This window comes from Micropterus dolomieu, linkage group LG23, assembly GCF_021292245.1.
Source record: "Micropterus dolomieu isolate WLL.071019.BEF.003 ecotype Adirondacks linkage group LG23, ASM2129224v1, whole genome shotgun sequence".
NCBI classification, from domain to species: Eukaryota; Metazoa; Chordata; class Actinopteri; order Centrarchiformes; family Centrarchidae; genus Micropterus; species Micropterus dolomieu.
In genome coordinates this window covers 18,480,870-18,547,943 of record NC_060172.1, presented here as the reverse complement: position 1 = coordinate 18,547,943, position 67,074 = coordinate 18,480,870, and the positions used below count along the sequence as shown (strand labels likewise).

General features: G+C 41.5%; 4 protein-coding genes and 1 long non-coding RNA gene across 12 annotated transcripts in view; 3 read left to right on the top strand and 2 right to left on the bottom strand.

Moving 5' to 3' along the window:
* The first annotated feature begins 6,413 nt into the window (after positions 1-6,413).
* On the top strand, positions 6,414-20,250 carry LOC123963180 (LIM domain kinase 1-like). The gene is made up of 15 exons (XM_046039811.1): positions 6,414-6,652; positions 9,031-9,169; positions 10,148-10,257; positions 10,380-10,553; positions 10,685-10,790; positions 10,901-11,166; positions 12,023-12,212; positions 12,345-12,431; positions 12,737-12,868; positions 16,386-16,445; positions 16,548-16,613; positions 17,080-17,266; positions 17,691-17,746; positions 17,844-18,001; positions 18,473-20,250. The coding sequence occupies exons 1-15, from the start codon at positions 6,609-6,611 to the stop codon at positions 19,062-19,064; spliced, it is 2,367 nt and encodes a 788-aa protein (XP_045895767.1). The 5' UTR covers positions 6,414-6,608; the 3' UTR covers positions 19,065-20,250.
* Positions 20,251-20,379: 129 nt separating this feature from the next.
* Positions 20,380-32,313, top strand: LOC123963183 (septin-4-like). Of its 3 annotated transcripts, none has more exons than XR_006823136.1 (14): positions 20,380-20,489; positions 21,823-21,892; positions 22,157-22,179; positions 24,404-24,793; positions 26,340-26,436; positions 26,745-26,831; positions 27,066-27,189; positions 27,472-27,606; positions 27,725-27,842; positions 29,627-29,728; positions 29,825-29,921; positions 30,171-30,341; positions 30,494-30,596; positions 30,679-30,696. XR_006823136.1 is itself a non-coding variant. In XM_046039815.1 (14 exons), exons 1-14 carry the CDS (start codon positions 20,466-20,468, stop codon positions 30,748-30,750), a joined length of 1,605 nt encoding a protein of 534 aa, XP_045895771.1. In that variant the 5' UTR covers positions 20,380-20,465; the 3' UTR covers positions 30,751-32,313. The 3 variants fall into 3 exon arrangements, 2 of the variants coding, with proteins under 2 accessions (XP_045895771.1, XP_045895773.1); XM_046039815.1 differs by having other exon boundaries at positions 30,171-30,333; positions 30,679-32,313; XM_046039817.1 differs by lacking the exons at positions 20,380-20,489; positions 21,823-21,892; positions 22,157-22,179 and adding an exon at positions 25,772-25,874 and having other exon boundaries at positions 24,707-24,793; positions 30,171-30,333; positions 30,679-32,313.
* A 94-nt stretch (positions 32,314-32,407) lies between these two features.
* On the bottom strand, positions 32,408-47,532 carry mntb (MAX network transcriptional repressor b). Of its 3 annotated transcripts, none has more exons than XM_046039814.1 (6): positions 47,346-47,532; positions 43,024-43,603; positions 42,898-42,939; positions 42,495-42,615; positions 36,890-37,082; positions 32,408-36,698 (listed from the first exon to the last, which is right to left on the bottom strand). In XM_046039814.1, exons 2-6 carry the CDS (start codon positions 43,404-43,406, stop codon positions 35,914-35,916), a joined length of 1,524 nt encoding a protein of 507 aa, XP_045895770.1. In that variant the 5' UTR covers positions 43,407-43,603; positions 47,346-47,532; the 3' UTR covers positions 32,408-35,913. The 3 variants fall into 3 exon arrangements, with proteins under 3 accessions (XP_045895770.1, XP_045895768.1, XP_045895769.1); XM_046039812.1 differs by lacking the exon at positions 47,346-47,532 and adding an exon at positions 46,836-47,205; XM_046039813.1 differs by lacking the exon at positions 47,346-47,532 and adding an exon at positions 46,836-47,202 and having other exon boundaries at positions 42,495-42,606.
* A 4,816-nt stretch (positions 47,533-52,348) lies between these two features.
* Positions 52,349-66,045, bottom strand: LOC123962613 (lissencephaly-1 homolog B). 4 transcript variants are annotated; one of them, XM_046038784.1, is made up of 11 exons: positions 66,026-66,045; positions 58,925-59,206; positions 57,593-57,677; positions 57,408-57,482; positions 56,856-57,062; positions 55,342-55,510; positions 54,832-54,934; positions 54,373-54,601; positions 54,028-54,129; positions 53,788-53,944; positions 52,349-53,632 (listed from the first exon to the last, which is right to left on the bottom strand). In XM_046038784.1, the coding sequence occupies exons 2-11, from the start codon at positions 58,954-58,956 to the stop codon at positions 53,559-53,561; spliced, it is 1,233 nt and encodes a 410-aa protein (XP_045894740.1). In that variant the 5' UTR covers positions 58,957-59,206; positions 66,026-66,045; the 3' UTR covers positions 52,349-53,558. The 4 variants fall into 4 exon arrangements, with proteins under 4 accessions (XP_045894740.1, XP_045894737.1, XP_045894738.1 ...); XM_046038781.1 differs by lacking the exon at positions 66,026-66,045 and adding an exon at positions 65,653-65,841; XM_046038782.1 differs by lacking the exon at positions 66,026-66,045 and adding an exon at positions 65,440-65,459.
* LOC123962617 overlaps positions 65,547-67,074 on the top strand; it is a 9,585-nt gene continuing 8,057 nt past the window's right edge. Inside the window, exon 1 of the long non-coding RNA XR_006823016.1 lies at positions 65,547-65,841. This is a non-coding gene — a long non-coding RNA (uncharacterized LOC123962617). The remainder of the gene's footprint in view (positions 65,842-67,074) is intronic.

Here is a 67,074-nt window from a genome sequence, read left to right as displayed (position 1 = left end):
TTTGGACCAGGTGGTGCAGGCACAGGCCCAGGTGGTTTCGGACCAGGTGGTGCTGGCACAGGAACCGGTGGGTTTGGACCAGGTGGTGCAGGCACAGGCCCAGGTGGTTTCGGACCAGGTAGTGCTGGCACAGGAACAGGTGGCTTTGGACCAGGTGGTGCAGGCACAGGACCAGGTGGCTTTGGACCAGGTGGTGCAGGCACAGGCCCAGGTGGTTTCGGACCAGGTGGTGCTGGCACAGGAACCGGTGGGTTTGGACCAGGTGGTGCAGGCACAGGCCCAGGTGGTTTCGGACCAGGTAGTGCTGGCACAGGAACAGGTGGCTTTGGACCAGGTGGTGCAGGCACAGGACCAGGTGGCTTTGGACCAGGTGGTGCAGGCACAGGCCCAGGTGGTTTCGGACCAGGTGGTGCTGGCACAGGAACCGGTGGGTTTGGACCAGGTGGTGCAGGCACAGGCCCAGGTGGTTTCGGACCAGGTAGTGCTGGCACAGGAACAGGTGGCTTTGGACCAGGTGGTGCAGGCACAGGACCAGGTGGCTTTGGACCAGGTGGTGCAGGCACAGGCCCAGGTGGTTTCGGACCAGGTGGTGCTGGCACAGGAACCGGTGGGTTTGGACCAGGTGGTGCAGGCACAGGCCCAGGTGGTTTCGGACCAGGTAGTGCTGGCACAGGAACAGGTGGCTTTGGACCAGGTGGTGCAGGCACAGGACCAGGTGGCTTTGGACCAGGTGGTGCAGGCACAGGCCCAGGTGGTTTCGGACCAGGTGGTGCTGGCACAGGAACCGGTGGGTTTGGACCAGGTGTTGCAGGCACAGGACCGGGTGGTTTTAGACCAGGTGGTGCTGTCACAGGAACCGGTGGCTTTGGACCAGGTGGCGCTGGCACAGGAACAGGAGGCTTCAGACCAGAGGGCCAAGGCTTAGGAAAAAGAAAACCTTCTAAATCTGGTAGGTAATCAACATACAAGTAAAACTACGGCAAGTGAGATACAAAGACGCTTTGTCCTGATGGACACACTTATTACATTGTATTGTTTCAAGAAAAGTAATTAGCAGAACAATGTTTGACTATATTATGTCTCATCCTTTATTTCAGGTTATGGGGGAGCTGGGTATGGTCCACCTGGAACTGGGACAGGCCCTTTTGGTTTTGGGCCTGGAGGTGCTGGAACTGGTGGCTATGGCCCAGGAGGTGCTGGAACTGGGCCAGGGGGTTTTAGACCTGGTGGTGTGGGTGGCTATGGACCTGGCGAAGCAGGATACAGCTCGTCATTGGCTGGAACTGGCTATAGACCAGGTAAAATCCTTTACTGATGCATATAAATATTTCATTAAAATGTTCAGATAATTACTGATGCAAATTTATATTGTTACTGGGTATTGGCCATACAGTGCCATTTTCAAGTAAATGTTTTAAAAAAAAAAGCAAAAGCAAAGGCCAGTATTGGCCAGGATATGACAATAACAATGAAATAGAACAATTCCTTTCCATACTATACCGTATAAAGTACAAGCTTATATGACAAAATACAATAACCTGTAAGCCTTGACTCCATGACCATCTTTTAGTGTATTCACTAAAGTGTGTTTCTTTGAGATAATTAACTTACTAAGCTAATTATCCACACTGGAGTAGGGGGACTTCCTGGTGCAGGAACAGGGGGAATCATTGGGGGAGCAGGTGAGTTTCTTGTTTATAAAGGAAAATAGTGACTACAAAAGGAGTTACTTAAGGCAGAGCACATACTGTCCAAGCGCAACTTCATATTCTTTTCCAATGTGCCTGGTGTTGTCTTTGTAGAAGGGCAAGTACTCTGCTAACAGTAAACTGTGTATCATGGTGCTTTGCTGATTTCTACACCTTTATACTCACTTACCTGCCCAGGTAGTGTAGCAGGAGGGACAGGAGGGCCAGGAGGTCCTGCAGGAACAGGTCAAGGAGGAGGAGCGGGCAGCCTACCAGGTCAGTTTAAATGGAGCATTGATACACTACAGAACAATAAAGTAAGAGTACAAATATTTGCAATTTAATATTTTGAGATTTGAAAACAAATGCATTCACAAAATTCAGACCACAGCACAAAAAATACCTTTACCTGACTGCTGTTGAGACCAGTCTGATCAGAGAAGTGCATTTTATTAAGTGATGCAGGCTGTAATGTGTCCATTGTTCCAGCAGGGGGTGTTGGCCCTGGCTATGGTGGCACTGCTGGTGGAGGCTATACAGGTAAGACAGAAGCACATGGTCACATTTTGACTCTCTTATTGACACTTGGCATACTCTTTGTAAAAATTTAAAATGATAAACAATACATTTAACATCCAAACCTTGTAGATACCCAAAGGTATCAACACCAATGATTATATGCAGACAAAGTATGAAAACAGAAAATGTTTTTGAGTGTCAGGCTTCAGGTAGTGAATATTTGTCATTGCTGAGATAACAAATCCGGTAAATGAGAACATTGTAAAGATTATCAATTGTTTATTATGACTCTGTCTTTCCTGTTATTGTCCTCTAGGATATGCAGGGGCTGGGCAAAAATGTAAGAAAGCATGCTCTCATTAGCTTCAGTCCCTTAATACACATGTCCAGCATTAACACATAAATATACTGTACACACATGGCACACAAGTAACGTTTTAATATTAGTTTAAGCACAAAAGTGAGAAAATCTGACATCTGAATTTTTAATTATCTCTTATTATCTTGACAATGAAATCGATAAAATAAAATATGCATTCTTGTATGCTTTTAAAATCTCTCTGCTGGATGTTATTGTAGAGAGCCTGTTTCTGCAGAATAACCTTTTACTTTCATGTCCATTAGCCAAGGCACAGAAGGCAGCCAAATATGCAGCCATGCAGGCCTTACTGGGAGCTGGGGGCTACAGAGGTAAACATCATACGCATTGTATTGTTTTAGAGTAAGCCATATCAATAGACTATAAAACGTTGTACTCGAATCCTAGTTACCATTTAGACCCATCCCAGAGCTCACAATCATGACTTCTTCTTTTTCAATAAATGTTCAGCTGAGCATTGACTAAACTAATCAGATTAAGTTTACAAAGACACACAGTTATCAGTACACTTCCCAGGATTCAGCATATGAGAGGATTCAAATTCTCCACAAAGTCATTTCCTTCTAGTTTAAAAAAACTTTACATGACAAAAAAGTTTGTACATTGTGGTTGTTTCCTTTGATGCCAACCATGATCAACGTTATTGTCCACTTTAGTAGTGATCTCTATACACTTTGAATTCAACAAAGCCACTAGGAGCAGCTTCTATTGTAAAGTATAAGCTTCTTCTCTGAATTAACTACAAAAGTACAAAGTAGTGGTCTCAGTCATAGTTTAGCCACAAATAAAGGAACTATGTGCTTGACTGATCCTAACTGAGATAATATCACTTAGCGAGCTATTCTGACAATATTAACTTATTTTACATTACAACTTACAACAAATTATTCATTTAACTCAGACTTTTAATACTGAACTAGCTTAACATGTTTTACAGTGTAAGTTTTACCCGAACATTATGTATGTTGTATGTCATGTAACTGTCACAACTGTCTCTTCTCTGGTACTTAGGCGCGGGCTGTCAGGGTAAATACTGTGGTCGAAGGAGGAAGTGAAAGACCTACAGGAAGTGACCTCATTGAAACAACAGTGGTGCTATAGCATGATCCCAGATTATAAATGTCTTACTTGCCATAGAAGCTAATGCTTCAACACATTCCACATGTTCCACTTTCATTTGCTTGGATTGTATGCAAGGGTCTCTTTCAAAAAGAGGAATGGTTCTCAGCCTGTTAGGGTCGTGATTCCTTAAAACAAAGCAGTGTTATCTGTCGCAGGCTGCTATGCAGAGTGGTGAAATTTATCCACGTCAGACTGTTTTTTTGATAATTCACCTTGTGACTCTCTCTGGGAATCTTGACCACCAGGCAGTGAACCACTGAAATAAATGATCAAGATTTCTTCTTAATTTTTCAGGCCAAACTTTACTATAATACACCGTTTGTTTATTGTTGTTACGTTGAACATCATTTGTGTTCCTGTGCAAGTATCACCATGAATCCTCTGGGTGAAGACTGATACCAAGGACACCCTCAGGGCAGCTCTTTCAGACCTGTCTGCATGCTGACACAATGTTTTTAAAAGAACATCTCCAAGGCCACACTTTTATCCAGTTAGACTGGATTTTCCTTCGGTCTACAGAGTGTAATGTTTGTTTTATTAATTCACTGTTTTAAGCTTTTGTAAACATATGGATAATCTGTATAGACAAAGAATCAGACAGCTGCTATTTTGGGAGAACTGTGAACAAAATTGACTCCCAGCGGGATCTTTTATGGTGTGGTGTTTTGACTGGTCATTATCTGATACCTGAAAAGCAGTCTGTGTTCATTTCAACTGTGTTTAGGCCTGAGCAGTATCAACACATGTAGAAGGTCCTCAGCTGATAACAATTCACAACATTAAAGGCACTATTTTATAGTTTCATAACACTAATTGGTATTAGTGTAAACGTTTGGGTAACGTGCATATTTTTTCATAATTAGAAGGATGTATTTGTTATGATATTATGGTGTGGAGTAGATTTGGATTGAGAAAAGCATTTGAACTAAATATGAGGTAATGTGATTACAATATGTGCATTTAAATGATATCTGAGGAGCAGAGATTACTGTGTTTTTTCTTTTTGATGTACCTCCTTTAACACTGTTGGAAAATTGTTCACATAACTAGTCTTTTTAAATTATGTTGAGAAGAAGCAGAAAAGGATGCTTGATCTATTTAGTCTCATTTTCACAATTTAAATTGCATTAATACAGTATTAAATATTTGAGTTATTTTGTGTGTGTGAATTTAAACAGTTTTTAAACTTGTGTACTACTATGATAAATATAAGTGCTTTGTTTTCTACATTGTCCTTAAATGTGTGCTGAATCACAATGTAGTCTGTGATGTCATTTGGATAAAAAGTGTAACTGAGTCTCATCTTGAGCTCTCTATTGTGTAGCTCAACGTGTTTTTTTAACATCTGTGTTCTTTATGTGACCTATGAAGACAATGATGCACTTTTGTTCACTTTCAGACAATGCTCTCTGAAATAAAACAAAATGATTATTTCAGGTTCTTGTTATATATGGAATAATTGATTTTGTTGCACACGCATACAATGTGAAACAGGGAGGACAGGAGGAGGAAGCTGCATGTTCAGAAGCAGATGTTGGCCGGATGTGTTAATCTGGTGGCATTTTAATAACCGCGAGTTAGGCTAAAACAAGAAGAACAAACTAGGCCTACTACCTGGGCAGACTAAAAAAGTTAGAGCAGCAGTCAAGCCTTGTTTTCATGGATGGTGACTCATATCGAGACTCAGCAAAATACTACAGCGTGTCCTCCTGTACAGTTCACAACAATACACAGCATAATATGTAGTCTACAACAGAGGTGCAAGCAATGACTCAAGAAGTCCTAAAACCAGTGAGCTTAAACAAAGGCTGGAAATTAAACCATAGAAGATGTTTAACAAAGAAGAACAGAGCTGATCCTCGCTGTGACAGAAACAGAAAGTTGTCAGAGCAGACAAATTACTTAGTTTTATCACTTTATCACTTTGGTGACAGGAGCACCCCCTTCACACACCTGTTTCTGTCTTTCAGTTCGCAGGACCTGCACTGCACAATGAAAAGTGTCTCTGAGGGCATACCACTACTATGAATTATAGTCTGGAGATATAAACTATAAAAGTACTTTCAAACAAAAATACCACACTCTACAGTACAGTCAAGTGACTTTGTTCAGTACTTTGGTGTCTTATGCTCTTCAACCAAAATAAATAGCAGCAGCCGAGCAGCACTCACATGGATAATCTATGAGTATTGAAAACTTCATACTGAATAGCGGTAATGGTTTTCTTCTCCTTATTCTGAGCTGTTCTGCTTTCTTGTGCTTTAACTGAATTCTCGCTCTTTGTTGTGTGTTATGAATGGAGAGCTTTGCTCTAGGATCAGGACAGTGCAGTAATTGGGGCATTCATAAAGAGATTATGCCAGCGCTGATGGGAACAGAGCTCATTTCAAAACACACAAACGAGCTGACTCACACTTCACACCACTTCTGAGGAAAACACCTTTCTCAACTCATATGAACAATTTCACATTTTAGACTCTGTGAGCTTAACTCTCCCGCACTCTGTGGACTCTGCAGAGTTGCGTAACTGTATCTTGCAGAGGTCTACATACTGGCAGTAACAGGAGAGGGACGGTGGAGCAGAACTTCTATACTGGGATAGGTCTGTTTTCCAGCAGCCAGCAGAGGGCGACTGGCCAGCTGGTGTCAGTGGGTCAGAGTTTTTTTTTCTCACAGTTACTTTGCGCATTAGAGAGGGAACTCATATGCACAGGAAGCCTCTGAGCACATAGAGAGTGAGAGAGACAGAGAGAGAGTAAAAAAATAATAAAGACAACGCCTGCCAGTGGGCATTGCAAAATATGTGACGGAACCGCTCATGAACACATGCAGCTTACAAGCTCCTTTCTTAACTGGGCGGATTGTTTCTGAGTGACTATTGGGTGAACTGAGAGGGCAGAATGTCACGACGGGACCAAAGGTTTCGGAGAGGAATGAAAGGACGGTAAGAGCTGCTGTTGTTAATTTGTGAGATGTTTATGTGCAAGAGTGAGAGAAGAAGAGAGAGAGAGTATGATACAGTGAACGAAAGAGAGAAATAGAATCTAAGCAAATTCTAGCTCAACATCTGTTATACTTCCTCAAACCACGACAAACAGATAACGTAAGTAACCTGTGCTTCAATATTCTTTACACTTTCAAGAAAAGTTACAAAACAACTTGCCAGGTATCCAAGCAGCGAACAGCGCAATCCATAAGTACGACTTTTTAGGATCCACGTGTTTTACCCCATCAACTAATCTTCCTCAGGTCTATATCAAAGCATACGGAATAAACTAGAAATGCTCATACATATAATACATACATAATACTTTTAAGACAATATCCTTGTAACACCCAACACAATACAATTACATCAAAAGAACTATTGTTTTTTAAAGGAAATCCAGCAGGTCGACACAGACAGAGCAGGGAGGAAACCACGGCAGGACAATATGTCATCCAATTCTTAACATCTGACCTATGTTCATGTCCTGACGTCAAAACATATACAGCAGGTGTTGGTGTGTCCGAAGCTCCACTTTTAGTGACACAGGAACAGATCTTAGACCAGAGAGGAGGTGTACGAATGGCTAAAGATAAGAGAAAGATGCAGCACAAGCCAGATGAGGGGAATACTTTCAGGTTGAATAAAGAAATGTGAGGAGATGTGTGGCAATAGGAAACAAAGAGAGGATAAATTCTCTGGATATGTGTCTGGACTGAATCCAGGGTTTTCTTGCAACCAGATGTTTAGATGGAATAGCAGATGTGAAGCTGGAAGGTTCCACATCCGTTGCCCGCAGCACAATAACAAAGACAGGAGGTCGAAAATAAAGCTGCAGCTGCGTGATGGTTTTATTACTTCATTATTTCCTCAGCAATGAATGATAGGCAGGTCTAATAGATCTGCAGTATCTACAGTACTTCCCATAGTACACAACATCCCCACCAGCACACACAGTAACTGTTAGGACTAGAGATTCCTGTTGGTAACTGTATTTACTCTACTCAAGTCCTAATGAATATGAGCTGTAGTGAACCTAACCTAACCTTCATTACTACATCTATGGTATCTATCAAGTAATAATCATAGATTACCATACTGCTCCACTTTACTAATGAATGACTTAAAGTGATCCTATTCCAATTTCATGAAAGGGTTTGCATTGTCTACCATGACAAAACACACAAGAGGTTAGTTACGAGTCTTACAGCAGCAGAAATGGTTACTTTGGAAAAAGAAAAAGAGGAACTACTTGGTATAGTTGTCAAACTAGTGACACTGAAGCAAACACCACATCGATGACTGATTAGTACCAGAAGCTTAAAGTGAATCATATTTATTACTAATTTATGTTTTGTTACAAGATATAAAGCTGCTCTGACGATACAATTAACTATTTTCCTAATGCAATCAAGTTTTTTTTACAAAATAACATCACAATGAAATGTTGTGAAGTTGAGTCTTGACCTTCCCAACTACTTTCTTCTCAATACTAAGGCCACCTTTTCATTTTCTATTGTAAGGAAAGCATGGCATTCATAGTTGAGGTAAGGAGAGAGGAAACATGAAGCCGTTGTCTGTCCAGGAAGTCACCTCCCACTCCGGTTGTAGTGTCGGACAGATAAGGAAGCAGGGTTTCATTGTAGATAGGTATTATTCTACATTCAGTTTAAACCAGGATGCCACACAAAGTTTCTGTTTGAAGATTTGAAAGACTGAAAGTGAAATGTGCTGGATTTAAGGAATGAGTGGTTTTAAAGAGGCAGTAATGCATTTTGTTTAGTTTTCTTTTGCAATCTTTGCATGAGTGTGCCCATGGGAAACTACCATTAAGTTAAAGTGTTTTTGTGAAGACATGTGACTTACCAGCGACCCTGCATGAGTAGTCCTTTTGTAGGAAGCAGTATTAGTTTGGCAGCCGGCTGAATGTGCTCTCTGTCACGGTGACATCAGCAGTGAAGATAACTGTGTTCCCTCCAGGCATATGCTAGAGAAACACCAGCAACTAAATGTCTCAGCTTCAGTTTAGTGACTAATAAAGGAACAACGCAAGGAAACATGATATAGAAAACTAAAACAATTGAAGCTGAAAACTGAACTGAAGATGATCATTTATGGCTCAACTGACCTTGAAGTCTAGCAGGTCAACTCCTCTCCTCAACTCCTCCTTTCCTCTAGGCTCACATTTCTTTGCTTGGACACACCTCTGAAGTATATATCATCTTACGGCCTAAATCTGAACCTACATCTAACTTTCTCGTTTCATCTTTCTCATCATCTCATTGTTTCAACATCCTACTCTCGATCTCTCTTCCCTGATTCCCTCTTTTCTTTAGGTGTTGTGAATGTGGCTGTATCCTGTCTCACTGGTACTATGAAAGAGAGGGACAGCTCTACTGTAAGAAGCACTACTGGGATCGTTACGGAGAGCACTGCCACGGCTGCAAGGAGACCATCACAACAGGACTCATTATGGTAACATGATAATCCCTGAAAATAAGACACAAAATCTCTCTTGTGTGGCGGTATAATATGGTGAATAACATGATAATTCAATTAATAATGAATTATTATGAACTAATCACAATAACTGTTTAAATCACTAAAATGCTAGTTAATAAAAAAGGGTTAAAGCCATGTTGCACAAAGCAACAATTTCAATTACACTGCCACTCTGACACTTCAAGAAAGGAAATACTGTAATAGAACTGTAAAACTGTTCCTTACCAAACATTTTTTGTCTATGCAGGCCACAAACCTTACTATACATGCACTTCTAGACTATACAGGAAGAGGAAAGCCCACTTTCCTGACAGTTTTGGTCTTGGTCTTATTTTGTGATGCTGACTAACATTTCATTATAATTAGTCATCACACATCACAGGTTACGATTCAACAAATAGCCCCAAGGTCCAGTCACCATAGCAGATAATCCTCCTTTCTGTTTTTCTGCTTACTCATTGTAAAACATTTTGAACTCAGTCAGGAGCAAATTGACTGATAGTTAGCGAACTAGTTTAAAAACAGCTGCTTTATTGATCACTCAAAACTACCATTTGCTCAAACTCACAAGTGGCCATTCAAATATCAAACATGTACTTTATGTAATATTCACAGACAGAAATCTGGCAAGAATCTCACTATAAAAAATACTGAATCTCAGTATGCTACACCAAATATTCAAACATTCAGTCTTCCTGCCTCTTGGTTTCCTCCTGGTATGAAAGTAAATGCTTTTCTTTCTTTCAACTCTCACACCAGAGGATATCCTCTGCAAACATCCTGACACTAGGCCTAGGCCTTGATGCAGGAATGTACAGAAAAAACTCTTCTAATTCAAAACTGCATTTGGCCCCTAAAATCTGACCCCACCAAACATCACCTTGTAAAAAACAACATTATTCCCATGGCCTCTGCATTGTGCTTTACTACACTTGCTCCCTGTATAAACAGGTTGCTGGAGAGCAGAAGTACCACCCTGAATGCTTCACTTGCATGAGCTGTGAAATGTTCATTGGAGATGGGGACACCTACACGCTTGTCGAACGCACCAAACTCTACTGGTAAGTTTGAAGCTGAAAGAAATAAAAATGTCCTCTGTATAACTTCATGTGGAATAGAAAGGGTTAAATAGAAAGGTAAGGTTTTTGGCCAAATAGATCTGATTGTTTTGTCTATTCTGCAGTGGCCACTGTTTCTGTCAGGGTGTTGTATCAACTGTGAGGTCAGCGTCTCCACTCACCAAGAGTCCCCACATGGTGGCACTGGTGTCTCTCCCTCCCCACCCAGGTGGCCGAAGAGGCCTGACTATAGCCACTGACCTCAGCCAAGACAAAGGCCCTCTTGTCACTGTGACAGGGTGAGTCTCCAACATAGCCAAGTGTGAATTTTGCATTTAATTTCTGCTAAACTCCTATGCAACACCCATGGCTCATTTTCTGTTTTAGCCCATCTTTCCTTGAACCCTTCATTATTGTCATTCTCCCTCAGATTAGACTCAGCTGCCCTCAGCCCTGACCTGCTGTCCTCGGTTCACACTGGAGACCGAGTACTGGAGGTCAACGGCATCCCTGTTCGCAATGTTTCCCTTGACGAGGTAGGCCTCAAACCACCCACTGATTCACACTTCCTGGAGTCCACAAAAATAAGTTAGACATAAAAACCAATACAAAGTCACTAAATGTCAACAACATATCCTTTTTCTAGATAAACTGTGTGATCCAGGACACAAGCAGACCACTGCAGCTGACCATTGAACACAACCCGCAGTCTCCTGACAACCTACTTCACACAAACAATCCAGAGGACGACATCAGCAGTTCTGACCCCTGTATCTGCGACAAACCTGCTTCAACCCGCAAACTCGGGAGTCTGGAGGAAGAGCCAAGTCCAGGGGAGGAGACAGATGAACGAATCAGCCTCTCGTCACCTCAGCACCAAGGAACCATGGGAATGCGGTCCAGACATATTCTGTAAGTGCTGACTATCTGCATTAGTCCCCTCTTTCTCTTTATTTAAGGGTATTTCACACCTACTTTGTTTGGTCCAGACTTTTGGACTTTTCAGTTTGATCCAAACCAAAATTACAGTTGTGAAACCTCCCCCAGACCACGTACAGTCCAGACCAAACAGACGAAATGTGGTCCAAGGAAAAGCGGTCTGGATCAAACTGAACCATGGTTTGGTTTGTTTCTAGTGTGAAAGTATTTTTTGGATGGTTCAGACTTTCAGACCATTTACAGGAAGTTTGGTGGTTCCTGTGTAAACCGGACACAATCAAATGCACAGAGAAATGCTTTGAAATAAGTACACAATTAGGCTATAAATTGCCCGGGACAGCTCCTCTTTTGAAACAGTCGGCCACTATGTAAGCAAATTGCTACTCACCTTGTAGGTCTCTCCTTAAACGGAGGAACAGAAGCATTGCTTGCAGTCTTCACCTCCTTTCCTGCCAGCAACAATATAATGTTCGCACAACAAAGATGTTTATTTGGTGAATTTACACTAGCCTCGAGTATAGTTGGTGCTGCAGGTAGCGTCCTATAATAATAACAATATAGTGGCAACGAATTTGCATCTGTTCATCCCTAATTCATTCATTCAGTCTTGTCAAAGCTACCAGTGGAACTGACAATATGCTGACCTCAGACACATGTCCATTTACAAACCAATCAATGTCAAGAATAGGGAGACCCAGCCCACATAGATGATGACGACAGGACACAAGTACCATGTAAAGTTCTTTAGTTTGCTAACCAAATGTATCAAAATGTCTCAAAGCAGACTTTCAGGTGTGAAAGACCCCTAAGTCTTTCTTTTCTGTCTCAGGCGCAGCTGTAGTATAGATAAGTGTCGTCCGTCCCTTGGAGCACTGCCACTTTTATCTCAAAGGAGAGACATGGTTCGCTCAGAGTCTCTTCGTGTAGACCCTGGAGATCGGACCCATCGCATATTCAGACCTTCAGACCTCATCCATGGAGAAGTACTTGGCAAGGGCTTCTTTGGACAAGCTGTCAAGGTACCACAGCTACCTTAGTCCATCATTTTTACTATCACTTTTCCCTTTTGATCATTATGCCTCACTTTATTGTCAGTTTGCCTTTGTAAGACTGATTTTAACCAGCATTGTGATTAACCTTTTGCTGTCAAGGTTACACATCAGGAGACTGGGGAAGTGATGGTGATGAAAGAGTTGATAAGGTTTGACGAAGAGACACAGAAGACTTTCTTAAAGGAGGTAAGTGGTCATTTGAGCAGGAAAGGCCACACACAAGCAGGGAGTTAACCTCACCAAGTTAACCTCCACAGCACACGCCAACCCCACAGGTGGTCTCTTTATTTACAAAAGCAATTCAAAAGCCATAGTACATTTGAAATCTAAGGGGTCTAACTTAAGGAAGATGGGTGCTCTTCACTATTAAAGCCCACTATTTTTACAAGATTTTACAGCATCAAGAGGGTTACTAGGTGACTATCTTACCTATGAGCTATTTTCATCTTGCAACATGACGTCTTAACCATATTTCCTCTCAATTTGTACAGGTGAAGGTGATGCGCTGTCTGGACCATCCCAACGTTCTCAAGTTCATTGGACTATTTTACAAAGACAAACGAATAAACTTTGTCTCAGAATACATAGAGGGAGGAACTCTCCGGGAGACCATCATAAAAATGGTAAGTTACAGTTTTTCGCAATTGCTAAAACACTAAACCCCATTTTCTGAACCAAATGCTCACTGGCCTAAAGCCATTTGTCGAATCAATCACTCTTTTGGCAAAACCTTAAACAATTTCAGGTAGTTAGACACTTTTTGCAAATCTCATCTTTTTGCGATACTCAACACATTCTCACTCACTAAAACACATTTTGCACTGTGATGCACTTGTGTTGGTGGTAAATGGTAAATACATGCAGCAAATGTTAAACACAACTACAACACAGCTGTCATCTTTTACACACAGCAACTCACAATTCTGCACACTTGTTTCTAATGATGTGATCAAACCAACATGTAGTCAAGTCCCTGGCCAGCATAATGGCAATGTCACCCATTGACCAAGCTATAAGTAAGGGACAGGTTGTCTACCGTCATTCAACCTTGGGACCATATAACACTGAAAATTGTCTTACGTTTCTGGGTGGTCTTTGGGATTTTGTGTTTGAGCGTGAGCAGCAAGATAATCAGCCAGCAGTGCATCCTGTCTATGGAACAATGTCATCTTTCACTGTGGTGTCCCGCTAAGCAAGTGGATCAACGTCAACCAGCAACCAGTGATTCATAATTGTTTACCTTCAATCATACAGCCCTTTCCTCAATTTTTCTCTGCCTGGTGGTGGAGGGTCTGAAATTCATTTACAGTTTTTCTCGATTGCTTAAACACATCTCTGTGAAATTATGTCTCTTTTTCTCAAAACTCTAAACACAAATCTACAACTTCTCACCCAATTCCCCAAACATCTTATTTTCAGGTCAAAATGAAGCTCTCCACTCAAAAACATTCAATCTTGCTGAAAAACCAAACTTTGCCCTCAGACATAACACACAAGCCCTCAGAAACACACACTACAACACAGTCTTACACACTGGTGAGATAAATTCAAAACAATACTACAAAAACTGATTATTATTAATGTTGCTTGTGATTCTCCCCCTCAAAAACCTTTTCACATGATGAACACATAATAAATAACAAATGCATACATTAGCACATTTTTTATTTCTTAGTGTATTGTACAGTACAGTATTGTACAACACTAAACAACAAATTATTCTGCCCCAGCGTCCTGTCTTTGGTCTGGGACAGTCCAGAGATTCTTGTTCTCCACCTCCTCCTTCTCCCCACGTCTCCTCCCTCTACCTTCTCCACCTCCTTCTCGACCTTCTCCTCTGCCCTACTCCTGCTCTGCCTCCTCTTCTGCTCATCTTCCTCCTAACCCATCTCCTCCTCCAACTCCTAGGGCCTATCTGAAAGTGCTTGCTCCTCCCTCTCCCTACCTACTTCCACTCTGTTTGCGCGTTCAAGTGGAGGGTCCGCCTCAGTGAGTGCCATCAGAAACCAATGAGGGCAGGGTGGTAGTGGGTTGTTAAACCCTCCAATGCTGAGTGAACAACGATGCCGGCTTGTTGAAGGTGTGTAACAGCCTTTGCTGCACGATGGGGGTCCTTTCTTTCAAATGTGAATTCCGTGTGACTTTGCCGGTTAACATGTAGGATTTTTAAATTCTGAAACTACCCTAACATTTCATATCGCCATGCTCTTGTCTGACAGACAATAGCCTACAACTGCTGTTTTTATTGAATCGTGTTATTACGAAAATCTTCACCCAAAACTAAATAGCCTACATTAAACAACAAATAACGAATAATAGAATAATAGAATTATAGAACATCGCACATCAACTACTAGATACACAGGGGGATCAAGTAACAAGCAACAAAGGCATTAAAGAAAAATAGTTAGGTCTTTATACAATTTAACTGTTTTAAATTCTTCAGACTATATAATGCTTCAATATAATGTTTGATTTCTTTTGAAATGTTGTATGTGTGTATGTAGGCCTAATGTTTTTTTTAAAAAGATAAAGAGGTTCAAATAGGCTTTTCTTTTCCAATGAATATCATAACAAATTCATAAAAGACTATAATATTTATTTTTTGTAAATATCTATATATAACGTCATAGTATAATATTCGAGATATAACCAAAATAATTTGGTTCATGAACAAACAAAATAAGTGACAAATGCTTTCAGTTTTGTTTTTCTAAAAAACATACTTTTCCTCAACATCAATCCTGAATCTTAATACAACTGCTGTTTATTTGATACACATGTTATAGCAGTGACTGCAGCTGTAACGTTAGATCCTATTTACGCTGGGGGAGAGGGTAGTTCGTCCAAAAGTTGGCCGCTGTATTTATACCCTACGTGGATTAGGGAGCTCGATTTGGCTGTGAGGGTGACTCCGACCAGAGTTTGCTCCGTGTCAGAGTGGAAGTGGCAAGGGTCTAGTTTCGGAAAAGTCCCTACTGTTCCTCTTCCTTCACCTCTTGCTCTCCATACTGCTCTTCCTCCTCCTCCTCTCTGGTGTCCTACACCACTTCCTTCAGATTTCTCTGGATCCATTGTTTCAAAACTGAATGAACTGACTCTGGCCCTTTTATCTAGCTACTGAAGGTTCTGATTGTTATCAATTATGACTCTTTGTGTTTCCACCTGGGTAGTTGTGTGCTAATTGAGCTCAGCCTGTGCTGACTTGAGGGAACAATATTGAATGTTAGTGCTTTCTCAATGACCACATGGTATAGGCAATGAGAAATTAAGGGATTTGTTTGTAGAGTTTAGGGAAATGGGTGTCCTTTTTAAAAAATGGAGTTATGGTTTATAAATTTTAGTTTAAAAGCCTGGTTATAGTGTTTATCCAATTGAGAAAAACTGTACTAGGGAAAATCTCTTACAGGCAATGGAATTGGCCTGTGTTGAGATAGATGTGGAGTATTGTTACAGGCTGCATCCAGCACACCAAAGGGTTTTTCCCCTTTGCTTGGCAAGGGACAAGGATGCATGTGATGTGGACACAGACCTCTGGCTAGACCCAGCACAAAAAAACAGACTTTGAGTTGCACACCATTTTTAAGTGTAATGTGCTTTACATTTACAGTTTTACATATTTGTTCTTTGGGCTTACTATATTTTTATGCAAGTGCTGAACATACAGATATTCAATACTGTATTACTTGCTGTAATTACAGTATACTATATATTTACTGTACTAAGTTGTGATTATACTTAAAATTGGAAAGTGTGTTACCTATACGCCAAAAAACATTTTCTGTAAGTACATGCCCTGGACTCTGTGTTCTCATTTTTTTGATGTAGTGTCTAAAGAATGCTCTGTAGTGTTTTACATATTGACTGGCTGTGTTTAAATTTTGAAAGCATTGTTTGATTTTGAGCATACATTACATGGTTTTGAGGTGATTGTTTGATTTTGCCAGAAGATTCAGGGGTTTTGTGAATATAGTTGAAAGAATAGATTTTGTTTTTAACGTTTCAAGATGAAATGGATGAAGGTTTCAAAAAATGTGTCTTAGCAATTGTGAAAAACTTTAAAATATGTTTATGTTTATCCATGAGTACTGGAGAAGTCAGAGTACACAGAGACACAATATGTTGGTCTTGTTGTTGTAGGACAAGGATTTTCCCTGGAGTATAAGAGTGGGTTATGCCAGAGACATTGCAGCTGGAATGGTGAGTCTTGCTGGTCATTATAAGAGTGAAACGTTCCAATATCCAAAATAAATCCTTAATCTAGTACCAACTTCCCCTAATGTACATAACCTCTCTCCTAAGGCCTATCTACACTCCATGAACGTCATCCACCGAGATCTAAACACACACAACTGCCTGGTCAGAGAGGTAAACAAGTGGTTCCATCACACACATCAGCAAATATCGTCACTGTAAGATATACAAGCTGATCAAATATGACAATTTCCCCGCTGTTTTGCAGCGTTACATCAATATGTTGATTACTTCATGACATTCGAGGAATGTGTGTAATTAGGCTACTGTGAACAATCAAGACTAGGGTTAGGTATTGATAGCTGTCTCAATTTTGGATCCAATTCCAAGTTGTTAAAATAACCAGACTATTTCAACCATTTATCCATTACTTTTAGCTAATCATTTGAACTGATTAGTCATTACTTTTAGATAACTATTTTAATGGTTTATCCAATACATTTAGCTACCTGTTTAGACATCTGTGTTCATTTGCTAATAGTTTTCACTGCAACACTGCCAACATAACCAAGATTAAACAACATAGCATAACTTCTTCATTAAACATTATTAACATTTCTTTCTCTCTCTTCTTGTTTAGAACCAGTCTGTGGTGGTGGCAGACTTTGGACTTGCCCGGCTGGTGATGGAGGAGAGGAATCAGGGCAGAATATCCTCTCTGGAACGGCCTGCAAAGGGGACACTGTCTGAGCTCCGCAGGCCTGACCGGAGGAAGCGGTACACCGTGGTAGGAAACCCCTACTGGATGGCTCCTGAGATGATCCATGGTGAGTGCACGGGCAAGGTTTCAGGCTAGCAGGGGATCGCTTGAAGAATCGTCTGAACCAAGGACCCCCAGGGCACATAAACCCTATTTTGTTTATCTCTAGGAGCCCATAAATGAGGCTTTTCTGCTTTGGATCCAGTGGAGTTAATTATTAAAATAGTTAAAATTACAAATGTCTCTGTGACTAGGACCTTGGCAGTCATGTGAGACCTCACCTCAGTAGGTGTGAAGATTCACGTTGGATTGAGACTTGCATTCCTACAATAAATATTGCTTTCTGTTTTTAATAAAACACTATTCAATGAAAGACAATTTGCTGAGAATGCTTTTCTCAAGTATACCATGCTGGTTTGACATAGGTATACATACTCTACTAAGTGAAGTTTCTGAGCAGTATTGACTAACCACAACTTGCCTCTCGACAGGGAAAAGCTATGATGAACGAGTGGACATATTTTCCTTTGGAATCATGATATGTGAGGTAAGAACATCTAGGCAGAGCAAAATGTTCCTAAAAATATTGATTTCTAAGAATTGAAAAGATGTGGTGCTGAGTATCTTTCTCTGTCTCTCTTAAGATAATAGGTAGAGTGAGTGCCGACCCTGACTACCTTCCCCGGACGAATGACTTTGGGCTAAATGTGGCCAGTTTCCTGCAGCAGTACCACCCTCCACAGTGCCCCTTGGCCTTCCTGCCGCTGGCTGTCCTCTGCTGTGACATGGACGCCGACAAACGGTATCATTGCACAAATCCAACACAACTGCAGCCCTAAATTTCTATAAAGCAAAATATGAGCTATATGTATAATATTGCTCAGTTAGACACTGACCAAGTATCTCTGTTTTATATTTTGTCTATTGTGACTTCATTGTCATCAACTCCACCTGATGATATCAAAGTCCAGCGGTAGTATTATGTTGTATAGGAAAATGCTAAATACTTTATTCATCCGTTACCTTTAACACTTCAGTCAGAAAATCATGCGGTTATTTTCTGGTCTATATTATAACTGACATATGAGTCCACATACAGCTTTAAGCTAATATGCAGGACTCTTTGTGCTGCCCAAACAGTGAATAGTTTACAAAAGCAATGCATTACACAAACAAACCAAATACACAATATTTAGTCAATGCACTACTGCAGCAGCGCATATAAGACCTACAACTCCTTATCACTACAACCCTTTGTCTTTCACTCTTTCAGTCCTTCCTTTTCAAAGCTGGAGGAGTGGCTGGAGAACCTGCTGATGCACCTGGATATCGGTCTGCCTCTGCTCTCCGAGTTAGAGCAGCTCAGCAGAGCCTTCTGGCAGAATCACAGCCAGCAAAACCACTCTCACATACAGCACAATACCCTTGATTCTCATGAACAAACCCACTGTTCACAGCCACAGAGACACAGCCCCGACCCCAAACAGAGTCCGGACAATGCAAATAACCACATAGAGCCTAATCACTTCACTCAGAGCCAAGACCATGATAGCACACCTGACAGCCATTCGGACGGAGAGAAGCATGACATGAGCACTGAACAAGACCACTCCTGTTTGAGCAGGCAACATAATGACCACTCACACGACAAGAGCCAGACGTGTTGTAGGTCAACGAGCACAGACTCAGGAAAGAATGGGTCTGAAGCCTATGGACACAATAACACCTCAGGAAAACCAAAAGCCCAGTACGAGCCCTCACAGGCGCTGCAGGACAAAAACTCACTGCTAGGACGATCTAACAGGCCCAGAAGGACATGCAGAGCGCTGTGGGACAGATCTACAGAAGACAGCTCTTTTCTCTGAATGGTTAATCTGATGGACAGCCAAGACAGGACACATCAACAAAGCCCAGTTTTGAAGGTTAAGACATTTGTGCCTTTTCAAACAATTGGGAGAGAAGTGAAACATTCATAAAGCAGTATGTGATGGACTAATGCATGGAAAACCTGTAGAGGCCTGAAACCAATCAATACAGATTGATATGGGATATTTTTCATGAAAAGGAGAAAAGATTAGTGTGCAGCTTGATAGCATTTGCTTAGCACATTACATTTGCCTCATATTGCTCTGTAAACGGGTATTTATGTGGTTTCAACTAAAGCCCGACTGATACTGGATTTAGTTGATGTCAGTATTGACATTTCAGAGTTCAAAAATAATTCAATAGAAGTATATTTGGTAGTGCAAAGTTGATAAGGATTCCTTGAAACAACATTATGTAAAATTTGGTGTGTTTTGCAATTTGACATCAAGCAAGCACAACACAAGACATAGCAAGCCAGCTAATAAGTTATTACTTACTACTCCAACAGCTACCAAGAAGGCCAGCTCGGCTCGGCATCTGCATCCTTTCAGCTCTTTTATCTCGCACCAATGAGTAAAAGCCAGCCAGATATTTACTCTTGCTCGGTCGCTCTCTCTTTTTCTCTTCTTCATTTCCTCAGACAACCTCTTCTTCGGTCTCTTCACAGCCTGTGCCATGATAGATACTACCGAGCTAGCTTCTTATTATTGCTTGCTTGCTTTAGAGTCTTGTTGGCTTGTAATGCTGTTAAGCATTTCGCTGTTCTCATGATAGGTTTCCTGCCCAGGAGTGCAATACTTCATAGTGCAATACCAAGTGCTCAGGTCCTGGAGTGGCAATGACAGAGACACAGTTCTCAATATTTCATGTCAGCATACCACCAAGTTCCCCGAAATCTGTGAGCGCTCTCAGGTGAACAGACTATGTAATGGAAACACTGTTTTTAAATTACCTCAATGGTCGGGCAGTTTATCAGTTGGGTTCAAGTATCAACTTTGTTCAGTAGCTGTGAATGGCACTTTATACTTTAAGCTACATTGCATACGTCAATTATTTATCAGATTGCCTTATGTATTTTCTGTTGAAAAATTTCAGTCCACATTCAACAACACAATGAGCTGTGAACATATACAATTATAACTGTAACTTAGTTAACTTAATAAAGAGAAATACAAATTTACGCAACTACATTTCAATCATTATTTAACATGAAATGACTTACTATTTATCATATCTTAGAAAAATTTACTCCTACTTTATTATCAAATACTGTTGTTTCTAAAGCAGTCATTTATAATTGATGAAATTACCACACATTTTTGGTATTGTGATATTTCACATTTAATGCTAGCTTAACATTAGAGTAAAGTTACAGTTAACCTACATTGTAAAATTTATGAATGATCTTATGTACCATGAACCAGGTAAGTGATGATAATTGATGATGAGAAATGATAATTTATTTTTTCAAGTAAAGTAGTCAACTAAGGTTAGCCATTTGAACCTCTCATGTGTTAACTTGGTTAAGTTACATCCAAGTCACACTTGTAGCCATACGCTAATGTTAAGCATCCGTTTCTCTGAAAGACAACATTAACTCATGAGTCTATTCTAAAGTCTATTTTTTTATTTAGCATTTTTACAAATATACAAGAAATATGTTTAATGCTTTCTGTGTGCTGTACAAAACAATGTTTGCTTAAGCTAGCTTGGTTCTGTAGCTACAATGGATTCTAACGTAAATCTAATGTAAATTTAGCTAACATTAACTACATTGAAACGTTTGAAACCCACGGCTTCAGCATGCACATTTCAACCGTCCACCTCTGTGGTCGGTATGTAGCAAATACACATATTTCCCCATTTTTTTTTACGTTGTTTAACGTTACTTACCAGCTTAAGTAAGTTAAACGTTAACAGCTAACGTAAGTTAGCATTAGCTAATTATGTTGTTGTTAACAGCTATGTTAACCTTAACATGTTTTGGCAATGTTACTCTCAGTTTAACGTTACACTGCATGCAGCAATGTGCAGCAATGTGCAGCAATCTTTTTGCTTCTGGACAGTGGAGAAATTGATTAAGTTTTAAGAGTTTTTTAAGAAGTTTCTATGGGCTTCTTTAATATTTAGTTTTTTGCCCTGAGACTAAGAATGTCTGTGACTTTAACGTTCACCTAACGTTACTCCGCGCTTAGCCCCATCAAAACTTCCACAAGCTACAAAAAGCTGGGATTTATGGTTTAGCACTATTAGTCGAGGATGGAGACTTAAGTAACGCTAATGGGTTTTACAAATGCACATCTGGCTAACTGTCCTAACTTAACGTTACCTTCCGTTAAAGAGCAGCTTCCCTGAGCTTTTCTACGGGACTATCTCTCACGCAGACGAACAGGGCTAACTCTACATGAGATACCACAAACTAGCTTTAATTAATTTAATGTTCATAATAATCATGAAACATGCAATAATAGTGTTTCGGAAATTATTCTGATTCTTCTTAGTAGCTATTCTTGTTAACATCCTGCACTGAAGTTACTGAGCTGTTGGGGGAATGTCGACCTGCCTGGTTTTAGGCTTCTACACTCTGTTGTACTTAAAACCACGTCAGAGCGGCAGGACTGAGCGGACTGCACCAGCAGCTCAGTCTGTGAACACACGCACACCATATGTCTCACCACATTTGATTACTTGATGGACAGTTTCTTCTGTCGGATTCATTATAATTGACGTTTATCCATTTACTGCCTCTGATTTGAGGACATTTTGAGAAGCAGGAGCATCATGGACCACATGTCCTCTCCGGTCAGGTTCCGCAGCAGTAAAAAGGGTACGTCTACACGCACACCTGCATTTACACACAAATAGGCTGCATTTAATTTTAAAGCTTTGTTTATTGATGTGAGGAGGGTAAAGCTACTTATATTTTATTCATGTATTTATTTGGCAAGGACCGCTAGCCATAAGGTTTTGTTCTGGTTCTTGTTATCCAGCTGATACAACAAGGCTTTCTGTATTTTATTTATCTTTTTTAACAAACTAACGTTAAATATTTTTCCCCCCATTTTTATGCTATCCTCTCTGCTCCAAACAGCTACAACTTTTTCAGAAAACGAGGTAGGGCAAGTTTGCAGAATACTATTTAATGATAGTGTGAATAACTTGTGTGTGTGTTTTTTTGTGTGTGTGTGTGTGTGTGTGTGTGTGTGTGTGTGTGTGTGTGTGTGTATGTGTGTGTTGAAGACTTAAATCTCCAACCCCCACACTGTCAGAGCATTAAAACCTGGGTTAAGCCTGCTGCAAAGCTTTGTGGGTTATTAGAGCTGACAGGTAGAGGGACGCCAGATGAACCCTGAACAGACCAGCAGCAGTATGGCTGTGTGTGGGACCCTGTGGCTCAGGAGATAGAGCGGGTTTCCTGTTAATTGGAAGATTGGCAGTTCAATCCCCAACTCCTCCAGGTTAGGCAAGATACTGAACCCTGAACTGCCCCTCGTGGCTATTCCACCAATGTGTGGTTGTTTCTATTTTAGCACTTAATCTCAGTGTGTGTATGCAAATTAGTGCAAACGCGCTTTGTTTATTGATCGCAAAGACTAGAAAGACATTTGTTCTGCTGTCTTTAGACCAGGTCAGCAGGACTATGAGCACACCCAGTGAGCACCAACCTGAATTTCAATATTTGGTGCTCACTGGGCAGTGCTCGCTGGAGAAATATGTTATCTCCTGTAAGGCAGGTGTATAAGCTTGGCTGTCATAGCTGCTCATGACAGCAAGCAGAGTGGCTCTGGGGAAATTACCAATGAGGTGACCAAAGCAGGCATGGACTGCATAGTCAGTCATGTTTTCCTGATGATTCATTCAATAGCTATCTGTACATAAGATGCTCCTTAAAAACAATAAAAAATATTACTTCAGTCCAGTTAGTATATCCAGTTTGACCCTGGTGTTCACTAAATTCCAACTCCAGACTGTCTGTTGTTCGTATTTGCACCCCGCCTGGACAGATGGATGAAGGCCTCTGTAATAGTGTAATGGGATCACAGGTCAGGGCTAATCAGTGGAGAAAGGGTGTAGTTAGCCACTACAACAGGAAGTCACCCACTCATCTCATGGTGTCATGTACTCAGAGAGCATGGCCTGTGGTCAACAGCAGATAGTTAGACAGTTAGTGTTTGTCTTTATACCTGTGGTGTTATTATAGCACTATGTTGATGCTATGTGGTTAGCACTGTCGCCTCACAGCAAGAAGGTTGTGGGTTCAAACCCTGGTTGCCCCGGGCTTTCTGTGTGGAGTTTGCGTGGGTTCTCTCCGGGTGCTCTGGCTTTCTCCCACCATCCAAAGACATGCAGGCTAGGTTAATTGGTGTCTCTAAAATTGTCCTTAGGTGTGAATGGTTGTTTGTCTAAGTGTGGCCCTGCGATGGACTGGCAACCTGTTCAGGGTGTACCCTTCCCACGTAAGCTGGGATTGGCTCCAGCCCCCCACGAACCTGTACGCAGGATAAGCAGTTTATATTATTTTTTATTATTATATAGGATAAGCGGTTTATATTATTTTTTATTATTATATTTATAGGGGCGGCGCGGTGGTGCAGTGGTTAGCACTGTCGCCTCACAGCAAGAAGGTCATGGGGTCGGTTGCCCCGGCCTTTCTGTGCGGAGTTTGCATGTTCTCCCCGTGTCCACGTGGGTTCTCTCCAGGTGCTCCAGCTTTCTCCCACCATCCAAAGACATGCAGGCTAGGTTAATTGGTGTCTCTAAATTCCCCATAGGTGTGGAGTGGTTGTCTGTGACGATGGATGGATATTATATTTAAATTATTATTATATTATTTATTCTTTATATCTTTATTATATTATATCTGTCTGTCTACAGTTTGGACTTGACATTAAAATTAGCCTATTCTACGTCTTTTGTTTGGAGCCCCATTGATTAGAACAATAGGTGGCAAAGTGCAGTAGCATTGATTTTGGAAATAAAGCAAGTGTTGCCACTGCTTTTGACATTTCTTGTCAATCCTTCCCTTGTCTCACCTGACTGCAAGCCCAAAACTTAGAGTACATAGTACTGCATTGCAGGACACTCCTATCAATTAAGGCTTGTTTATCTTCACCTGATATTAAAAACTTAAAATGTTTTCAGTGTAATGTCTAAGATTTCAATGCATAATTTTCTTTTAGTCTTGCTTACATTTTAGTATTTATCTTCCTATACATTACAATACAATATACATTTTTATTGTGCCATAATATTTCAAAACAGATCAGTAAATAGGAAAGAAAAATTCCTTCCTTTTTGGCATTGATTAAAAGTGAGTTATATTTTCCTCCTGTCCTAGTTGTCCAGTCTGTCCATTGAGGACCAGGAGGACACTCAGTTTCCTTTCGCGATGAGGGATCTGCCTCCTGTCTCTCAGCCTGAAGAAGAGCACCAGACACTAGACCACCAGCTACCAGTCCCCCATGAGGTAGAGGGAACTGAGACAGCAACCAATGGGAGACTGCCCAGCCTTCCCAGGACTCCCCCTGTGTCCCATCCCATCCCCTGCCACCCTGCTGTCTCCCCGACAGTCCCTCACAGACCAAATCGCGTGAGACCGGATGCAGCGTTTCAGCCCATGCCACTGAGGAGGCAGCTTGCCTCTCAGGTGTCTATGGACTGTCCACTCAGCCCTGTCTCCCGTCCACTCAGCCCCTGGGGACGCTTCGACCCCTACGACTGTCAAGAGGTGTGTTCCTGTGTGCTTGTTACCTGTGCATGTGCATCTTCATGACGAGTATGTGGCAGAAGAATTTTCTGTTATTGTCTACTGTCACACTTTCTGCTTTTGTGATGTAGTTAGTTTTGAGTGTTTGGAAGATGGAATGACCTGGCTTTCCCAAATAGAAAACAAAAAGAAAGACGTAAAACTACGCAACAATCATTGGTGAGCTAAATTAAACTACTGACTTAAAAATCATCTCAATAATTTAAAATACTTAATAAACAGGTCATGAAGCTGCAACAGCAAGTGTCCAAATATGCCCCTATGTCACATAATGTGTGTTTACTTCACTTCCTAACATTTATACATAATTCTGAAATCATACTTTATGTTCTAACACACAAATGTTCAAGAAAAGACTATTTACTTCTTAGTACATCTCTAAACCCTTACCCCTACTGTCAGATGTCCTTCTTGTACACTACACAGCAAAATACAGAGTGAGTTAAAACAGAGGTCACACATGAACTGTCATGTTAAAAAAAGAGCTGCATGTCTATGTGGTTAAGAAGTGTTAGACCACACTTATCACTGCTGTTCTGCACACAAAGTGCAGCTTTGCTGGTATATAAAGATGAAAAAGTGTATTGTTTCCTCCTCCCTCGGCTCACCCAGTCTTCCTCCTGAAGAGGGAACGTGCAGTCAGGTCCCATGATGCTTTGCAGTGCAGCACATAGACTTGTGAAGCAGAGGATGCAGATTGTGACGAGGGTCAGATTGTGATGGGGCCAAGTCAGGCCACAATGTTTGTTACTGTGACTACCATGTTACCGTGACTGTAACGTAACTGTAACATACAGTACTCACTCTCTTAAAGGTGCTGTGTGCAATTCTGGAGAAATCCAATACCATGACAAATACCATGATATAGAGTGAAGATCAATGCAGCAAGTAATGTGACTAACATTATCTAAGTCATGGGTCTGCAACCTTTGGCTACAGTTGCTGCTGCAAAGCTAACACGCAGAGAGGAAGAGTTTCCCATTTACAGAGCCAGGGCTGTGTATCAACACCGGATTGTTTATCAGTGCACAAACACAGAACGGTAAGCTAGCGGACAATGAGGAGATATTTGCTGAATTTGACAAAAAGACGTGTATTGGATTAGAATCGCTAAACTTTAACAATACAATGAGTACAGCAACATCAAATTTACAATTCACTAAGCAGCATGTAAAGATTTTAAGTAAATATGTTTTAGCACCAGAGGGAGAATCAGAATACATATGTGGAGGTTTGACAGGGTTATTGATCACCAGTAAATGACCGATAACTTCACCAGTGCTGATATTTCAGGATTTCGACACCCTTTGTCTGACCTGTATTTATTTTGCAACAACAATGCTGGCACTGTAGCTCAAAGGAGAGAGTAGAGATGGTAAACTTACAAAATGCAATAATATCCCAGTATTTAGCATCATATTTGAAATAATGGTTTGTGTTCACCTGTTAAGTTCTTACTTATAAACAACATGCACATACATACATGTTATGTTTGTGTTTTCTGCAGGATCAGGACAAGGAGTATGTGGGTTTTGCCACATTGCCCAATCAGGTTCATAGAAAGACAGTAAAGAAAGGTTTCACATTTACGCTAATGGTGGCAGGTGAGTCCTTCAATATGTCTGCTTACTGGGATACTTTAACAGTTTTGATTGAGAGTTTAGATTTTTATTTTCGTGACTGAATGTAACATCTTCCCTATAAGGAGAAACAAATCACACCATCATATACATCAGAGTGGATCTCAATAAACTGATATCTTCTTGTTTTATGTGTAAAGGAGTACTTTTTTGGTAAAGTTTTTGTTATTATATATGTTGAAATATGAGGAATATAGACATTGCACAGTTGGATGTGATATTTTACTCGAGCTGCTTCAAGAATCAGGGTTGTAGAGTCTCTCTCTTTCTAGGGGAGTCTGGCCTCGGTAAATCCACACTTATCAATAGTTTGTTCCTCACGGACCTCTACAAAGACAGGAAGGTTCCTAATGCACAAGGTAAGATAAGTTCTATTGTTTATATACATGTTGTCCGTGTAAATGAAGTAGGAGAGTAGCTGGAATAAGTAGATGTATAGTCTTAGATTATTAGCTGTCATTTGTCATTTGCAAAATGTGATGCTGATCTCTGACATTGAAGTGTGTGTTTGTGCGCTCGTATAGGTGTTAGTATACACTGTTCACAATGTGCCTGTATATATTTAGTTACTTTGCACTTGCATGTGTCTGCAGAACGGATCAATCAAACAGTCAACATCGTCAAACACGCAATAAGCATTGAGGAGAAAGGAATCAAGTTGAGGCTCACCACCATAGACACACCAGGTTTTGGAGACGCCATCAACAACACAGAAAGGTCAGGTCATCGACATGCGCCTGCAATAGTGTTCTCCTCCTGCAAACTCAAACCAGCTTGACTCAGACGTGACACAGTGTTGCTTTGGTGGCACTGCTGCTCTGTTGGACATGGTTGACAGCTAGAGCAGAGACAGGCTCCAAGGTTTTCAACCAGACTTCAACTCTTAGCATCACAAGCACACAGAATATGATTTTATTTTGAAATAGCTCATGTCATATACTGCCAGTTCTCCACCAGGGTTGTTGTTTTACTCACAGAGATTTTATATGTTTACATCAGCTGGAAACCAATAGAAGACTACATCGATCAGCAGTTTGAACAGTACTTCAGAGATGAGAGCGGGTTGAACAGAAGGAACATCCAGGACAACAGAGTCCACTGCTGCCTCTACTTCATCTCCCCATTTGGCCACGGGTACACTGACGCTGTGTTTTACTTCTGCACATAAAGCTAATGTATTAACAACAATACTGCAGTGGCCTCGTCTTAAAGTTGTTCAAAATTTTGAACAAATGTGTTTTTGTCCCTTCAGTCTTCGACCTCTGGATGTCGAATGTATGAAGGCCTTGCATGAAAAAGTCAACATAATTCCTGTATTGGCCAAAGCTGACAGCATGACACAAGCAGAGGTTTGGAGAAAGAAGATGAAGGTATGAAATTATTAACACCCACACACAGACACCACAGCCCTGGCCTGGACTGAGACACATGGCTGAAGCCACAGGTTCTTTGCTATATTATCAGATTTCCAATGTACATAAAAGAGTACCTCAGCGATTTAGCATTGCACTTCCAACTCCTAAGAGACATATTAAACAAGAGAACAGACACCCTAGCTTGGTGTAGCATTTTAGCACACGGGGGCCTTGGGGGGAAAGTTAGGACTATTCCCCTGACTGACAGGGGCCCCAAAAAATAATTATAAACTAATATCAAATTATATTATATTATACATAATATAACCATTATCATTGAGTATAAATATATTTCAAATATAATAATAAAATGAATGATCTCTTTGTTTTTACTTGCTTTTGGCAGTAAAAACAGCCACCCCCCTGTATCTGCATGAAATGGTTTGGTCCTGCCTCAGCGCACTGTATCAGTGACAAGTTTAGTTGCAGTCGTAGATGCGCCAGAAATACAGCGATTACAATGTTGCCTAGTAAAACCAAAATCTGGTTTTCAAAATAGGAAAGAGAGGAAAGACAAAGGAAAGGATGCCAATCTGGAACCCAATTTTTCCCCAAGAAAGGTGGGCGGCCTTTAGTCTGTGAGTGGTGTTAACCTGTTGGCTTAATGTCCACAGTGGAATAAGCTAGCTAGCTACAGACTAGCGTTATCCTACATTTCATCAACATTTAATCAGTGCAAGGAAACGTTTAGCAAGACATTCATTTTAAATTATTGTCCCCGCCCCTTTTAGCAGACTAACAACAGATGAGTCAGCAACACCCCAGTCTCCCCGTAACTGTAGCCTCCATGTCCCAGTGAAGAAGGGGAGCAACATGGTGATAATGACATGCCAGTTAGCATCATTCCAGGGAGTCTGTGGGGATCTCTTGCCCTTTTTATCATAACAAAAAATATTAATGACAGAAATTCAAACACAAATTATTTTCTCACATAATGATCATTATGAAATAAATAAAATTAAAAAACACCTTCCTGTCTGTACTGGATGCTGGACAGCAGCTTACCTCAGCATTAAAATGATCCAGTTTGATACGCTCATTTAGATTGAGTTATGGCCGTTAAATGACATCTATAGATACAGACTTTATTATTCCCATCATGAAGGGAAATTTATTTGAGAAGCAAATAGTGAACTGCATCAGTATGCAGACTTGCATGTACAAATCACCAGCAGTAAATATTGTGCTAGTACTAGTATTGAACTACAAGAAGCCAGACACTTGCAAGCCTTTAATTAGTTATGTAAAGCTTTTGATGGGACAGTTAAGTCCTAGAGATGTGGTGACAACAGCTGTGCAGAGGGGGTCCAGTTAGATTTTTTTGTTATGGGGCCCAAAATCCCTCATTGCTCAAAACCATAAATGTGAACCTCATGGTGGCATTAGAAGAAAAGTCATCCTCTCTGTCTGTTCAAAATTTTGTGGCAACTCATCCAATAATTGTTGATAAATGTTTGTCTGGACCAAACAGACCAACATCTTTTACAGCCACAAGCTATAAAAAAGAACATCCAAAATCGACAAAGAAGAGGCCAAAATTTTTAGTCCCTAACCCAGAAACACTGGATTTGCTTCCCATAGTGATAGTGTCTCAACAAAGATTAGTCATTGAATGGGAATTAGTAACATTTGGAAGCTCCAAGAAAAGGACTTGAAATAAGCCTTTTTGTCGATTGGCCATCCAGTCTCTGTAAAGAAGTTTTTTTTTTTTCAAACATTGTTATTTTAATGTACTGTAGATCAGAGAGGAGATCAAGCAGTTTGGGATCAACATCTACCAGTTTCCCGAGTGTGATTCAGATGAAGACGAAGACTTTAAGAAACAGGACCAGATACTGAAGGTTCTTCACTTGACTCATTTCATTTCTCGTGGCTGCAATGTGCCTTCTCATCTGCCCAAAGACTGACCGAGTTATTGTTTCTACTTCTCTCTGCAGGACAGCATCCCGTTTGCAGTAATTGGGAGTAATGTTCAGGTGGAGAATAACGGTCGCAAGTTTAGGGGTCGTGTCTATCCCTGGGGTGTTGTGGAAGGTATTACACACAAACACACACTCAATATTTATAGCTTTTAATTAAAATGTTTTGTTTTTATTAGCTTTTACAGTGGCTTTGGTATTTCTTTCCTTGGGTGGTAATTTCACTTTTCAGGTTCACTTTTCCTTAACAGACTGAATGAATTTATAATAATCTGCTTTTAGCACCCTGCTTTTGTGTCAACAGAGCTGTTGTTGTATTTGTGTAAAAGTCTGATCCAGTAACACGTTGTCATTGCATGGTCAGTGGAGGACCCTGCTCACTCGGACTTCTTGATACTGAGGAACATGCTGGTGAGGACGCACATGCAGGATCTGAAGGACGTGACGCGGGAGACGCACTATGAAAACTACAGAGCACAGTGCATCCAGAACATGACGCGCATGGTGGTGCAGGAGAGGAAGCGCAGGTAGGCAGGTAGACTGACTGGTTGATTGAACACATTAGGCTCAATACGGGCTCTTAGAAAGAAAAATAACAATGTCACAATGGTGTGAGATGTGTTCTGTGATGATATAAATAGATGCGGTTCTTCTCTGTATGTTTGTGGGTGTGAATATGGGTTTTAGTTTGCGTGAAAAGTATCGAGAGGTGAGTGAGGCGGAATTTCCGCTGCCGCTGGCCCCCGTTGACACCGAGACAGAGAGACAAATCTTTGAGAAGGACGAAGAGGTACGTTTCCCACATTGACTCAACTGTTCATTCACTCAGTTATAGAGGTAATCACCTCTCCTTCATTCATTCCCCTCTGCAGCTGAGGAGGATGCAGGAGGTGCTGGAGAGGATTCAGGACCAGATGCGGCAGAGCCAGAGAAGTGGCTGCTGATTCTCCCATAATTCCCTGGGAGAGGAGACGAGTGCCCAGGAACACAGAGGAGGTGCTGTTTATGAAGCCGGACGATCAAATACAGATGGAACTTGTATAAAAAGGATATCAGCCATATTGCATTCAGTTCTTTATCTGATTGCTGTTCCCCAGGACAACGTCAGTCAGCAAAACAGTGAGCGAGGCTGGAATCATGGTTCTCCGACATAAAACGTTTCTGTGGGTTTACACAGAAAGGGGTGATATGGGTAATTGTGGATTACTCAGGCTTCTAAAGGAGCATCCAGCAAGCTGATTGCCTGATCCAACTCCTGTCAGAAGGAAGAAACATGCGTGAACTTTACACTCTGTACAAGTATAAAATACATTGGCCCAATCCCAATCTCCACACTCACAGACTCAGAGATCTTTAGACACGTTCCTGGTAAGTCCGTGAGGGCTTAGGGCTGTCCCACTGTTAAATTGTCAAGTGCATCAGGTCTGTTGCAGACATTTTGAGCCCTTTTTACACACTTACTGTAAGTCTACATTTCTGCAGACTTTGCCTGAGGGAATAACGCACAGTTCACAGCATTGTGACGTTAAACCAGGGGAAGCCCAGAGGTGTTTAAAAAGGTAAACAAACATACAAGGAGCAGCTACAAGAAAAACGAAATGTACATCTAAGTGTATGATGCTATTTTGATAAAAACGAGCAAATTGTTTGACAATTACCTCTCATCTACTCTGTAAGGGAAGATCCTGGAATACGTTCAAATCAGGCAGTCTACCAAGTGCCTTGGCCGTGAGGAAAGTAAAACACGTAAATAAACAGTCCCAAACCCACAATTGGACGTAACATGTCACAAAGTGCTCTCCCATAATACAAATTTGGGCCCTTGCAACCTCTCGCACTCAAGCACATACCAGGTTATGTCCACTAAGTCTGTAAGGGTTATTGACGGGAGTTACAGCTCTTTAAAGGGAGCTGAATGTTATGGTCTGTTCCTTTCCCAGAGTCAGGACTTTCTGTTCCCAAATGGCTCTTCATGTAATACCACTTCTGTTGTTACATTTGTTGCAAGAAATAAATATGCAAGAGGGAAGGTATCGGCTCTCAGACGGGACTCATAGAGCTCGTTCGCGACTGACACATCACTAGTGAGAGTACAGGGTTCTGGGTTTAAAGTGGAGTTTGGGATTGGGTCTTAGTCACGCTAAACTCCCGGGCATGTTTATTTACATGCAGCTAGGAGAAGCATGTTCCAGCCTTAAGCAGCAACAGGCTCAATGGTGTTCAAGAGCACGCCAGAAGGTCACAGGTGGGTTGATTCTGTGATTTTCAGGTATGAGTGACTCTATCCAAAGACAGAGTTGTTCTGCTGTTACAATTAATTTGTTTTATTACTGTGTTTCAGGACGTCTCCTTGATTAGTAATCTTGATAAGATTTAACACTGCCATCTAGGGATCATTGTTATTGTTGATGTTAGCGTTGGGTTTTTATGTAAACTTTATTTTTCATGTTTTATTACTTGAGTCAAGTTTTTTTTTTTCCTTTTTGCATTTTTAATGTTGCTGTTTCATAAGGACAAAAAAAACAAAATAAAAATAAAAAAAGCTTTCTCACTGCAGTTTGTTTATTTTATAGCAAAACCATTAAACACAGGAGCAAAATGTGTTGTAAATGTAATAAGATTTATTAAGAATCTTTATTATTTCATCAGCATAATTCTTCATCATTAATGTGTTTTCTCCATCATCATCGTTATCTTGAACAGTGGACAGTTCGATCTAAAAGGCAGCCCAAGGGGTACAGGCGATATATAACTTAAAACTTTCTCCATAGGGAAAATGTGTTTTTATATTCATATATAATATCAATGTAGCATGAGGTCCAAGATCCCGCCCACGTTATACAGTATTGTACATGGTCCCAAAAATAAACCCTTAAACAAAAACGGCAATCTACATGCAAAACAAAACCAAAAAGAAACAAGCATTTAAATTTTGAAGATACATACACTCATATGCCGAAACGTGCATACAATCACAAAGTTACAAAACTTTCATACATACATACAAATAAACTCAAATTGAATATTAGACATTATTATTATTATTATTATTATTATTATGATGTTATCAGGAAAAGAGCAACACCTTTTCTTTTTTTGCTTTTTCACTTTTTCCACTCCATGTTTCAGCCCAACTCACAAAATGGAAAACTTGAAAACATTTTAAAAAACAAAGCAAAAAAACAAAACAAAACAATACAATTAGGACAGAAAATCTGTCTCTTCCATTTGCTCAATGTGTCCGTGTTTTGCCAGAGTTGTCACAGTGTTCAGGAAAACTGAGTATAGGCACACACGATAGCACCCAAACAGGCTCATACCATAAATCACCTCTGTGTAAAAAAATAGCCTGCTTGCTACACACACACACACACACACACACGCCTCCATCATGCACAGGGCAAACTGTACAACCAAAACAGCCATGCTACAGGTACAGTAGGATTAACTATAGTACAGAATATAAAACATATTTAATACAGTCACATATACGGACATAACATACAGAAACAGCAGAAGAGGCGAGGAGCAGATGCCCGCAACTTTGACATACACAGATGGGAGATTTTATGGTGCGACATGTATAGGCTGGCAAGAAGCCTGTGAAGCCATGAACTTTTTGATTTTGTGCACATAAACACAAAAACAAAAATCACACACAAATAAAAGTGGGTGTCACAGCACATTTTCAATTTTCAAATACTTTGAAACTGATTTTCTGGACTGGTCAATTTAGCTTCGAAGTGGTTTGTTGGATGACATCACTGTCAAAAAAAAAAAAAAAAAAGGCCATGTGTCGCTGCCAAATTATTCTTCACAAAATAACATGTAAACTGATATTTTTTTTTGTGCTATATCCAAACTTTTCAAGATGTATGCATCTCCCATAATTTGACAAAAAAAACACAACTCATGGTCCACTTACTAGCTTCTCTGGAGCTTCCATCCACATCTCACAGTTGGAGTTGGAGTACTGTATGTAATATAATGCAGTATGAAACTTCAGTCAGGATTATTTCTTGAGTCAACTGTTGTTTTTTGTCAAGGTCACTAGTGAACTTTTACACTGAACGCGTCTCTCATTGTTTTTTCCAGATTTATTTAAAAGCCTGTGCAGGAAGTTTGTGTTGTGTCACGAGTGTTGTGTTTAAGTAACATCAGCATGAGGTCTGAGATGAGGCAGCAGAGGGAGCTGTTGCACTAGAATGAAGAGGATGAAAACCTGTATTGCCCTCCCTAAAGACTGTTGGGGGAACAATCACCCATGACAGCACAAGAGGAAAACCTGTCACTGAATGTTTTGAGAGCAGTTATAGGCGTTTGTACAACTTGTCAATATAAACACAAATTTCAGGCATTTGTAAAAAGCAGACAACTTTACATTTAGATGCTTGTTCAGCATGATGTGTGACATTGCCGCTCTCCTAGTATATTATAACAGGCCTTGATTGGTTTGAAAACATGATCTTAGCTGATGAAAAAGCATATTAAAAGCCGATGTAATAAACACACGCACACTGCAGGGAGTTTTGGAACGACAGTGGCTATGTTCCTGAAAACTTACAAAGCCCTTTGCCTCAAAAATCACCCTCGAGTATCAAAGACGTGAAAGGAATCGATGTACTCATATGACAAATCTGTAGGTTTTGGGAGTAGATTTGATTTCTCACAGTGAAATCATCTTGTCAGGTCTTGTTTGTACCTCTGTACATTGTGTGCACAAATCAAGAAGAATCAAATCAACTCGAAAGCCTTTAACATTACCGCAGTTCTTTCAAAAGCTCATAGAGGGAAGCTGACATTTAATTTGGACCAAGCTTTTCACCGCTGGACAGGAAATCACATCAAAATTGGAGCGCACCAACTTTATACATTTAACTGACTACCTGAATTCCTTTTTTAAACTGTTAGGATTAGAAATTGGCAGAATGGGATTTGTTTGTTTGGTGTCTGCTGAGATCAAACTTGTTCCTCTACTTTTTATTCTGCGGTTTGGTGGATCCTACAAGGAAATTCAATGCCTGTGCAATAACCAGCAGGTAAAGGTCATGTTGTCTCTAGACATGACAGTAAAAACAGATGCTACTGTATGTCAAACAAACATTGCCCTAATTCTTCCACTTTATTTTTTATTTTCCCCCCCCCCATTTCTGGAGATTTGTAGGGACCCTCCAATTAAGCCATAATGGGTAGTGGATGAATAATAAATCCACTGTCGAATGGACACTTAACAGTCAGACAGAACGGACAGAAATCAGATATTAAGACAATGAGGTTGTTGTCTTGTTCCTTGTTTTTGCCGTTTTTTAACTGCAGGTCGGATCTGGTTTTATTATTGCACTGTTCTTTCTGTTTGGTGCCAAGGAACCTTCATTTGGATGAAGACAGAGAGGGCTTAACAATCACTTCATGGAGCTAGATCGGGGAAGAAGGGGAAAAAAGTTCTTGATGACAATAAGTGAAGAACTGCATCAGTAAGTGACAATGCTTTAGGTCTATTTGGCAGACTGCGTAACGTGGACTACTTCACTCTTGGTCAAAGCCCTGTGTGTAATTCATTCAGATAAGTGAGGCCACTGAGCTCCCTCCTCCTGCTCTCAGCACATCTGTGACATTATTCCACCAGAATGTCCCACGACATCATGATTATATGAATACGAAACGGGCACTAATTGTATCACAACGGCAACAGCCTAACGGCAAACTCTCACGCGTTTCTCCTCAATGAGTGAATGAATAATTAAGGTAAGTCCTTGATGCCTGAGTGTGAACTGAGCTTATTATGTTAGTGCTTCAGGTTGTAAAGGAAGGAGAGAAGGAAGGAAGGAAGGAAGGTAAAACAGAGTTCCTGTTTTGCAGCGGAGACAAATGTCAGTCTTATTTTCACAATGGCCTAACCCACTGACTCTGCTTTAATGTTACTGTTCACATAAGAGCTGTGATCAAAATATCTCTGGAGATATTTATCACAAGTTCTCCAAAAAACTTTTTTTTGTAAAATTCCACACGTCTATCAGAGATTCTCTACTGTTGATTATTGATAGGAGTGTAAAATCTTTTTCTCCTCCTCCATCCATCTGTCCATCCCATCTTTTTTTAAAATTGTTTCAGGCCAGTTTGAGTGTGCTGACAGGGAAGGTTGGGACTGAAACCATGGTGACAGGGTTGAGGACGGCAGCCTGTCCAACCAGCTGCGGGTGGGGGGCAAGTACTGCTGTGGGTTTCGCAAGTGACGGGCTCCCCTGGCTCATCATGGCTGCGCTGTTCACCTGGGTCCCATTAGTGTTAGCTTGAGGATTAGACTGGACGTGCGGCAGGGTGTGATGTGTGAAGGTGTGAGTGATGTGGCCCACCATGGTGGGCTGGGAGACAGACACGCCCTGAGGGTAGAGGGTCGGGAGGTGGGATGTCAGGGGACCTCCCAGGTGAGCCACTGGGTGGACGGTGATGTGTCCGATGGGCTGGGCAGCTATCGGCTGGTGAGTGGCGGTGGCAGCTGGAGCTGCAACGATTGGCTGAGGAGTGGGGCCAGGTGACGGGGCAATGTGCGTTAGGTGCTTGTGATTGGCTGGCAGGGCGTGATTGACAGCCTGGATGACTGAAGGGTGGGAGACGGCGGCATGAGCGATGACGGTGGGCTGGACCTGCACCGCCGTGGGCTGAATGGGATGGGCCGGCCCCGGAACGATGGCTTGGGGGGGAGGGGGAGCAGAGGGGGAATGCGTGGTCAGGACTCCCGACAGAGGCAAGGTGGTGTGCTGGATTGACAGGTGAGGGGTGAGGAGCTGCTGGGCTTGTAAGATGGGTGGTGCTGGTTTTGGGAGGGCCGTGGGTGCAGGAATGGGAGCTGGGGCATCCTCGTCAATGTCTTGCTCAAAGTTTTCTTCTCCTTCTGTAGACCAAAGAGGAAACTGTTAGTTATCATGATATGATCCAAGAAACAGAACCATTTGTATTTAACCCCTACTTACTCCCACATGCCTCCCCTAAAATAGCTGTTGCACTTGTTGTGATTAGTCCTGTATCAGGTATGCAGGTTATATATAATGTATGCCGGGGAGCTGCTGCATCTCATCCCTGTACCTGAGGCCGTGGACGTGGAAGCCTGGTCGTCCTCTGGCTGGATGGTCTGTCGGAGGACTCTGTCGATTTCAATGACATCCATGCACTGGCTGAGCTCGTTCTTCAGGTCGGCCAGCCGCTGCTGCGTTGCGATCTTCTCTCTGGCCAAACGCTCCATCTCATGCTCATACTCCTTCTCCTTCCGCTTCAGAGTCTTCAGGGGGAGACAGAGAAAGCAGAGCAGATGAGGATCGCTAGTACACATAAAAACACTTCTGCAGAGTTGCTGCAAAGTTGACATATGCACTGTTAAAATTTCAAATAAAAGCTTGTACAAAAGTCATTTCATACTCAAGAGCTTCTCTAACAAACCTCTCACTCACTTCATTGGTTCTGATCAATACCGCTTTGTTGTTTTCCCCCTCCTCAGTGTTAAGTTGCTGTTAAAGAAGGTCTAAACTTCCAGCAGAAGTTTTCAATAAAAGCCTCTGAGGGATGGGATTATTCCCCCTGGCATAATGAAAATGTGTTAATATGAAACCGATGGAGGAAGTGTTGAGTTTGCATTACACCAGCAACAGCAAATTCACAAGGCAAAAGGTAGCAAATCATAAAAAGACAAACATCTTAATAAAGTAATGACATTCACTTTTAAAAAACAACAAATAAAAGACCCAGGCCACTATCTGACAATAGCTCATATGCACAAGCTGTAAAGCTAGAACTAGTTTTAAATAATCTACTGTTCAAACAACTGACAAGCAATTACTTCCAACTACCAACTTTCTTTCTCTGTACACTCTTCACCACTCCCACATTTCTCCAAGCTTGCACACTCCTAAGCACAATGTTCTCCGTGCTATCCCCGTTTCAAACGCCAACAGGAAGACACGCATGCAAATACAAGCATGTTCACACTGCTTTTGTTGGCGTCATCTACTTCAGCTCCTCCCATTTCCTGCGTGCCATGCTTGTTTACGAGAGAACGGGGTCAGAGTGGGAGCAAACGTCATGCCATGTTCTATTTCCACCAATCACTCAGGTTCATCATCTCACCAAATCTGATGTCACTGGATTACTGCAGCCTGAACATTTGTCAGATATGACTGATTGAAGGTATTAATTCCTAACACGGCACTGTCATGCGCTGAGTAGTAAGCCACATATGTGTTTGTAGATTTACAAATGAAATGAGGAAGATAAAAACAGCAAGAGAAACAAAAAGAAACTTTCCACGACCCAACATGGTGTCTCTGTGACCCAGTTTGTGTGTGGGTCAGCTGACGCATGAACACCAAGCAGTACAACCGGCTAAGAACATTAACACAGATTACCAGGGAGGAATGAGGGAGAGGGGGAGGAGGTGGTAAAGGAAAGAGCTAAGGGATTATTTGTTGGTAAACAGATCAACCAGTCAAATGCTGGTAAATTTCTGCTGTGTGCAGTGGTTACTTTCATTACATTACTGGAAACTAAATATCCAGTTGACTTGTTGATTAGTCAACATGAAATATGAAATAATAGACCTGACAGAAAACAGTTTCCTGTCTTACTGGTGTAACCACAAAAGAGAAATAAGAAAGGAACTACAAAAGAGAGTACAGAAAATATGCACATGGGGACACATGATCATACTACAGGACACTCACTTCAGTGAGAAAAGCGGTTTACTCTCCGCAGGCAAATGATGGCCTCACATGCAAGCCAACTTTGCTGTGAATTAGAACTCCCGTTCTAATTAACAGCCCTCTTTGCAAAAGCTACCCGTCCAGACTTGATGAACTTTGCCTTCTTATAACAGCTCTTATCCTCCCCTTGATGTGCTTCCACACATGCAGCCTTTTCCCCATAATTGTAGGGGAAGTTTTTACAGGTTTTGAGTAAAGAGGAGGTGGTTTTGGAAATGACAGCAAATCAGATCAAGACCTTGTAACATTTCTAAAAATTATGTCCCAAAAGTCCTAAAATCTGATAACAGAGTTAAACAATATGGGTGGTTCTACATTAATGGTGAGTTTCTGTCTTTAACAAGAGGCAAACTCTGGCTCTCAAGACTGAAGTTAATGCGGAAGTAACTTAAACCTGCATTCTCTCTGACGGCCAGCAGGGGCCAACTCCACTCGTTGCAAACAGAAGTCTAGTTCATCAGAAATAATCGTAAGTAAACACTTTCCTAATGAGTTTAGAGTCACAGTCACTAGTTTCAAGTCTCAACAGGATGTTCATTTAGTATTTTATGGTCCAATTTAGAGGAAAATAAACAATAAAGCAGCGTATGCTTTAGGGCAGGCCTACCTTGTGATTGACATGTCGCTACCATTGCAACCTCTCAATCAGGATAGAGTGACTGGCATCCACTGCACTGTGTACATTTAACCAGTGCCGTTAAAAAAAGCTTATTAGAAGTCGGCTGTTAATTTTTTCAGCAAGTACATTTTGTTTTAAGCCTGTTTTTAGCTAGCCAATATTAGCATCCTGGTTAAAATCCTAGTTAACGTGAATTATGGATGCACCTAGATAAGCAAGCTTGTCAGTGCCACCAAATTTGGTCACGTCCGGTGTCGTGACGCAAAGAAAATCACATGGCGGCGGGCAAACTCAAGGCTTCAAAAAGGCAGTTCATAAACCAATGGGTGACATCACGACGACTACATCCACTTCCTTTATACGGTCTATGGTTTTTACTAGAAAAGTTGTCTAACTATAACTTGCTGTATGCATCTTAGGGTTGTGCCCCCCGCCCCCGTCCGTCCATTCATTCCCATGTTTCATTTTACACATCATCCGATGGCAATTTCGTAGACATCGCCCAACCCTAATATGCACCCTCACTGAATATACTGCTTTGACAAGACAAAGGGTGACACTACTGACACACATACAGTCACACAAACTACAGACATTCTGTGAAACACAAAACATTATCTAGCACAAGCTGGCTGCAAACTGCTTATGTATATGCGCATGTGCATCAATATCACTTCAAGGTCTTCCCATACAACCCCAGACACCATTAGGCCTGCAACAAATCACCAAGGAAACAGCTGTTACCCATAGCAGTTTCCTTGGCAACCTCATCCGTGAGGATTTGGCTGCTTGAGCAGCAGTTTGAGTAAAACACGAGGAGCTATCTTATTGGGTGAGCATAGGGGTAATTACATATATGGAGTGATGTGACTGGAATGGTTTGCCAGTCGGATGCTTCAGATCAATCCCTACCCCCTCCGCCATCCCACACGCTGTCTCCTTATACCCACCCCCCCCCATCCATCACTCCCTTGACGCCCTTCCCCCCCTTTTCCCCTCCTCCTCCTCCTCCTCCTCCACTGCTTCATCTATGCCTCCTTTATACTTTCTCTTGCGTCTGTCTTAGGCTTAATCGCACATGCATCTGTGTAGACGTGTGATCTTCACATGGGTTGATTAGAAGACAAGAAATTTCAGATAGGAGTGACTGAGGTCCCTCAAAGCTCACGTCGGTGCTCCATCATCCATAACCATTTATAAAAGACCAATATAACCAGAATTAGATTGGTTTAGTCTTTACATCATAAACACACACTCTCCCCTGCAGACAAACATGGAGGAATGGACCGACTACAGTGCCGGGGCCACCTGCCGCCCGTTGCTATGGTTACAAAGCATTCTAGAGACAGCATGGGGGAAAGAGGACGAGACGGACGGAGATGAGAAGAAAATGGTTGAGACAGACAAGGATTAAAAGACAAAGAAAATCTGATGCAACTGTTGCGAAGCTGTACCCGTTATAACCATGGAAACACAGCAGTACCTCGTACCTTACCCCCCCCCGCGTGCAATCTAGCGGTGCAGAGCAGACCACAGTGAGCCACAGTGACGTCACCAGGCTTGCGCTAGCCATGTGCTCGGATCTCACGTGGCTTGGGGAGAGGGGAGGGAGACTGAGGTTTACAGGTTTACATGAGGAGGGATACAGAGAAAGAAGGTGGAGGCCAGTCACTCGTCTAGAATAAAAACCTACTGATTATATTATATATATATATATATATATATATATATATATATATATATATATATAAGGAGAAGGTGCTATAACGGGAGTAGGGGCTGGACACTTAGCTTTCATTTCTAACTGAATTTAATAAAGTTTGGAGATAGTGCAGCTGTGTTGGGTTGCCTTGGTAAATGGAAAATAATTCAATATTGTTGTTATGGACTTGTTATGTAGAATCATATTGTGTTGATAACAAATTTAAGACTCCAGGTTAATTGTGCTTTATCACAAACACAAAAGGTATCTTCATTTAGGTTTTACACGTGTTTTGTCAAATGTGATGCACAGGAGTGAGACAATTCATTGGGTTTAACCATTTTAAATCATTTTCTGTGATTTTCCAGATATTAGCCACGTCTTGATATTGGAAAAAATTCCTATTAATTTTCTTATATTCTTTACACCCATATTGCCAGATTAACAGTGTGGACTGTAAGCAAGAACCATCTCTAGGTAGCTGTGTGGCTACAAGGGCTTCAACTACTGAATAGTTGTACTATTGATTATACTGCTGATTACATTTTCAATAATCAACATTTTTTTGTCTATAAAAAAACAGAAAATAGCTGAAAGTGTCCTTGACAAATTCCAAAGGAAACATTTATATTGCTTTGTACGAGTCAAAAATGCCACAATATTCAATTTACAATCATAAAATAGAGAAAAGCAGCAAATCCTCACATCTAGGTAGCTGTAACTGTGAATTTTAATATAATCTCAACTTTGTTTGATTAACTTAATTAATTTGTGAATGAACTTTCTGTTTAATGACTAAATGATTCATTGGCTGTTTCAGCACTGGTATTTACTACCATTATACTGTTGGCATTTGTTTTTATGAATGTAATGAACTGTCCTCTGTACATTACTTTTAAAACATGAAAACTTTACATCAGCTGTGCAGTATGTACATATTTCCTCACCAGCAGCTTGGCTCTGCCTCGTATCAAAACCATCATCATCTCCTGTCAAAGACGGCCTTAAATCACTCTGTGTTGTGCTCCCTGAAGGCTGGCCCAAGATCTTGCAGCCAGTCTTGTTTTGAACAAAGTTCTTCAATCTCACGGCCCAATTTAGCTCCTTCCACTGAACTAAAAGTCATGACGCTTTCAACCCCACAAAAAAGGAACCACTGCATCTAGCTCCAGACTGTCACCGTGCAGAAATCCTCCCTCGTCTACCTTTGCAGACTGAAAACTCACCTCTTCAGGCTATACAGTCCCCTCTCCCACACTGCTCCCAGCTCCATCCATCCAGATGCAATGTTAGTTGTCTTACACAGGTACAAATATTTCCCCAAACATTAGATTTACTTACCACTTTCTTACCATTATTTAGCAGATGCCATATCATAGTCACAAGGGACTTAACAACACAAACAGCTTAATGGCCAACAAAACAGGCATTGCATGTCAATTACACTGGACCAAAGCCTGTGCTGTTCCCAAAGCTAACACAACCAATTCAAGACTGGAAAAGGATGGGAAACAAGAAGGGACTGGCACCCAAAATATTGTGTCAGACCACACAAGTAAGTAAAAGCCCACAGCTTCGCCTTTCTGGGAAAGCTGAGAAAATGTACTCAAACTCTACCTGTATGTAACGCAAAGCGCTGCGGAGAACGCTGAGGTTGGAGGTTTTCTTCTCATCAACATTTGGAACGTTCTTCTTCAGCGTCTCAAAACACTCTTTGAGGTGCGCTCGCCTGAAGGGCCAAGAGTCAGAAACGAGAAAGAGTCATTAGCTTACTGCGAAGAATATTCACCATTTATGAATAAGTTGATCATCTGCTTGACACCTCCTAACTCCAATGCCTGAGAAGGATTTCATGGTTCTGTATAGGATGAGGAACTGTCATGACCTTTGAGCTGTTGGAACTCTTTCATAACACTTGATAAACACAAAAATGTGTGTGTGGGTGGTCAAGCTAAGATTCATTCCCGGGGAGTTAACACCAACTGCAAAGACAAGAAGTTTACACATTATGATGACTAACCTGTTCTTCTCCAGTTTATTATGCACCTCTCTGGTCCCCGCTCTGGAAACACAAAATAAATGATCAAATACAACCATAAACCCAAAATCTAAACCCTTATATCAACTTTAAAATACACAGACTGACCCTCCTGGTCGCCGCTTCCCATCCATCGCTCTCATGTCCTCCAACGACACTCCATTAGGCCGCAGCTGAGATACGGGTGGAGCTTGATGGGGAATCAGTGCATGGTGAGAGCCAGTGCCATTAGTGCTGATGGAAGCTGGGTACTGAATATGCACCTGAGGCTGTGATTGGCTGGGCTTTACACCAACCAGCTGTGGACTAGTCTCTACCTTCATCTGGGGGGCACACAACAGGTGAGGAGAGGTTGGCTGCTGCTGCTGCTGTGGAGGGGATGAAGCGCTCTTGGCTGGAGGGGAGCTGTTGAGCGACGTTGCTGCTGCTGCAATTGGCGTTGTGAGCGGAAGGGGCGGGACCGAGGGTGTCGCAGTGACGACTGGGACCATTGGGATGACAGCGATTGGGACTTGAGGAGGCGGGAGAGATGGGGGAGGAGGGGCAGGAGGGCGATGTGGCTGTTGACGGTCATCGGCCCACGTGATGTGGTTGGTTCTGACTGGCTGTGACGACGAGGTCACAAGTTCTGCAAGTCTCGACTCCGCCTCCCTGTTGATGAGCTCCTTCTCTTTGCGCTGCTCTTCCTCTGTAAAAGGGGAGGTGGAGAAGACGCACGAAGGAGTAAGCAAAGGAAATGTCAGGAGAGTCATACATTGAAGTAGGGCTGGGCAATAAAACAATAATGATAATTATAACAATATAATTTTCTTCAATAACAATTAAACAAATGGTCAATAAATATTTCATTTAATTAATTTGAATCATGAACGAATCAGCACTTATCTTAATAGAAAATATATTATATTTATTTTTTGAGGAAAATATCAGCCTTTAAACTTAAAAGAAATAAAGATTTAATATTTATTGTGATAATTATCGATATTGAATGATTTGACATTTTTATCGTGATAATATTTTTGACCTTATCGCCCAGCCCAACAGTGAACAGAACATTGGACAACCAGCAAACAGTGGTTAAACCTGCCTTTTGTGCCCTAACACACAGTATGTGACAACACTGATGCACATCTGACACATCTGTACTGAATGTAGAAAATGCTCCACTTCCAGTTTGAAAACCATTAATTTCAACCAACATCCAAGCAAAGACACAAGTTTTGATTCAGGTAATCTTAGCTGTTTCATTGTTGTGCCACAGATCACTTGGTCACATCTCAACACACACAAAGAATGATGTCATCAGGGTATCAGAACCAAGGCAGGGGGAAATAACCACAGAAATTGTTTCTGCATATGTTTCCTGACTGGAGAGCGCTCTCCCCCTCTGTCTGCCCTGTTATTGGACCGCTCCAGCACTGAGCATGCTTCCACCCCCCGTGCTACGTCAGGGCCGTCTGACCAACAGCAGCAGACTGTAGTTGTCAAAGAGTCCTTCTGCTGGGTGAAGTAGAGTTGGCACCATGACAACAAATAAATAAAGCATTGTGGTAACGCAAAAATTAAAAAAGAAAAGAAGTACATTCAAAAGTCACATCGCAGGACGGGAATGTTCCCACGCCATGCTCATGTCAAGTATGCAGAGGTGTAAACACACACACACACACACACACTTAATGATGTGAGTGAGTGGTTTTTGCACACCGTAGGACTCAAAGCACCGTGGAAAGCCCTTGGTTACCATGGAAACAGCAACATTAGAAACAGAAGATCCCAGGGATTCCTCAAACACACGCAACACCAACACACAGCCCCAGCCATCTCCCACCATTATAAAACAAAATAGAAACACTGCACGCCAACATGCCTGGCTGCGCGTTAACTTCGCCACATGAAACCCCACGATGATGCAATTTCCTTCCACCTTAGGGCAATAGTTCACCTCAGAGACGGCCTGCACAGTTACACACCGTTATCATGATGATATGCACAACAATGCTACTTCTCTGCACTTCTGGAATCGTACATTCTTTCATTTGTGTCATTTGGCAACAGTCAAAATTAAGATGCTATTAATAGTGCCACCTCAGAGTAACACTGTTCAATTATTTATGTGTTCACATCTCTTCTAACCCCTGCTGAGCAGCGGAAGACAAACACACAATGCCCTTTTTCTGCGAGCATTATGCTTTAAATAGGACTGGATGAGATCTCACATTATCTGGAGTTGACCGACAACAAATTAATCTGCAATGGTTTTTATAGTTGTTTCAGTCATTCTACAAAAAACCTGCCATAATCGGTTGGTGGTTTCAGATTCTCCAGTGTAAGTATGTGTTTCTCTTCTCTGACATATATGCTAACCAACTGGACATTACAGGATTAGATTAAATTAGTTGCAGCCCAAATAGCATCATACCAATTTTTTATTATTTTATCTAGTTTCTGAGACAGAAACTAATATAGTTTATTAAAGTGCTTTACAATTATGAACAGTTTGGACTCCAGTAATGTAAAAGGTGGTTAGGTGGAGGTTAGATTTTACATGCATTTGCCATATGCATGTTATACATCGATATTGGACCTAGGAGCAAACTGCATAAGCAAAACACAGAATCTTGTTTAACAATAAATTTTACCCCCCTGTTTGCTAATATGACACATAATAAAATGATCCTTGAAGATAGCACAGATGTTGACATTAGCTGACAGTATAATACTGACATATCCAAAATGGCTTATCTTGCTTTTGTAGTACAAGCCACACAAATACACCATGCTCCAGATTGTCAAGTGCACGCAAAAGTAAATTACATAACTTCTGCATTGGGAGAGGCTGGGCTGGGGAGGTGGGCAGGGAGGTTGCCCTACTTTCCCCCCCTTTCTCTCTCTCTGACCGCCACTGTCATTAGGCTGAATGGGAAGGGTGGGGACGAGGAGTGCGTGTGTGCGCTTGGTGTGTATCTACAGGAGGAGGGGGCAGTGTGCACGTGGTCGGTGTGGGCGGATACAAGCGCGCGTAGGGTAAGTATGCGGGGGGGGGCTTGATTTGTCTGACACGTCATCAGAGGGGAGAAACACAAAAAGCAGTCCCCCTTTATCAAGTCAGTGATAATTATGCATGTCGATTGAGAACTCGTCATGTTTCAAACAAGCAGGAGAGATACAAACAAATATTGTATATGCTCGCGCGCAATTATACAAATGGGACGGGGTGAGCGCGTGAGTGCCCGCCCCTGTGTGTGTCATAAGATAGCTGAGCAATGTCAGGGTATTATGTAAAGAGCAGCCTCTGCTCGCCACCGCCCTGCCGGCGCTCGACGGCCAAAAAAAATGGGACAAATCGATTCTGAGGAGGCTCATTTTCAACGACCTCCGTTGAAAATGATCAATATTTATCCGCCAGATTTAACATAATGTCTTACATGTATGCTATTTTACATGTACATACACTGCACCGTCTACAGCTATTTCCTTCGTTACAAGCATAGAATACATAAATGGACCACGGTTATTGACAGGAACTCCTCCGCTATGTCTTTCTCACACACAAGCGCGCGCGTGCAGTGAGTCACTTGAGTGTGGTGTTCACACACACACACACACGGAGCGCGCAAAGTACTTCGGAAAACAACTTTGACCGTTTCCGCATTAAGGGAAGACAAATGTGTCCAATAGTTAACCACTCGGGAATTGCGGATAGTTTGCAGTGACTTCAGCCTTTTTTTTCTTGGCATGAACCCAGGGAGACAGACTACAAACGCTTCCGTTCACCATAGGCGGGTCAGTTGAAAATGCAAGCCCCGCCGTTGATAGTAACACTGATACGGTCCCCCAAAAGGCAGTTTAGGATGTAGCACCCGCTGTTATTTGGTGTCATGCACGTTCAGAGCGATGCGCCAGTCTGCTGTTTAACTTACCACGTGTGGTCTGTTGTTGCTGGGCTTGCCATTCCAGATATCTGGCCGCCTCCAAAAGTGTATCGATGCTCATTGCGCGTAAAACCCTCACGGCAGGCGACCCGGTGGCCCGGGACGGAATGACGAAAAAGACCGAGGGGGTAGGTAGTAGTGTCCCGGTAGGAAGCTCCGTGTGCACGGTTCACACCCGCACGCCCGAGCTTTCCGTCCCCTGTGTTTCTCCTGAAAGCGGATTCTTAATCCGGCCGAACGGAAAGTAGTTCCTCGCGTAAGTAAAAAAAATAGGATTGCAACAAGATGGCGATGCGAGCACGGGAATACACACAACAAGGCGAGTCGTGTTCTCGTTAAGGCCCGCCCACCCGGATTCCTGTCCCGCCCTGTTACTACGGCCTCCGACAAAACCCGGAGACCGCAGCACTCCCTCCTACTCCGCGCTGTCACTCTTGGCAACCGTTAACGACCCCACCCCCCGAAAAATCACAACACTGACTCTACAATTATCACAACCTCTGCTTTAAAGCTCCTGGGATCACAGGCTCCCGGTGCTCACGGGTATTTCTCCGGGATTCGAGAAAGGGAAGTCCCGCGGATGTCAGCAGTCCTCCGTGTTTTCGTTCCCGCACTGGGCCCGCAACGCATGAAGAACAATCGGGCGCAAGCGAGCCAATCAGCGCTCAGAACAACAAGGCATGGTGCTGGTCCACATGGGCACCCGCCCGGCCCGAGCGCTGCTCATTTGCATGGCGAGAGCGTGACTGGCCACCCTGCTGTCTCGGGATCAGACCTGTCAATCAAACGACGAGGGGCGGGTCTTACTATTGTATGAGAGTGAATAATGAGGAGAAGCTACTGACCAACATGTACGATTATTATTATTATTTTGTAGGTTTATGGTTAATGCTCAAATCGTAACCATTAAAACAAAATTCAAAAGTGAATCCTGAGGAGGATCTATTTTATTCTATTGGTACTGCATCATTACATTTAAAATGGTGTGTGTGGGGTAATGGCAAGAATTTAATTTATTAAATAGTGTATAGATATCCAAGATAATGTGTATTGGAAGCACATATTTTGAGATTAACAACTATTATGTTATATATAGGCTACTGTCATTTACAAAATACAAGTAGATTGTTTAATCCCACACCCACCATTTCTGTCTCACACATTGAGATATATACCTATATATCTATCCCATCATCAACACTGACAAAGGAACAACTCCTAGCTCAGTGTTCTAACATCTGCAAACGGCAATTCCTATAACAACTAGAGACTGATGAGGTACAACAAATATGCTATGGCAAGGGGGAGCCAGGACGACAGGTCAGCGGGGAGATGTCATCATCATCATCCCCACACTCAGATATTGGGTCCCAAGCTCCAATAACAACAAGCCCTTACGGCAAAGAATCACTCAACATAAGGGCGACTGACCTACGATTGAAGATCATAACCAAGCTGGACCCCCAAGTACAACGACCAAGATTGCCAAGGCTAAGCGACAAGGTACCCTCTGAAAGTCTGGTAGAAGATGTGAATGCAGCACTACATACTATCCCTACTAAAGCCATAACCGAGACCAATGAGCTGATGTATGCCACAGCAACAGTGATCCTAGAGATACTTGGCTTTAAGATGAACACCACAAGCGACAAAGAGCATTACCCCCCATGGAGGAGAAGGCTAGAGGCCAAGATCAAGGCAACACAAAGAGAGTTTAGACAGCTCCCAGAGCTACAGAAAGGTGCAAGGAAAGGGCTACCTAAGAAATACAACAAGCTGTTGATACATGAGACTCTGGAGACTGCCAATCAAAGACTTACCGCTCTGGCTATATATTCAGTGTTGTGAACAATAGTTTATGTTACAGTAGTGTGTTTGTCTATATACTGTCTACAGATGTATGTATGTAGTCTACGTATGGTTGCGTAGTAACAGTCTTTCATTGGGCGCCACACAGTCGTATATATACTCCATTGCATCACAAGGTCTAAGCGTCTCAGCCAATCAAATCAGCAGCCCAGAAGTATATTAGAGCTGCCTTCACCACGCCATGTGCCCTGCCTGCACATACAAACCTACTAACACCATTACTACTTGAAAAACACTGAAACTCAAGATATAAAGAAACAAATGTAAGTGACTGTCTGTGAGGGGGTGGGGGTCATTTAGCAACAGGCTGAGACACCATGACAGGATGCATGGCAGAAAATGAATCAGGCAGAAAAAGGGGGAGGAGGGAAAGAATAGGGAGGAGGGAGCACATGGTAAGCACATGAGCTAAATGGGAAAAAAAAAAAAAATGCATGTATGCATATACAGAGGGAAAAGGGGAGGTGGAGTAGGAGATGGCTTGGAGAAATGTGAGGCAGGGAAGGGCTGACCCAGTTAGAAGTGCTGCATCACCAGTAGTTCCACAGAGCAGAGACAAAGAGGAAGCAATGGCATACAGGAGACTTGAACAGAGAAAGTGTTCAAAGATCAAGTGGAGTCACAGACATGAGGGGCAAAATAATAAGAATACCTTTATTGTTTGACTTGAAACTTGTAGATTTGTTGCTTGCATGTGATGAATGTGCAAAAAAAATGGTTCTAACATTTCCGACACACAAAATAGGGAGGAACAAAAATTTACTTCACAATCAAAACCCCAAACCTACTTATAACCCTAACCATTTCTAATACCCCACATGTACACTTAACTTAATGTCAAAGGATGTGAAACATCTTATAGACTGACGACATGCTGTCAGTTAAAATGTGGTATATATTATCTCCACTAGCTTATTTCTTGGGTCATTTTTTTCTTTTGACAAGTTGAACATGTAAACTTCTTGGATATCTACACGTGGTCAGATCTTCAGATCTGATTGAGGTTTGTGTTGAAAACTTTACATTCACTCTGATTAAGTAATCAAAAAAACATCTTCTTAACCTGACCACAACTCCAGTTACATCCCCATTCACGGACTTTGGAAAGAATGCCTGAGTCAAACAAAAATGTCTTCACTTTGAAGGGTTTTCTTGATCTTACGGTCATTGTGAAGACATAATAAAAATAAAAATAATAATTCACCAAATTCAACACCTCCCCCACCCCCGAGATGTTCAGGGTTATTATCTGTTCCATGACATCCATGTGACCACTGCTCACTTGAACACAGTGCATGGAAGCGTTTTTTTTCCTTAAAGGGACATTGGACCTCTTCATACATGCTACCACTGGAGGGCGCCACATCCTGTAACCTACCTTATCCAAAGCTGCTCCAAACCTCCCCATCGTCCTCCTCAGGCTTTGCAGGGATTAGAACACTGCTCACGTAAACTGTGGTGGGACTCATGTAAGCTATACTGGGATGACACACAAACCTATATATTTACACAGACCCTGCAGCTGTCTGCACACTTTTAACTTATAGCATCTGTTTGCATATGATCATTAAGGAAAAGTCAGCCTGCTACTATGCGACACTGTTCAATCCTTTCCTAGAGAATCCATACTGCTGCATCTGAAAGAGAAAGGTCTGGTGTATCCCCTGACCTTGAAACCTCTCAACACTTTCATATCATGCCAGCTTATCTAAATCAATACCTCTTTGCAGGTCCTTCTTTCACTTTCTCTCTTGCCATAAATCTATATCAACAGTTCTGTCAGAGGGAGAGAAATGGGTCACTTAGAAGCATTATGAATTAGAAAGTGAGCTTCTTCTGCTTTGTTTTGATGTCTTAAAGCTTGCATGAGGCGGAAAGTGTGAGAGATGTGCCGGGCGGATGTAGGCCAATGTTTCTACTCCGGTGGCTCTGTTGAGAAACAGGAGTTTCAGACTTGAGACAGGTTTATTTTCCTTTCATTAAGACCCACTTTTCACTTCTCTGCGTACACGTCTAGCTCACCAGTTTCAGTCCACCATACTGTGTTCCCATTGTCGGAGTCCCTTTACTATGTGAACCTTGTGCTGCAATAACTTATTGGCATCTGCATTTGTCCTTGTGCTTTACTCCTCCACCTCCTGTTTATCCACCCTGACAAACCTGCAGGACAGAGCAAGGTGTGGTTGCTTGCACACTTGCCATCCAGGCAACTGTTGCCAGGATACTGCAGAGCTCGGAGAAAGAGTAATTGCTGTGTGGGTGAGTGAGCAGGTGTGTGCGAGAGAGCACGGGAGTAGGCTGGGGTACAGTACATAATTGATAAGGGAGCCTGAACTGTCCCTGCTTCCTCCTGATGTCTTTGCCACTCCAGTCTGAGCTGGCAATGTAACTGGAGCTGTACCTGAGGAATAAACGTCAGACGTTATCATACTGTTATCTCGACATCACACTGACAGTCTTTAAGTCTTAGTACCACATCCTCGCCATCTCAGTTTTCATTAAAACAAACTACTAGGTCAAGGACTGATCTGTTCCTCTTCAATCTGCATCTCCAACAGCATTGACAAGGCAGCATCTGACCCCTGCTCAGATGAAGGTTGCCTTAAGAGACCATAGCGTAGCACCAGACCTACATCTGTGCACCAGAGCCAGATAGTTATACATAAATAATATTGACTGTCTAGAGCAGTAGTTCTCCAGTTTGTCTAGTGACCCATTTCTTGCCAAATGCTTCACTCTGATGATTTCAAGTTATCAGACCGACATTTTTTATTATTATTATTTTTTTTTAAACATTTCATATTGTGGGCCACACACTGTCATTGGTCTCCACGTCACAAAATATTTACCCGATTTGAACCAAACTATATTTTCCAAATGCCAAAATTCTGTATTATCAGCTGTCACAGCACCACATTCAAAAAGGTATACACGTTGACACTCATTAAATGGTTGTGAATACTCTTACAGCTAAGACAAAAACCTGAACTAATCCTGCATCTAAAACCAGTTCCAACTTACGTTAATACAACGGTTCTCAAACTGGTGGTGGGGAACGTAGAGCCACTTCAGGGGGGTCATGGATGTTGAGCGGACCTAAACTTGCATGAGTATGATTCATGTGGTGACATAAACAAACAAAAGTGCTCTGATGCTAGCGAGGCTATTGTGCTAACTTGAATCTTGTTCATTTCAAGAATTGTATTGTATTGTTGTTGATTAATAAAAATGATATCCACTTTTGCTGGGGTGGAGGGGCATGAACTGTTTTTTTGGTTTTTGAAGGGGGGCGTGACAAAAAAAGTTTGAGAACCACTGCGTTAATGACAAGTGCATGAGTACAAAGCAAAAATAATCAGGGCAGCATTTAAATGATGCCAAATTAGAATAAAGTGTATTTCAAAAGTCGAGAAGCTCCCTTACTTTGACATGCATACAGCACAACACAGCAGGCCTGACTGTTGTGCCACTCTGTTCACAGCTGCCCCTGCCAAGCACAAGTATATTAATGTAGAATGGATGGTGTGCTGCAGTATCTGACCTTACTATGAAACTTTGCAGTGGTAAATCCTGTCTGACTGCGAGGAGCTTTCCTTCATCTCATTTCCTCAAAGAAAGCACACAAATATAACTTATATTTACAGAATTTTATTTCATTATGTTGCAAACAATGACATCCAGATATATTGATACACAATTCTTACTGTGCGTGTATGTGCATTTGTGAGTGTGTGTGCATGTGTGTGTAAAGAGAGCAGTGAGACCACAGAAAGCAGAATGAAAATCCCGTGTGAGGGAGCCCTCAATGGGTTAACAAGGCAGAGATAGTGAGCAAGAGGGCACCGGGCGATTCTCTGGGCTGACATACACACACACACAAACCTCATAAAAAGGTGAGCTGACTTTTTCCTCTGTAAAACACACTTTTTGCTATGGGGTGTGTGCCTGTGCTCCTCAGCAGCTTAGGGATCGTTAAGGTCCTGTGAGTGTCTACTAGAAAGCAAGTTTGCTAAAAGAAATGAAGTAGTATGAATAAACACAGTGGGTGAGAAGCTTTGCCTCCTCTCTCTCCATCAGAGCAGAGATGGCAGAGAGATTCTCCTGTCATAATATACAAACACACACACACACTATGTATACACACATGTACACGTGCACTCGCCCGCAGAACCTTGTGCGATTCGACTAGATAGCTGCAGCCTGCTTAATTTCTTTCTTCAACTTATCTTCTCCTGGACAGCTTCCATTCATTCTCTTCCTTGTATGCTTACTTTCCTCACACTTTTCTTTATCACCATCCACACAGTGACAGACCACAAGAATAGAGGCATGGAGTAAAACAAACAAAGCCTAAACCCCTCCAGCAAGGGGTGCAGTCAGTCCGTTAACCAGAATCCACCTGCCAGCACACAAGGATATTTATCCTTTGACCCCACAGGAAGTCATGACAACAGTATGCAAATTCGGCAAATTTAACAGTATACAATTTTTTTTTTTGATTCACCATGCAAGGAATACTTCTTATCTTTTGAGTGTGTTTATGTGTCAGAGATTGCGTGACATTTATTAAGCGTACCCTACATCCAGAATAATTTACATAAAAAGGACAATAGTCATCTTAATAGGACTGGACTGATGTAGGGGGGGGTGGGGTGGGGGTGGGGAGGTAACGCGCCATGGTCAACTATGGTTTGGAGTGCGAGAGGTGAAGGGCTGGGTGTCAGAACAGAAGGAATTGGGCTGAGGTGCAGGACATGGGTGGGGTAGGGTGGGGCATTAGGGCTGCTTTTGGAGTTGGAGGGTGGGTGGGGGTGCAGGACAGGGCAAGAGATGGAGGCAGTCTCAGCGGCACTCCCAGACTTTGACTGTCTGATCGACACTGCCCGTCACCACATAGGGAGCAGTCTTGTGGAAATCTGCAAGAGAGGTAAACTTTTGTTAAGTACGCTGCATTAAAGATGGGCTAAATAATTTCAACAAGTTCAAAGTGAGCATTCTAGCTTTGGTTTTAGTGTTAGATGTCTGAGAGGCAGGAGATGCAAAATGGATTCCGTTAATAACTGTGTCTTACCCAGTGAGGTAACAAAGTGTTCATGGGCACACAGGGTCTTCATGCAGCGTTTGTTCTTGTAATCCCAGATCCTAATGGTTTTGTCGTCAGCACAGCTCACTATGAATCGTCCTCCAGGATGAACCAATATCCCACGCACCCAGTTGTCATGTCCCACCTGAAGAAACCAGACAGATTACCCACCGCTCCCCCCATTTATAAGCACTAACACTGAAGACAGTCATAGAAACAATCACTCACCAGAGTCATAAGGCAGATGCCAATGCTGACATCCCACATCTTAATTGTTTTATCTCTGGATCCAGAGAGAAGGAAGGGGCCAGGTTTTCCACTCTTCTTGCTCTGCAAAACAGAGATACAGGGAAGATGTAAGAAACAGCGAGGCCTCACGGAAATAATAACTCTTCTGTTTTATATTACAGTTTTACTTAATAACAGCGCATTGAGGTCTTATGCGGCAGTCATTATTTCAGTGCAGACTGTTCATCACTGCTATAAACAAATATGGGAAACAATGCAGCTGGACCAAAGATACACAAACATCCTGTTTAGGTAAAGGTCAGATCCTGCAGCAGCTGTACATACCTCGGAGCCTGTGGCCTCCAGGATGGTGGGGTGAGCACTGTCAGGGGCCCAGGCAATACACTCTACCACGTGTTCATGCTCCCGCAACTCAGCTTTACACTCCTTGGAGGCGGTCACCCAGACACGCACCGTCTGGTCATTGGAGCAGCTGGCGATCAACGATCCATCCTGGTTGGGGCGCACCATCCTCACCCACTCCCTGTGGCCTGTAAATGTCTTCACACAGTACCTGTAGATTGAAATAGTGATAACAAAAAACTTTATTATGATATAACAGCATTTAGCATCAAGTAAAGTAGTAAACTATGCAATATTATCAGGGATACAATAAAGCTCATGGGAAGGAAGAATGAAAAAATATATACCGGTGTATGAAAAACTATGCTCACAATCTGAAAGTACATCTTAGTCTCTGAGAGCTTGTGGTGGGAAGACTAAACAAGCCCTCCCCTCACTTACCCAGTGGCCACTTCCCACATCTTGATGGTTTTGTCTCTGGAGGCAGACACTATGTGGTCCCCATTTGGCATGATGGCTACAGACGACACGTTGTGATCGTGACCTGGATGACACAGTCAAGAATTATGTTGAGTAACTGGTCTGAGTTCATACATAACACACATAATACAAAAACCACAAAGCCAGATGTGCCCAAATCAGTGTCCAAAAGCATTTAAGACATAAAGCTAGCCCTTCATTAGTTCATCAGTTTCTAAACCCCGAATCAGTGGTCATTCATATCACATGGTCTTATTGGGATAATGTTTGTCATGCTAACTTCTCGTACTCTGAACAAAGTTTATCTTTACTGATTTACAACCAAAATATTTGTAATATATATCTGCGTAACTACAAACATTACACCAAATCATACATTTTAACTGAGTAGTTAAGAAATCGTCATATGTCACTTTTGCACCACTTCTTCCCTGTACTGGAAGCATTGTTATTTCTGTAAACGTCTCTTACCATGCATTGTTCGGATGCACTCAAACCCCTGGAAGTCCCAAAGTTTGATGCTCATGTCAGCTGAACATGAAGCCAGCAGTTTTCCTGTCTGGTCAAAGGAGATGTCCTGCACGGAGTCTGTGTGGCCCTTTAGGGTTCGCTCAAAGTCCCCTGCCTCGTAGTCCCACACCTAAAAATCACAGACGGCGATGGACACTTCAGTCTCACCTTGCCCAATTATCAAACACAAACTATATGCATTACCTAAAAATATAATTTAACTCAGTCTAACAGCAGAAATCACTATATTGACATAACTGATGTCGAGGCATGCAAAATCAGAGATGGGTTTTCATAGCACAATCAACAAGCAGGTTAGATGTTTGTTGTAGATGTCTTTTGACATTAAACTCAAATTTGAATGTTGGAAAAATATGCAGGTAGACATGTATGTTAAACTGTTTAAACTCAGTTTAAATGGCTGAGAATATCCTTATTGCTAAAATCAAGTTGTACACATTAAAAACAACCTGCCGACACTGTTTAATTAACAAAAAGGCTGAAAAAGAAAGAAGGGGATGGGTTGAAAGAGAAACAGATTTGCACGCTTCCCAAGGTGCTGTGCTCTGGGAGTGTTGCCTCTGACAACACGAGCATCAGCCCATCTCCACATAGATGAGCAGTGACAAAGCAGAAAAAAGAAACTTCAGAGTGAGAAAGGAAGGGAGGGAGGGAGGGAGGGAGGAGGATAAAGGGGGGAGGCGGTGGGGGGAAAGCGTGTTGGAGCAGAAGCACTGAGGATAAAAAGGGAGAACAGCCTCAGATCTGCAGTACAGCTTTGATCTGAAGGGTCAGAGCTGCAGAGGCGATGTTGTGGTGCACTGCAACGCTCATTGTTTTTGCTTATAGATGCTACTGCACACAGCCATCACTACTTTAATATTCCTGCTACAGACACATTTTCAAGACACCTCAAACATATTACGTGTTTATTATGTGAACATAAGAAAAGTTGAAGGAGTCTCGACAGTTCCAGAGAGAACACATGGGACCTTGAGGACTAAACTGATGCATAATACATTAGTGTGATAATGTTATTTCTTCACATTCTTTTATTCTTTATTTCTTCACAGGATCATTTTCTTTAACGTTTTTTGCATTTTTTAGGGCTGTCCCTTTAATTAGTTTCTTCAACTAGTCCAAATTACATAACTACCCAATATATCAATACCATTTCTCACAGTCTATTGTGATAATTTGTACAGAGTCTAATATAACAGCCCCACAATAAACCCCCTTGTTTGTTGAAACTGTGTATGAAAGGTATTAATGTAACTTCACGGGCATTATGGAGGCCGTAGTGATGCAGATTATATTGTATCCCTCACAGACCTCAGTCCAAAGTGAAATATAAGATAAAAAAAACTGAGTATTTATGACAGAGCTGTTGTAACGGATTGCATCAGATGTAGTTAGCTGTACCTGATAACGTGGCAGCTCAGAGTGTACACCCCGTTTATTAAAAACATACACACCTTAATGGTAGCGTCCTCGGAGGCAGTGACCATGACGGAGAAGACGGGGTGGAATATGACACGAGTGACCGGAGCGCGGTGCCCACTCAAGGCGTATCGCTCCGGGGGACGGGGGATCCACTCCTTGGGGTCTCTCTTTTGACCCACAGGTCCTCCATGTGTCATCTCCTCCTTCGCCTCATTCAACTTTGACTCCAACTCCATCACCTGAGGCACAGCGTCGAGTCAAGGAGCAAAGGAGACTCATCAGCAAATGCTTATCCCAATAAAAACATTTATGTATATTATTTGATTTAGACACGTAACAATTAAATATCATCGTGCTGACCATCTGGTGGTTTAGATTGCTAAAAAGCTGAAATAAAGTTGTTTGTATTACAATTTTTCTTGGTTAGGTGAGGGAGCATGGCCTCAAGGATTGAGATTTACATTACAATGATGTATTGTCCATGTCACGATAAGTACACTGCACGTCCACAGGATTAGTCTGCCTTACACATGTGACTTGTACAGCATGTCAGACATCTCAGGAAAGCACACCACATTCCTTACCTTCTTCTGTAATCTGATGACTGAGGTCCACTTCTTTTCCAACAGCCCCGCATACTTTTTATCTCCCTCTTCATTCTGTAAATGGAGAAAAGACAAGATGCTGAGAAAGGGGACCCACATTCCTCTAAGTAAACAAGAATCTACACATTTTTTTTGTCATTTGTCGTGCACCAGTCTCTCCTTACCATATCTAACTCTGCCTCTTTCTTGAAGGTGGAATAGGCCTCCTCGTATCCATTGGAACGGAGATAGTCGGCTATAGCCCGGTTTCTGTGAAGAAGCAAAATAAAACAGAAAAAGGTTTCAGGTGTTTCCACCAGTTCCACATTCACTCCACACAGACGCTAGCATATACCCACTGCTATTAAGTGGTCAGTATCAGTGTAATTTCATATGATTTTGCCCAAAATTCTGCTAAAAGAATCAAGTCAAAGTGAGGTTGTCATTTCTTATATAAAGCTTCACCTTAACAGAAATGCTGGTTCCTCCTTAAAAGAGGGCAGGCCACACCCTGTCTTAACAGATTGGAGCAATGGGACTCAAGTTTCACAGTTCTGCCTTAAATGTCAGCAAATTTGAGTAAGTGCCGCAAGACACTGCGATCCTTCAGTGAAGAAAACAAAACGTAAGGATCAAATCTCTGGGAAACTGTTTTGTGCTGCTATGGAAACCAGAGACTTCACAAAGGGTGAACACCGGGCACGGAAGACGCAAGGACAGGACAAGCGCATGGAAACAACCCTAAAACACACACATACAGACTTGCACTCAAATACATGCAGACAGTTATATAAATCAGTGGAACAGCTCTTCTATGAGATGAAGGGTGAATATTTCATGAGCGATGGTGCTAAATGTAGGCTACAGCTTCCAGGCTGCTGCTAATAATTGTAACCCTGATATAACAGTCTGTTAGACTTTGATCATTAGGCGATCACCGGCAGGGTTTCCACTAAATTCTCACAATAAAAATTGTTTATTAAACTCCCAACATAAACAGTAAAGATAGAAGAAATCTGATGTTTTGTGCTGTCTGGACTGGAATGTACTGAACTGGGATGCATACCGTATGATCAGCCAGGCAGATGTCACTGCACAGAGCAGCTCATATTAACCAGCCATCATTTTGTTAAGGTCCTCCTCCTTCCCCATCCCCCCTCACTTCTTTGCTCCTGTCATGTGGGTTATGAAATATTCACTAAGTAGCTATCAAGTGAAGCACCTTGAAGTCCACATTTCCACAATGATTACTCATTCTTGTAAAGGAATGCACTCCCAACATCTGCATTAACTTCTTATGAATTTAGCCCAAACAGCTGAACATTTTCCACTGCAGTCTATGAAGAGAGGAAAACATGTAATGTATGTCTATAGTTGGAAAACTTCGAGGTATGCTTGCTAAAAAGCAAGCACGTGCGCCTCTTCATGAGCACTACAAGCGCGTTTGTCTACGTGGCTGTTCTTGTTTGCATGTGTAATGAGCCTGCACACCCACATATTTTCATCCAGGCACTCACAGTTCATCTCTCTGTCTTTGTGACAGCACCATGGCGGCTGCTGTTCGCTCCCTCTTGGGGAGGTGAGGGTGAGGCGATGTGCTGAGGGAGTCTGGCTGGGAAGTGTGTGGTGGGGGTGTCCGATCCCTCTGTGACGCTCTTGTTTCGGAGACTCGGAGGTGGCGAAGAGAGTGCCACGCAGAGGGAGGTGGACCGGAGATACTGCTGTCAATCAACTGAGGACAAGGCTCCACGAGTATTTACTGGCCCAACTCTCAATCACCAATCAAACGTGCCCATCACCTGATCAAGAGAGAAGAAAAATCAGTATATTTGAAAGAAATGTTACAGCTGATCGTCAGTACATAAAAATTTTTATTTATTTTCTAGGTTTGACAGACAAATTAGTGAGTACAATCAGTTGAACCCATATAACTAGGTTCCAGGACAAGTGTTTTTTTTTTTTGAGAAAAAGTTTTCCAATCTGCTCTTTAAAGTCAATATACTTTAGAAGAAGTAAAAACATACACTAGTTTGTGTGAATGAAGCACAGAGGCAAGACAATATAGAAGTACAACAACCTTTAACTAAACAATGCTGGGCAGTAGAGAAAAGGCCATCTTAGGGCTTCTTTGTCATCCTCCTCATTCATTGATGCATGTATCTTCAGAACACTCACTGCTGCTATAAACTTACATTACATCAATTTCCAAATGGAGAAAAAAAAAAAAAAAAAGACTTGACTAGCAACTCTATCTCCTGCACATTTGATCTAGATCTCTGTTGCCTAAGCAAAGCATAATTTTTAAAAAGCTAGCAGCAGCTAGGGCTGAACAATTTTGAAAAAATATCTAACTGCAATTATTTTCACAGATATTGCAATTGCGATATGATTTGCGATACTAGGGTGAATGAGAATTTTTACATCATTACTCTAATTTTCATTGAAAAACATTCAAATGAATTACGGTGTGATTTCTGCAGGAATCCGTACCAAACAAAAATGTTTTCTTAAGTCTCTAGAATATAATGTGTAGGCCAGGACATCTCTGCAGCACGACAGTATTTAATTTAAATTGGTATTTTGACACATATCACCTTTGCACCCCATGCAATTGGAAAATTGAAGTACACTATATTGCGATTTTGATAGAATTTCGATTAATTGTTCAGCCCTAGTAGCAGCCGATTGTGCTCATTTTACCTGAATGACTTTGTACCAATTATCTTATCGGTAATCTTTAGGATCCATCAAAACATTTCTTCTTGGTTATAGTTTTAAAATCAGAATTTTGGGGGGCAATGTGACCATCCCATTAGAAGAGCACAGATCAACAGCACACACAGACAAATCAAAAACACACCACTCAGGGATTGTGAAGCTAATAAGACTATTCCTGAGCTTCAACACCGCTGGTATCTGGGGCCACAATAGCACTAAGCTGCTTACCATCTAGACCAGACAACCTAGAGTCTGTGTGTGTGTGTGTTTCTAAGTGATAGAGACCATAAGTTCTCCATACAGCTGACAGTGCAATGTAAAGAAGGGACTGGACAGGAGCTAACAGGATTAGTCCCAGACATAGAGAACGGCAAGCCACCCTAGGCTGTATTATTGTCCACTTCACTGTCTGCTGCCAGTTGCAGCTTCTAAACACAAAAGACTACTCAAAGGAAATAAATTATTGAATGATACTCTATAAAATGCGAATGTTATATATTTCTACTTTACAGATCAGCACTTCCTTTCAGTCAAAGCATGGCAGCCGCGGGAGACAACAAAACATTAAGCCAGGGAAGTGCCTGATGTGTCCTAGAAAGAACTCCTTTTTTCCTGCCTGCAAACCTGAAGAGTGCTCCGAGCTGACAGGACAGACCTAGTGATTTTAGCTGAGCAGCATTCTCAGCGCGGTTCAAAAATAGCCATTTGACCAAACAGACTAACCTTCAAACTATTATGTAACCAAGACAATCTCGGTAGCTTCTGCACCTGCCTGAGACTTCAGAGCTTCTGCATTTGAAAGAAACATTTTTAAGGAACACACAGATAAAGGGGTGTGCAAATTAAACAAGCAACAGTATGAGTCCTGGTTTCAGTCAGTTATCACATTAAAGGCAAATGTACAGTTATCTAGACTTAGTGCTAAACAGGGCAAACATGGTCAGAGCCATAAATCAAGAAGGGTGTAAGAGCCTGTCTATGTTTCATGCTTATCAAAAGGAAATCTAACTACTCAGTCCATTTCTACTAAAATGCAATGGTTGCTTTGCATTTTCACAGATAAAGAGGATTCTACCAAAGGATGAGGAACGCCCAGAAGGTTTGAAACGTCATACAATGTGCATCTGTTCATATGAGTATACCACTTTGGCTTAGGACTTCAACATCACCTCAGACTTTAGTTAACTGTGATGGAAAATTTTTCATATTTTCTGTCATTTTATGGATGACAGCGATGAACTGTAAAATAAAATAAAATAACCAACAGTTTTATGTATCAATAATAAAATAATCATTGGACCTAGTTGTGGCCCTGAATTATTAGATATAAAGTAACAGTTGGATCATAGATGGTCAAATTATGAAAATAACGAGGGAATTCTGTTTTAGTAAGACAGTATTATGTATTAATTTTATTAAGGAGGTACATATCACCAACCCGAGTCAGTCACTAGTGTCATCAAATAATTGTCATTAAAAGGGAGCAGTACTGCAACACTAGCTGAGGTGGACAAAACACACTAGAGTAAAGAGAGCATTTGAATCAGCTTTATTTTAGCCAATACTAATCCATTCAATTCTGCCCAAATTGGCTTCATCTTTGGACATCCATAGTTTTTCATGGCATAAAAAAATGATAAGCCTTACAAGTGTTTCCAGATTAGCCTGGCAATAAAATGATGGCCTATTGGCAGGCAGAGCATTCTCCGAACAGTCTGATCTCTAGTGCCTTGAGCAAAATACTGAATCGACTCCATCCTACACCTGGGGCACCAATGTCCCCCCCCGTACTACATGAATCTATCATTAAATATAAATAACTAACACAGTGACATAGCACAAGCCTACATTTAAAGCTAGATTATGACTGTATAAAGTATAACAAGGCTTCATTTCATGGAAATGATAGAAGGGACCGGTTGAAATGATACATTGTTCGCGCACAAATTTAGTGTTTTTTTGCTATTGATAGATGACAGAAAGTACACAAATTAAATAAAGCGACTGTCCACAAGTACAGAGATATGGTGATGTAATTAAAGATAAACTAACTTGGACATTTGTTTTTCATGTACAAAGTTTTATCTAATGTAATTAGATAAATTGATTGTATTAGTTGTCATCAATTTACTTATTTTATATTATTTTGAGTAGTACTTTGGTAGTCTTTAATCATGTAACCCAGCCCTACCTACAACCTGATGATTCTACCATCCATACACACAACAAAACATTGTGCAAGCTTTTAAAAATAATATTTTTATTCAATCCAGTGGCTTGCCATCATCTGTGTCATAAAGCAATCTACTGTTTAAACTCTCAATGTGTATTAATTAGATGCATTGGCTGATATTAGCTGACTTGTCCAGGGTGTACCCCGCCTTTCACCCAATGTAAGCTGGGAGCGGCTCCAGCCGCCCGCGACCCTGTACGCAGGATAAGCAGTTGACGATGGATGGCTGATATTACCTCATTGCCGATTTACTGTATCAGCAAATGTCAGCCACTATATGACAAGAACATGAAGTAAAGGAATGTCAAAGATATGTTCTCAAACAGTATCACCATTCAGTAGATTGTCTACGAAAGAGCAGTGACAAGTTCTTCAACTCCAAAATTATTTACTCTGTTCCGACGTCTAGGTCTGCAAAATAAAGTATGAGATGATAATGAACTACTTCTATTTCTTCTCTTTCTTTCTTATTAACAAAGAGCTGTGTACAAAACATACAGGCAGCAGCTTCTCATTTTAGCCGGCGCTGAAATTCAATGTGTCAGATATATTTAATCAACATTTAGATAAATATAAGTATCAGATTGGACTCAGTGTCGGCAAATACCCAATATTTGAAGACTTTGATCTGGATCAGGGCTAAAAAAGCTTTACTGGGATATCCCTAGTATAAAAGAAATCTCTTAAAAAACTGGGGGGGGGTCACATTTGAGCTATAATAATGTGTTTTAGATGGAGAAACAATCCTATCACAATATATGACCGACTACTTGCGTCCACTGAGACACACGCAGCATGACGACCACATTTCATTGAAGAAAACGGAGACGTCACTAGGAGACAGAGCCGCCTCCCATCTCTCTGCATCGACTCATAAATCACAACACGGATGTAACAACTTACATGCTGCTCTCTCAAGAATGTCACCATACCATAAGTATTGGTTTAAAGTGAAATGTAAAAAAGGTGAACAGATGACTTGACTAAGCTCCCATTCGGTTACAATATCAGACTGTGACGTCAATCATGCCTCATCGGCCTTTCTCAGGGCACTGAAAATGTGTCTAGAACACAGAGAGTCCTGTTCAGTTAAACAAGCAGTTGCATGATGTGATACTTTACACCTCTTCTCCAAATGAACAAAATTCTCTAAAACCATGTAGAAATATATCTGTAAATGTAACGGTAAGATCCTTATACTTGAAGACAACCTGTCTCCATCTACAGGGTCCACCCCAGGACTTTTGTGAAATTTGATGACTTGCTTTCTGAGTTACATATAATTATAAACACAATAATTTCAGGTTGTTTGACTGTTGTATAAAATGAAGTAAGCAAGTGGTACATCTCTTTGAGCTATGGTAACATGAGAGACATTAAGTTTACAACAACTAGTAGTTAATTTCATTTTCAATTAATGTTATTTTTTCTATTGATTGATCTATAAAATAGTGAAACATGTCCATCACAGTTTCCTGGAAGCTGCAACCAGAGAACGGTTGCAATTCTTGCTTGATAATTGATTTAAACAATCAGCCAAACTTTTAGAAATCTTTGTTCCATTTGTTCAAGCTGCTGTACAATACCGCCGCTTATGGGTGACCTTCAGGCCAAACAAGTACCTGCGGGCATAAACTGAACAACACAGCAATGTTTGATTACAAATCAAACATCATGGCAAATACCCCCCCATTTAACTGGTAGCCTACAGTACGTCATTACATTTTCTTGATCAATGATGTCTCTCCATAGTAGGATTTTGTGTGATATTAGTCTATTGCCCTGCCATAAAAACAGTAAGTTCAAAAGTTACTCAACCTTATTGCATTTGTTATCAATGCCAACAGTCAAGGTTTAAATGCAATAAGACAGTGACAGAATATCAAAGCATGATGCCAATAAATCTTGGATGTTCCACTGAAGTATGGTGCTTTAACAGGTGTAGTTCTTCTCATATGGAGGAGAAAAAGTATGGGTGGAGATTCAAGTATAAATATAGCAGAATAAAAACAGAAAAAAAAATAATCACCTTATTAACTTATATGTGAAAACATGCAACATGAGACGTTGAGGTACTTTAAGTACAAGGTTCATAACCTATTCCACAGACATGGGCCTTCACAGTTAATGTTTTGCAATATCAGCTACTGGACGATTACTGTGCATTCAATTAGCTATTAAAATTTGTATCGGGAGACAGTTTTGTTAATCTCAAGTAAAAACTGTATAGCCTTATTAATTAACAGCGTTCCATGGTGATCCCGTTTTAGTCTCCACCCTGATAGTGATTCATCAAACTATAGTAGATAACCTTAAAGGGGCTAGTAGTATGCATGAAAACAACACACATTTGCTAAAGACTGTTTTATTTTTGTGAGAAACAGGTCTGAATTCAAAATCTGGCTCGGATGACGTCTTTCCAAGCTTCGATGGCCACAAGGGCAAAGTTGCAGCAATGGCTCAGCAACGCCCTTTCCAGCTACTGTTAGCTTAGCACTATAACGTAGACGTTAAGTGGAGCTGTCAGTGTGAGCAGACTGGATTTACACAGCCACTCAGTCGCCGTACCAAACACACACAAAGGGAGTTTGGTCTACGTTTAAAAGCCGCTAGGCAACATAGCTATTTGCTGAAAATAACCTAACGTTACCCGTTAAAATGTGAAGGAGAATGGGATATGTAACCCAAGTTAAATGGCTGTATTATTAGCCGATATTCCCCAGTAACGTTACAACAAAACACTGTTTTAACTGTTAGTGTAACGTAACAAAGGTTCACAACAAATAATTTCAACGTTTCAAATATATCACTTCCATTATGCATTTACTAGCTACGTCAGGGTATTTTCACCCGACTGTGGAAAATATGGCAGCAAGCTGACAGCACCTAAGTTAGCTTAGCCGGCTAACGTACCACGTTAGCTCATCCCCACAGAACTTCCATAAATAGACGCAGCTAACGTTAGCCAAATGTTCAGTTGGGCTTCACAACAAGTGTCTCGATCCAAATCACGCATTGACGGAGAAGCACCCAAGCGGCTGTAAGACGACAATCACATTCAGCATATTTGAATAACCTCACCTTTTGATTATTTTAACGTTCAGTTCAGTAAATAGATGATCTTTGGAATGCCAACTTTGCCACTTAAGCTAGCTTAGCTTGCTCTCGGCCTCTCCGCCATTTTGAGATCGGAACGGGAAAGCGCAGACACCGAGGCAATTCGTCGTAAAAAATAACAAGTCTTTCTAAGTGCCAAAACTAAAACACAGACAAGTGTAAAAGCTACTAACTTACCCTTTGACAAATGTTCACTTTCATATCCACTAGACTGGTCTAAACATCCGATCGGAAACCCTGGTTTTGATGTGGTATTGTGACTTTTCACATCACCCGGTACGTTCAGATTTTTTTTCTCCTCTTCGGTACCACCGCATTCGCCCCAGCTAACGGTCGCGACTGGATATCGGCTGCGCGCACGTTGAGGTGAGCGGAGACGCGCCGCATATGTGTCGCTGTTGGGATTAAAGGGAAAATCCAACATAAATATAAGTTTATACGTTTTGGAAAATTATAATTAAAGCCCCCCTCCAGTGTATTTTGACATTTCTATGATATTTCATATAGTTCGGAGTCATTTCCTTACATTGTTGATTACCCACATACTTACACTTCCACATAGCTTAATTTTGTGCTCAAAGTTGCAAAAATATTTTCTTTTTGCTGCTGTTTACATTCATCCCAGACGCAAATTCAAAAAATGCAATGCGGGAATGTTCGGGGTGTATACCAGAATCGGAATTAGAATCAGCTTTATTTGCCAGGTATGTGTATACATAGGAGGAATTTGACTCTGGATTGTACATTGCTAACGATGTGCTTACTTATACAATAATACAATAATAAAATCAGACACCGGCTACAGTATAGAGAACACATATATACACACTATAAACAAAAACAATATGGACAGATTGAGACAATAGTGCAATGAGCATTGTGCAAATGATGCAGGAGTAAATTATCATTACCATTATTATTATTAATATTATTATTATGTATATATCTGAGGTGGATGAGATATACAGGTGCACATACACATACGTGCATACATGTACACAGTGCAGTGGAGAATAGTGCAAAGCATGCTGGAATAAATAAGTATTATGTGCAGATCTTATGTACTTGAGGTATAGGTGGATTTGGTAATATACAATATGACAATATGAACAGTATGAACAGCTCTGAAATAGAGAACGAGAGAATGATGAATAAATAATAAATGGTAACCCGTCAAGAGGTGGCTGATTAGAGACAGAGTTATTGGGTTATTGCACAGTAATTGTTCCTGAGACTGTGGGTCAGAAGTCAGCTGTTCATCAGAGTGATGGCTTGTGGGAAGAAATTGTTCCTGAGTCTGTTGGTTTTGGCGAACAGTGCTCTGTAGTGGCTATTTCCTGACTCTGGAAATCCTGGAAGTCCTGAATGGAGGGCAGGTTGGCACCGATGATCTTTTCTGCAGTCCTGACTGTCCTTTGTAGTCTGGTCCTATCCTTTTTGGTGACAGATCCAAACCAGACAGTGATGGACGTGCAGAGGACATACATAAGTGTGTGTGTATATATATATATATATATATGACTATATGGCTATATATTGTTTTACTTTATGTTACCATACTTTGATATACACGTAATTAGCCCATATGTTAAGTTCTGT

Bases quoted from the DNA above. Each gene is read 5' to 3' on its own strand.
- LOC123963180 (XM_046039811.1), top strand. From the start codon at position 6,609: ATGTCACGACGGGACCAAAGGTTTCGGAGAGGAATGAAAGGACG. The intron at 16,614-17,079 runs GTAAACAAGTGG...CTTCTTGTTTAG, and splicing joins ACAACTGCCTGGTCAGAGAG to AACCAGTCTGTGGTGGTGGC. The intron at 17,747-17,843 runs GTAAGAACATCT...GTCTCTCTTAAG, and splicing joins TTGGAATCATGATATGTGAG to ATAATAGGTAGAGTGAGTGC.
- LOC123963183 (XM_046039815.1), top strand. From the start codon at position 20,466: ATGATCTTATGTACCATGAACCAG. The intron at 29,922-30,170 runs GTATTACACACA...TTGCATGGTCAG, and splicing joins TCCCTGGGGTGTTGTGGAAG to TGGAGGACCCTGCTCACTCG. The intron at 30,334-30,493 runs GTAGGCAGGTAG...TATGGGTTTTAG, and splicing joins GTGCAGGAGAGGAAGCGCAG to TTTGCGTGAAAAGTATCGAG.
- mntb (XM_046039812.1), bottom strand. From the start codon at position 46,908: ATGAGCATCGATACACTTTTGGAGGCGGCCAGATATCTGGAATGGCAA. The intron at 43,604-46,835 runs GTAAGTTAAACA...CCCCTTTTACAG, and splicing joins GCAACAACAGACCACACGTG to AGGAAGAGCAGCGCAAAGAG. The intron at 37,083-42,494 runs GTAGAGTTTGAG...CTCCCCCTGAAG, and splicing joins GCGCTTTGCGTTACATACAG to ACTCTGAAGCGGAAGGAGAA.
- LOC123962613 (XM_046038784.1), bottom strand. From the start codon at position 58,956: ATGGTGCTGTCACAAAGACAGAGAGATGAACT. The intron at 57,063-57,407 runs GTAAGGAATGTG...GCTGTGCCTCAG, and splicing joins TCATCAGATTACAGAAGAAG to GTGATGGAGTTGGAGTCAAA. The intron at 53,945-54,027 runs GTGAGTGATTGT...TGGTTTCTTCAG, and splicing joins GCATCTGCCTTATGACTCTG to GTGGGACATGACAACTGGGT.